Consider the following 72,089-nt stretch of genomic DNA (forward strand, 5'->3'; position numbering starts at 1 on the left):
GCAGTTGGCGTCTTGCCCGTTATAATTTACATAGGGTACACACATCGCCCCCTCTTAACCCTTAATAGATTAAGGGATTAAGAAATTTGAAGTGTGATTTTGGTTATGTAGTTACGAGCCATGTCGCCCCCATTTGCAGCCTTTGTAGCTGATTTGGAGTATGGAGCATTTGTTGTTGTGCGCGTACGTGTTACTGTGGAGATCTTATCTCCACACATTATAAACAGAATACTGCATGATATGACATGCTTTCTTCGCTGGACTTAAATATTTCCATCATCATAAAAACATGTACTACTATATATAGTCCAACAACATAAAGATCAATCAAGGGATTCAAATGCAAGATGGTTTCCGAGACGGGATATATGTAAGGAGTCGTTGGACGCAGATTTGTATGTACGTGTCATTCCCTGTATATTAGTGTACGCATCTGCGCATCTTTCAGTAAAAGATCTTTCGATGACTCATGCCGACGACTAAATACCGTAGATACGAGGAGTTCATGAAAATAAAAATGGACAAGGCAAGAAGATTTTGATAGATATGAGTAAGATAAATTCTTACTGTGAACACGGAAATAACGATGGTATCATCGTGTCCACAAACAAACTCGCAATCATCATAAAACTAATAAAATGATAGTAATCTGATTAAAGTAGCATAAAGCGGTAAGAGGGGAAATTCTGAGCCTTCAGGCTCGTCCTTGTTTCTCATCATAGAGATTCATATGATGATTTAAAAGATGCATAATATTAAAGTACGAAGATCATAAGTGCAGAATGTAAATGAGACGCAGATTTACGTGGTTCAGCACTAAGGCCTACGTCCACGGGGGTTGGTGTTTCACTATGTATTCAAAGGTTACAAAGATATTCAAGTGACTTTGAGTGGGAAACGAAGCTAGGAGGGGAATGGAACTCATACTTACTCTTACAATTTCTCTCTCCTGGGCTATCTCTTATACTCTTCCTAAGATTGGTCGACCCCTTCTCCGTTAGTGGGTTAGGGTATTTATAGGCTTCTCCAGTGGGTCCCTTTCCTCGAATACAGCTGTCCTTATCTTCTTGGTTACTGCGTCGGCCCGATGCTATCTTCGTTCTGACCCATCGTCCTCCAACGACATTATGTAGAGACGAAGATGGACCTCCTCCTTCTCCACAGGGTGTTTGATACGTACCCTATGTCTAGGGTGTTTAATGCGGGTGGTTGGGGCGGCATGCATGTCCTTGACTGCTGTAGACGCGTGTGTCAGCTGCTTTTGTTCTCGTCCATCTGATTTGGATCTTTCTTGGGATGATGTAAAGTTATCTTTTAGATCTTCTATGTTGTTATGCGGTGTTTCCTTCTTCTGGTGCTCCTTACTCCATCATCGTTGGATCTTGCCTGAGGACGAGCACGTGGCGGATGAAGATGATGATTGCCTCTTAGGTGTCGCAATGTAGCATCCTTGTTTCGATTCTCTTCTCCTTCATGTTGTACACGTGTCTCCTCCATGACACGTGGTCTATTATTGATTATGTGTATACAATTTGCCCCTTTTCTTCTTATTTTGAATTTGGTCAAAGTATGAAGAAAACTGTCTTCACAGTTTCCTCAGTCTTTTCGCAATAACTTCCCCTAGGTTTTGGGGCACATTTCCCACTTCTAGTAATAACTTCTTCTTGAATCATGGGACGGTTTTATCGTTTTTTCTATAAATATGAGAGAGACTTCTATTGAAATAAATTTTATTCCCTTCTTTATTCTCTTGTCAGTTCGAAAAAATATTCATTCTCTTCTCTAAGCCTCTTCATTCTTCTTTTTTGTTCTTTTGTTCTTAACTTATGCTCATACTACTTTTAATTGAGTCTGACAAGGTCTTCAGAGATCTGTTGCTGTCGCTGTTCATCAGGTGCTTGTTGATCATCTTCGTCCATTCCCAACGCTTCTGATCCAGGTAAGGTGTTCTTCCTATTAGTGGAGTTCTTTGTCTGATCTTCTTTTTTCTGCTGCTGTTTCTGGGTTTTGTGATGAAGAACATGATATACGAAAGTATATATACTTTCCCCTGTTCTTTATCACAAAACCTAGAACTTTTCTGTTGATTGCTAGAACGAGGTTGTTTTACGCTCTTATAATTATGGTTGAACTAGGGTTCCTTTTTTTTTGATCATTTCTGTGGGTTCTTCTCATGTTTCCTTTTTGAAAAAATTTCCTTATGAACTGTGAGAATCATAGATTTCTTTTTATGATCTTGGGTACCTCCATTAAACCTGTAATTTGACCTTCGTTTTCTTTATGCCCCTTGTAGGTATGGCTAATCGTCCTCGTGTTCCTTATAAGACTCCCCTATCAAGCCCTTACAGACATCCTCCACCTAGAAGTCCTGATATATCTCCACCGAGGGGTGGTCCAGCTAAATCTTCTCAACCGGATCCTCGTACCCTCAAGACTTCGTCTTCATCGAGTCCTAGGGTTTCTTCTCAGAAAAAAGAAGATCTGCCCAAAGGTTCTCGGTATGCGGTTAACCGTCCTTCGCCTAATCCATATCCACAGCGTTCGGAGCCGTTGATTATTCGACCTCTTCGTTCTATAGCTCCCCCTACTACGACGCTTTCTCAGAAACCCAAAACTTCGCAATCCACTGTCTTGGTGAAGGACCCTTCTTCAAAAGGGGTTCCATCGAAAGAGAACTTGTCAAGGAATGTTGCGACCAAGAGGAAGGCTTCGGATATGAGTCCTCCGAAGAATCCATCGTCGGGAAAGAACGTATCTTCCGAGGCTGCCCCAGTTATCCGAAGTATCTTAGTTTCGAAGAAGAAGAAGAAGGTTTCTTATAGTCACGTTGATCTAGAAGTTTTCAAGGCGAAGCATGGTCTGAAAGCTTTCGATTTTAATTTTACAACCAAGGGGACGATCTTACTTATGATATGATCGTAATCTACAAATATGATGCTTTCTATCTGTTGACGACCATGGGGGCTTTCGAAGCTGGTCTTATGTTGCCTTTGTATAAATCAGGTGATTCTTTCTCCTATGATGCTTTGGAAAACCGAGAGGGCTCCACTTATCATACCCACCGTCGCTCAGTAGTTCAGTTGAGTGGGAACCACCTTCGAACACTTAAAGAGTGTTACCTTCGGAGCAAAGGTGAGACGATGATGACCTGCTATACTCCTAATCCTGCGGAGAAGAACTTCAATGCTTCTTTTGGGGATTATGTCAATGTTAGGAATCGAAAACCATGGAGCGTTGGTCTTCGTACAATGGCAGCTTCTCAAGGTGAGGTTCGTCTTCTAAGTGAAGTGAGTGACTCGAATCTTAGGTTCGTCCCTGGTACTGAAGCAACTGGAAATCCGAAGCTTTTCCCAAAAGATGAGCGTCTCAAACGTGATCACGACTATGATTGGCATGCCACCCCCATTGAGGTCATCATCCCCTGAGCTCATGGTTGGGTGCCCGGTCTACATGGATGGCGCCCTATTGCTGGTATCCAGCCTCGTGATGGTGCTCCATCCCTCTATGGTGACTTCTGTCCTTGGCAGATGAATTTTGCTGGTATGAATTTTGATTATATTTTTGATGTTGCTGATGTTGATGAAGATGAGAGCTCTGATGCGGTTCTTCCTTCGAAGAGTGCTGCTCTGTCAAGGTATGATTCCTTATACTAATGTGTAGTTTTATGTATGTTTTCCCCTGGAATCATAAGTTGATCATGTGTTCGTTACAGGCTTCGAAGAAGAAAAAGATCGGTCTTGTTCAGTCTTCTACTGTTGGTGAAGAAGAGAAAGAAATTCCCGAGGTTAACATTCCGGTGAATGATGAAGAGAATTCCTATTAGGATGTTACCGATGATGAGGAACATACTGATACTTCTCCTCCTGGTCACGAAGGTGATGAAAATGTTGGTGATAAGGATGGTGGCGAGAACATTGTCTTTGAAGCTCAAGTGAACGATCCTCTTGCCGAAACCGTGCATGTTCAAGGGAACGAAGATACTGGTCTTCATGCGACGAACCCCGACCAAGAGTTTTCCTTTGGTAAGATTTATTCCGCTGGGGGTCCGGTAGACATTAACGCTGCCATGGGGATAGCTTCGGGTTTTTTTTTGGTCTATCCAAATGACAAATGGGATGTTGTCGCTGAGGGTGATGGTGAGAAAGTGGTCGAGGAAGAAGAAATTTCTGAAGGAGAAGATGTCGAAGCTCGCGCCACTAGGGAGGACGGAGGAAAGGATGCCCCCGGTGGTCAAGAGACCGCTGCTAGAGAAGGTGTCGCTGCTGGAGCATCTTCTGAGGGATTCCTAAAGGCAGTGATTCACGATGGGGATGACGCAACCTTCGAATGGTTGATGAAGAAGGGCTTGATGTGCGTTCCTCATGCCGCTCCCATGATTCCTGGTGAGAGGGACTCCGATGCTTTCACGAGTCAAAGGATGCAGCTATCGTCCCGTGATGATGTTGCGGAAGTTTGGGAAAGGGATCTGGGAGCTACTACGTCCAGCCTTCTAGTTGACCCGCCTTCTTCTATTGCTGATATGATGGCCATTGCTGATAGGTATCAATATGGTTTCCCCCAGCAGCGTATTCTTGAGGTAAGTTACCGTCATTTATTTTAAGCTGAGTGGTGTAGTGTTTCTTCATTAGTGATCTTAATTTGGTTACCGATACAGCTAGTGAGGAGCGAGCATTGCAACCATACCTTATACCAATTCTTTAGGGCGAAGGCCCTTAAGCTAGAGGCGAAGCTCCGTCAGAGGGAAGACGAGCTGAATTCTGCTGAGGAATCCCTTGTGGCTAAAGATAAGGAAATCTTAAAGCTGAAGGAGCGGTTGAAGGGGAGGAAGCAGCTTGGCGCTACAGAAACAGAGTTTCATCAGGAGGTGACTTCTCTTAAGGCTGACTTGGAGAAGGCTCGGACGGAAGCATCGTCTGTTGGCGCATCGTCCAAAGGTTCGTTTCCTCACCCTTCTCCTCCTTCGTCTTTTTAGTGTTCATTTTGAGTTGGGCAGCCCTGTCTTCAGCGGGTGATGCCAGAGAATTATTGTGGCTTCGGGCTGAAAGGACTCGTCAAGCTTCTCGAATTAGAGAATTGGTATCCAAAATTAAGGGTGAAGCTGAGAAATGGAATTCCCGGGCCGATGAGCATAATGAATTGACGGTTCGGTGTCGAGAAAGATGGGAGCAGATGGTTGATATGCAGAATAGTTGGAACGCTGATCGCCGTCAGTTTAATGGTGTTTTATTGTGGACCCGTGAGAATCTACGGGAGGCGCGTGAGGATATCTCCCGTTTAGAGGCCAAAGTAGCAATTATGGAAGAAGAGCTTCGTCAAGCTCGTTCATCCCATGATCCTGACGTTCGGGATTACATACAATGACTCGTTCGGGAGAGGGACGATGCTAGAGCCGAGGCCCATGCCCTTGGTAAAGATTTAAGTGCCTCTCGGGCCGACATTGATCGTTTAGTGGAATCCGAGAAGGACTTAGAGGTCAATATGTACATGCTCACCAAGGGGATCGAAGGGATGACCAATGAAGTTAACCTCCTCCAACACTTAGACTCTATGAAGCAGGTAGAGTTAGATGAATGTCAATTTTCACTCATAAACCTTCAAATGGATTATAAGAAAATTTCGGACGAGTACGGTTTCCTTGACGAAGCTCGGGACGCTGTAGTTAATGAACTTGAGATAGCTTCGGGTAATGTCGAAGGTATATGTTCGTTTGGTCATGGATGACTTCTTAATTTTTTTCTTCTGACCCTTTGTTTCTTCTTTTTTAGAGCTCGAGGGACAGCTTGGCCTTGCAAATGAAAAGCTTACAGAGGCTGAATCTTCCTTAGTGCATCAGCAGGGACAAACCAAGTACTTTGAGGCGCTGGCTGGGTCTCGGGATGAAGCAGCAAAAGAGGCAGCCAAGGAAGTGGGGCGGTTGAATTCTTTACTATCACAGTCTGAGTTCAAGGTTACTATTATTGCGCACAAAGTTCGTTGTCAACTTGCCGAAGAGGTTAACAAGACCTTAGCAAAGGTATAGCAAGGCCTTCTGAAAGAACATGGCATCGTGAAGAAGTACGTCCGGCGTCCCATACCGGAGCCTCTTACCTACAACTCTGATCCTTCTTCGGGTGGAAGTGTACCTTCGTCTCAGAAGAAGAGCGCAGCTGGTCCTATTGATAAGTGTATAAAACACCTTGATATTTATCTATTGTTTATGCTTTCTTTGCGAGTTTTCTTGTGAATTATGTATCTTATGTTTACTTTTGAGTTATTAGGTACTTTGGAGTCATTTGGAGCAAAAGAAAGTGAAATTGGAACGTAAAGGCAAAGAGGTCATTTCACCACCGAATGTTATGCAGAATTTATCCATGGAGAATGGATAGCCAGCTGAGCTAGTTTGCTAATGTGGCTGCATGCGTCAATTTTGCTGGGTGCCTACAACACTTCTTATCATTACCAAGACCCTAAAATTGAGAGAACCCATTTCTCAATAATTTACTTTACTTCTAAAATTCAGAAAAGAACAAAAAGAGCCACGGCGGCAGTGATATTCAGAGAAAGGAGGAAATCCAGAGAGCAATTGAATCAGAAGAAACTAGGGATCACATATGTTTCTACTTTGAGCTTTGGAGGAGAGCGGCGATTCTACTAGGGTTTGCTTTCATTTTTATGTTTCATCTTCTTCATTTTTATTATTGATTATGATGAATTCAAAAGCTATGAGTATCTAAACAACTATTATTGGTTATGGGATAAAGTTGATTTCCCAACATGATTTGATTCAATGCATTAGTTTTGTCTCAATAATTTATTGTTTATGATTCATGGTTTATATTGTCATATGATTTGATTGTTTGCTTGGTTGGTTGAGTCCGGAATTAATACGATTTGCATTCATTTTTGAAGCTATATTAGGGTTTTCAATACGAAAAAGTTGTTTATCCCTGATTCTAAGTAGCATAATTGTGGTAGTGGTTGTAGTGATATATCCTACTAGTCACAAATGAATCATAACCTTGGTTAAATTAAATTAGTGCTTTTACACGTTTGATTGCCTTGACTAGTCTTATTCCATAGAACTTAGTGCTTTTAGGGAGTTAAACTTAATTGTGCTTTTACACTTTAGGTTGCTTTCTAGGAAGAATTCACATATGCATCTTTTAATGTGGTTGTGATGAAATCAGGGAATTAACGGGATATACTTGCGATCAAGGTATCCTAGAACTTTTAATAAATGAGAGATTAAAATACCAATTCTAGTCATTGATGAAAATACATGTTTGTGAATGATACTATCCCGTAACCAATATCTTCCTCTTATGATTATTCCAATTCTTTACTTTGGTTTCAATTATTTTTATTGCATTGATAAACAAAAATATCCCCTTGGTTACTTAAGAATATGAAAATTGCATAACAACAATTGCCTCTCTGTGGAAACGAACTCTTTCTTATCACATATTTCATTTATTTTAGTTAAGTAAGAAAGTGAAATTATTTTTGACGCATACGACTGCGATCAAATTTTGGCGCCGCTTCCGGGGAGGCAGCTGTTGTCACTTGTTTTTGGTTTCTTATTTTTAGTTTTTTTTTTAGTTTTTATTATTTTTTTTGGTTTTGACGTAGTTTTGAGAGCTCTTGTTTCAGGTACTCATTGTCACATGGAAGGAGCATACTGGAGCAATGGATACGGTTTTGAACCTCCTCAACACTATGACGATTGCCCACCATCTATGGGATACGATCGGAACCAATTTATTGGCTATGATCAATATCCAAGAGCTTATGTTGATTTTCATACATACCAGCAACAACCTTATTGTAGGTATGTAAGTCAAGCACTTAGGTGGGACAATTCTACTTCCAATTTGCTTTATCCGAGATGTATGAATTCTATAAATGGACTGAACATCGCACAAACCAATTTCCGCAACACTTTTTTTTACCCAACTCTAGATCGTAGTTATGATCATTCACCCATTCAAAGGGAAGAGTCATGGGAAAGAGAACCTATTGTAGCCAATGGTGGTAAGCGTGTGAACGTTAGAAAACTTGCACATAAATTATACAAGTTGGTAGATGATGGAGCCTCGGAAGAGCTTGTCGATGAAATTAGTAGGACCATTCATATGGAACTCAAACGACGTCGTGATAAAGGTTGGGAAGACGATGACGATTCTTATTATGGTGAGTCTGAAAATGAAGATGATTGTGTCGAAAAGGACCAACCTTTGGAGATATTTGATGACATTAGTATAGTTGACTCAACTCTTGATCTTTATAATGATCAAACACTTATTCAAAAGGTACATAAGTATGATGAAACTAGTGTTTTACAGAACTTCCTTGCAACAAGGTTTGAGTCTAATGATGATGAGTATGTTGAGAATGGAACTGATTTAGTCAATGTTGTGGAAGACCCAATTGAGCTTTCACATGATTGTAATGATGATGTTTATGTCGAGACTTTGGTTGAGGCAAAAACGGACGAAGAATGCTTGCAAGTTTTGATAGAGGACCACGATGTGCAAGAGGTAAGTAATTCACTTTAATTCTTTAAGTATGAAGAGGATACCATAACACAAGAGTTGCAAGGTTTGTCTAACCCTTTGCCTATTAATCCTTCTCCTTTACTTCTTATTGGCTTAAATGTATGTGCTTCGAGAATATTGTTAAATGACTTTGTTTCTCGATATCCGCCATTAGAAACATTTGATTCTCATACTATGAATGTTTGCAAAGAAGAAACCGTAAAGGTTCCCTAATTCCATATTCTTTATCCACTTCCAAGTGTGGACAAGAATAAGTGTGGGGGAAACTTCTATCGGTTAATAGCTTCATTTCTGTTTTATCGTACTAATATTTGTGTGAATCTAGTGTTTGCAAAACAGATTACATTGAAGGATCCCCAGCTTTTCAGATTATTGGTGTATGGGGAATTCAACTTGCAAGTCGGGATGACGACTTTAAACCAAGCGCTAAATGGGAGGCAACCCATACGATGAGTATTTCTTGTCTTGTCTTATTTTTATTTTTGGTTCTTGTCTTGTATTTACTTTTTCTTGTCGCATATCATTATAAGATTTCCCACATTGACTTTCTTTGGTCGATTCAATTTACATTGAGGACAATGTAAAGTTTAAGTGTGGGGGGAGTGGTTATGCATTTGCATTGTAAAATTTTCAAAATTTTCAACTTTTGTGTAAATTAGTAAATAAAAAAAACTCCAACTTGTAGTTAGTTTAGAGTGACATGGTATACATGTCGCTAAGATTATATTGAGATTCTCATAAGAGTGACTGAACTTAGAGATGACATAGAACGTGATCGGGTTTCTTAATTGTATGAGAGTTAAAGTTGGATTTAACCATGTCAGTGGCAAATGAGGTGCAGACTGAATTCGATATTAGAGTTGTGGTCCCCTATAGTGGAGACTACCCTTGTTACATCATGAGAGGCACCGACCTTCACTTCTTTGTACCTGTCTAAATTTGTGCTTTTAGAGTGTGTGTCACCGTACGTAAACTCTGGGTAGAATGGTGAGCTACCCAACCTCCCACCAATAGAATCACTACTTTGATCTCTTGAGTGTTATTTTATCAATCATGATGGTGTCGTCGAATTGCTAACTTACACACCACTTGTAATCTTGTTTGCAGTTAGCATCATCCACTTTATATCTCTCTACACCAACAGGTCCATAGAAACACCATCATCATCAACAAGAGGAGCATCATAAATTCGAAGGAAAGTTGAAGACATTCAAGGTTTGCAAGCAACGGTACAGAAATGAGCAGATTTCAGATTCAAGTAAAGTAACACAAGACAAGGAGCATAATTTCTACAAGTTGAAGACTTATGTACAAGAGTGAGGATTATCAAGATGAGAGTTCAAGAAGTTTATGATATCAAGACATACAAGTTGTGAAGAATCAAGCGGTAAAGTACTTACACCATGGCCTTTGTACTTGCATTTTTATTTTATTTTTATTTTTATATTTTTTCTTGTTTCAGAAAAAAAAACTTGGGACATGGTCATCATATGCTAGGTCTCTTGTTAAAAAAAAATCAAAAGAAAAAGCGCAAAAGGAAAAAAAAAAAAGACAAGAGAAAATTTCTTTAGGTTCATTACTAGTTTTATTATTGTGTTTTGTTTTCATTTTGTATTTGTTTTATTTTTCTTGTCTCATAAAAAAAAAAAAAGAGACAAGAGACAAGAAAAATCCATTGTACCATATTTTTGTTTGTTTAGTGCATTTTAAGTTTTGCATTCTTTCAATAAAGCCAATGGAAGAAGAAATATTCATAATGAAGTTTCAAGCAACAAGGAATTAGAGGAAAGAATCACATTGTCAAGATTCTACGAAGTTCAAGAGTTATCATCACTAGTTGAAGACCGAAAACGAAGATGAAGACAAGGATTGAAGACCGAAGACATTTCTATGGATGCTGTGAGAGTGGTGCTAACTGCACATCGAACGGATAACGAGGTAAGTAAGCATATTCCCACCTTCGTTAAGTGGTTGATTTCCTTTCTTAGAGATCGTCAGAAAAAAGGGTTTTCAAAATGAATAAAAGATGTGGGTTTTCAAAACAATTCGGAGGGTTTGGCCTTCCTACTATTCAACGTGTCACAGGATTCTCTCTTCATTCCTACCTGGACACATGTGTGACCCATAAAAATCTATTTATTATTGAAAGCAACTTCATAAAACCCTTTCTTGTGAGGCAGAGTCGAGACTTTCGATCACTCCGAACACGAATTTCTTTCGTTAAGGGATGGTTATTTCTCTCTCAACTTTTAAGGATGAGATTTTGTTCATTTATGTGTCTAACTTCTTATGACTAGTGTGCAAAATTTCTATGTATTCTTAGCGTGTTGGATGCTATCATTTTGGAGAACTAGTAAGTTGGAAAAGTAGGTTTTGTGGGTATACCTCTTGTAAACCCTCACGAGACTATAACTTGTCCACTAGGAACACCTAGGGGTTTAAAGGCTTGTTATACGTGCTAAGTGTGACCATAGCCTCGACGACACGGAGTTGTATCTATGTTTTAGAATTGTTTTGTTTGATTTGCTCGAGGACTAGCAAAGTCTAAGTGTGGGGGAATTTAATAGGTGTATGAAACACCTTGATATTTATCTATTGTTTATGCTTTCTTTGCAAGTTTTCTTGTGAATTATGTATCTTATGTTTACTTTTGAGTTATTAGGTACTTTGGAGTTATTTGGAGCAAAAGAAAGCGAAATTGGAGTGTAACGGCAAAGAGGTCATTTCACCACCGAATGTTATGCAGAATTTATCCATGGAGAAGGGGTAGCCAGCTGAGCTAGTTTGCTAATGTGGCTGCCGGCGTTAATTTGCTGGGTGCCTACAGCACTTCTTATCATTACCAAGACCCTAAAATTGAGAGAACCCATTTCTCAATAATTTACTTTACTTCTCAAATTCAGAAAAGAACAAAAAGAGCCATGGCGGCAGTGATATTCAGAGAAAGGAGGAAATCCAGAGAACAATTGAATCAGAAGAAACTAGGGATCACATATGTTTCTACTTTGAGCTTTGGAGGAGAGAGGCGATTCTACTAAGGTTTGCTTTCATTTTTATGTTTCATCTTCTTCATTTTTATTTTTGATTATGATGAATTCAAAAGCTATGAGTAGCTAAACAACTATTATTGGTTATGAAATAAAGTTGATTTCTCAACATGATATTTGATTCAATGCATTAGTTTTGTCTCAATAATTTATTGTTTATGATTCATGGTTTATATTGTCATATGATTTGATTGTTTGCTTGGTTGGTTGAGTCCGGAATTAATACGATTTGCATTCATTTTTAAAGCTATATTAGGGTTTTCAATACGAAAAAGTTGTTTATCCCTGATTCTAAGTAGCATAATTGTGGGTAGTGCTTGTAGCGATATATCCTACTAGTCACAAATGAATCATAACCTTGGTTAAATCGAATTAGTTATTTTACACGTTTGATTGCCTTGACTAGTCTTATTCCATAGAACTTAATTCTTTTAGGGAGTTAATAATTATTCTTTTACACTTTAGGTTGCTTTCTAAGAAGAATTCACATATGCATCTTTTAATGTGGTTGTGATGAAATCAGGGAATTAACGGGATATACTTGCGATCAAGGTATCCTAGGACTTTTAATAAATGAGAGATTAAAATACCAATTCTAGTCATTGATGAAAATACATGTTTTTGAATGATACTATCCCGTGACCAATATCTTCCTCTTATTGATTATTCCAATTATTTACTTTGCTTTCAATTATTTTTATTGCATTAATAAACAAAAATCCCCCCTTGGTTACTTAAGAATCTGAAAATTGCATAACAACAATTGCCTCTCTGTGGAAACGAACTCTTTCTTATCACATACTTCATTTATTTTATTTAAGTAAGAAAGTAAAATTATTTTTGATGCATACGACTGCAATCAAATTTTAGCGCCGCTGCCGGGGAGGCAGCTGTTGTCACTTGTTTTTGGTTTCTTATTTTTAGTTTTGTTTTTAGTTTTTGTTATTTTTATGGTTTTGACGTAGTTTTGAGAACTCTTGTTTCAGGTACTCATTGTTACATGGAAGGAGCATACTAGAGCAATGGATACGGTTTTAAACCTCCTCAACACTATGACGATTTCCCACCATCTATGGGATACGATCGGAACCAATTTATTGGCTATGATCAATATCCAAAAGCTTATGGTGATTTTCATACATACCAACAACAACCTTATAGTGGGTATGTAAGTCAAGCACCTAGGTGAGACAATTCTACTTCCAATTTGCTTTATCCGAGATGTATGAATGCTATAAATGGACCGAACATCGCACAAACCAATTTCCGCAACACTTTTTCTTACCCGACTCTAGATCGTAGTCATGATCATTCACCCATTCAAAGGGAAGAGTCATGGGAAAGAGAACCTATTGTAGCCAATGGTGGTAAGCGTGTGAATGTTAGAAAACTTGCACTGATAAACAAAAATCCCCCCTTGGTTACTTAAGAATCTGAAAATTGCATAACAACAATTGCCTCTCTGTGGAAACGAACTCTTTCTTATCACATACTTCATTTATTTTAGTTAAGTAAGAAAGTGAAATTATTTTTGACGCATACGACTGCGATCAAATATAGAGTCTTCCCAGGGGAAGTAGGTCTCTAAGTTTATTATAGGAAGTTGATCTTTGTTGATTACCAGGCTTCGGGCCATTTTTTGTATATCTTTTGCGTTTCTTGTGTAATTCCCCAAGCTTGTAATCACCTTTAATGAAATGGATCATCGTTTGATTTTAATATGTACAACTTTTGATTCACCTGCATTGTCAGTTCATTTAGTTTTTAGAGAACGAACAATCCTAAGTAGTAAGGAAAGACTAAGTAATTAATGAGAAGTGTTTGGTGGCAATAACGAAGGTATGTACCTCCGCTATTGACTTCGTACATGTCACCCCGTTGGCTAACCCTGGGCCAGAGGGTTCCCGAATGGTGGGGGTCGAAGCAGCGTTCTCGATAATGTGATGCTTTATTGCATTATTTACATGCATCCATTCCGCCGAACCGCTGCTTGGAGTCTGATTGGGTATCTCTTTCTGCTGGAATCCTTCCCCATGGTCTTACACTCATAGACGCTGATAGGGGAGTCCGGAGAGATTGTATTTAGGTACTTTTACCCAATGGCATGGTCGTAAAAGAAAAAATTGTTTTGATTGATGTGGTGAGGTCTGCTACTCCTCGTCCAGAGATAGAAACATGTCGAGCGGGTACGCTGTCTTCTTCTTCTGGTACTCTTCACGCAGATGCAGATGTGCGTTGCTTCATGGATAGTATGGCTTGAGGTATTTTGCATTCCAAGGGTGCCTGAGGACTTCTCCCTTTAGGTTACACAGGTAGTAAGATTCTTTTCCTGCGATGTCAAGTATGATAAATGGTCCTCCCCATGTTGGTGCTAATTTTCCCCACTTTTTCTCTCGTTGATATTGCGGTATAGTTATTAGCACATATTGTCCTTCTATAAAATTTCTAAGTATAACCTTCTTGTTGTATTCTCTTGCTAATCTTCGTTGGTAGTTCTCCATCCTTTGCAGCGCTGTCTCCCTCTTTTTTTCCAGGTCATCGAGCCTTTCCAGCATCATATTTGTTGTTAGGTTCTTTTCCCATTCTTCAGTCTTTGTGGTTGGCATGATGGTTTCTGTAGGAATGACTGCTTCAGCCCCATAAGTGAGGAGGAATGGAGATTCACCGGTAGCGGACCTGCGTGTGGTTCGGTAAGCCCATAACACATTATTCAGCTGTTCACACCATCGACCCTTGTGTTCATCCAATGAATTCTTGAGGATAAGAGCAAGAGTCTTATTCGTAGCTTCGGCCTGGCCGTTACTTTAGGGGTAGATGGGAGTTGATTTGTTCTTCCTGATCTTGAATGTATCAAAGAGCATGTATATATTCTTTCCTTGCAGCTGCTTACCATTGTCGGGGAAAATCTCTACGGGAATGCCGAACCTGCAAATGATGTTCTGAAAAATGAATGTGAATACGTCAACGTCTCTGATCCTGGCTAGAGCTTTGGCTTCCACCCACTTGCTAAAGTAATCCGTGGATACGATCAAGAATCGCCTTTTCTCTGACCCTTCGATCAGGGGTTCGACGATGTCTACTCCCCACTTTTCAAATGGTCAGGGGCTATCTACTGAATTTAGCTTCGTTGCCGGGGCATGGATTCTTTTATCAAAACGCTGGCATTCTTCGCATCTTCTGGACATCCTGGTTGCATCTTGTATCATTTGTGGCCAGTAATACCCTTGCATCTTAGCTTTGTCGGCTAGTGATCTCATCCCGCTCTGGTTCCCTGCGTCCCCGTAGTGGATGTCCTTCAGGATACGGTGACCCTCTTCTCTAGATAAACAACGCAATAGAGGACCGAGGAAAGAATTCTTATAAAGAACTCTGTCACGGAGATCGTATCTTCCTTCCTTTGATTGCACCTTTCGAGCTTATTTCATCCTCGTTTGCTCTTGATAAGATATCATCTTCAACGAAGTCATCGACGATGTCCTCCCCTACATCATCGTCAGCAATGTCCTCCCCTACATTGTCTTCACGATTTGTAGCAAAGGCTTGTTGTGGAGTAATCGAAGGCTCATATACTCTTGTTATCTTGATGGCCTTAACACTTTCATCCTTTAACATAGACGATATGTATGCTAAGGCATCAGCATGCCTGAGGTCTTTTCTACATAGATGCCGTAACTTGGTGTTGGGTACTTGGGATGCTAAAGTTTGGACCAAAGCCATATACGCCGAGAGGATCTCGTCATAAACATTATTGAAAAGCGGGGGTCTAACAACACCACCCAATATTTCGCTACTCCGAAATACTTTGATAGAAAATCAACTAGACAGTCAGACTCAATCTAGATAAAAGTATCTCAAGGAGTTAATATCTCTCTCTTGATTTGATTTTTACTCAAGCTAAAACCAATAGCGAGTCTTTATCAAATACAAGGAATAATTTGGACGGTACCAAAGACGAATGTCTAAGGATCAATCAATATCAATCAACAACCAAAGGTTGGATTTCCAATTGATGATCATGAACGCACAACCTGTATTATTTCAATTATATAAAATATAATGCGGAAAAGAAATAACACAGACACCATAAGTTTTGTTAACGAGGAAACCGCAAATGCAGAAAAATCCCGGGACCTAGTCCAGATTGAATACACACTGTATTAAGCTGCTACAGACACTAGCCTACTCCAAGCTAACTTCGGACTAGATTATAGTTGAACCCCAATCAGTCTCCCACCGATCCAAGGTACATTTCTACTCATACGCCTCTGATCCCAGCAGGATACTACGCACTTGATTCCCTTAGCTGATCTCACCCACAACCAAGAGTTGCTGCAACCCAAAATCGCAGACTTGATAATAAACAAATCTGTCTCACACAGAAAAGTCTATCAAAGGATAAATCTGTCTCCCACAGATAAACCCTAGTTTTTGTTCCGTCTTTTGATATAAAATCAAGGTGAACAGGAACCAATTGATAATCCGGTTTATATTCCCGAAGAACAGACTAGATTAATCAATCACCTTTATACAATCCTTCCTGACTACACAAGCTTATTGTCGAGGAATCACAAACAGTGAGACGAAGATGTTTGTAACTTTTTTATCTTGCCTATCGGAGAACTCTCATGATCTCAAGACAATCAATCGATTGTACTCGTACGATAGAAGATGCAACATCAGATCACACAACTACGATAAAGTAGTATCGGTCTGGCTTCACAATCCCAATGAAGTCTTTAAGTCGTTAACCTGGTTTTAGAGAAGAAAATCAAAGGTTAATGGAGATCGACTCTAGCGAGTGCACTAGTATAACACAAACGTGTGGGGTTTAGTTTTGCACAATGCTAGATATCTCCTTTATATAGTCTTCAAATCAGGGTTTTGCCTTAGTTACAACGAAATCCATATTCACCGTTAGATGAAAACCTGATTTAGATTCAAGCTAATATTTCTCAACCGTTAGATCGAAAACTTAGCTTGTCACACACACTTGGGAAGACTTTTACTGGGTTTGTGAAAACCATGCCCAAACGTGTACGTGTATGTTGGTTCAACATAGTAACCCAAAAGGTTAACCATATGAGCATTTCATATTAACCTTGTTCTTCTTCACCATAACTAGTTCAATTGACTCAAATGAACTAGTTAGAGAGTTGTTCAATTGCTATGAGATCTTATGTAACTACACAAGACACAATTGAAACAAAGATGATTCGATTCGATTGAATCAGCCCATGAACTTTATAGCCACGGTTTGCATAAAGCATTCCTTAGTAATTTAAGTTTCATGTTCATGGCACATCTTTAGATCATAACCTTTTAAGCTCACAAACAAGTTCGCGGACTTAAGACAACCGGTGGAGTTTTCCAAACTCAACAGAAAATATCGGCAAAGAGACTTTCGCCAGTTCGCGGACTAGGTTCGCGAACTTACACGCAAACGAGTTTTTGAAAAATCCCAGCAGAAATTCTCGGTACAAGAACTTCCGTCAGTTCGCGGACTTGGCAAAGCCAATTCCTCCGGTTTCTCTCAATCAACAAAGTTCGAAAATTTCGGATTAAGGAATACATGGTTATGTAATCTAAACTCTCATTCCAGTCATTGAGACATTCTCAGAGGACGTTATATAGCCGTTATTCACAGACCGTTTCGCGTCAGAGCAATTCTCAAAGTAATTGAAACTTTTCATGACTTTTGTCACTAGATGAAGATAAACTTGATCAAACGAAACGCTTTACCAACACATGATTTCGAGATATAGATATGCGAGATATACTCGGCTCGAAATACCAAATGTGTATGATTCAGTCTATATAGCATACGAATTTTGTCTCATAAGAAGTAGGAGATAGAAGAGATAGACTTTTGAGTGATAGATAAGTTCAAGTCTCCACATACCTTTTTGTTGATAAAGTTCCACGTTTCCTTGAGTAGATATTCGTCGTTGTATGATGAATCTCCATGAAGTCCCTGAGATCAACTACACTTTTCTATCCTAGTCCGAGACTTAGCTATGTAGGATAGAAATCAAGACTCATAGTTTTGATCACTAACATTGACAAACATGCTTGAGATAGCAACGCATTCGAGGTCGACCGAGCTATGCTATAACAATCTCCCCCTTTGTCAATTTTAGTGACAAAACTATTAATACATATGGAATACAAAAAAGATAAACTTTAGTGGCCCATATTCCATAGTCTAATCTTCAACGTTCCCTGAAATCTTCGTCCTTCCAAGTACTCCAATGATCCCAAAGGTTGTAAGTTTAGCATCACCATTGTTGAAGATCCGTAGCTATAACAATGAGAGTAATCGAGATTATCGATCATTATTATACAGTGTCATAGTATCATTGTGTAACATCAAAGTCCAATTGTATCACGACCTTAACAATAACACTATGGTGATATGTATCACTCCCTTAGTCAATACTCCATCTCGATCATGGAAACCACTCCCCCTTACACAATGATCCAAAAACCATATGTATTTGTAGTGTGAACTACAATATTTCTCCCCCTTTTTGTCAATAAAATTGGCAAAGGTACAAGAACGGGATCATAATGAAATTTCCACAAGAGACATTTCATAGACTAAAAGAAAAATATATACCAACTTAATTTAGATGCAATCATAAAGTCGAAGCTAAATGCATTCATCAAGGAGTTTTAAAATACAAGATAACCCCTATAAAATTCCACAGCCGCACACCCCGCAAGATATTACCATTAAGCACAAGTTCAAAATAACTCTCCCCCATTTGATGTCATTCCCGAAAGAACAACAAGAGCGACCTTAATTTCGAAAGAAAAGAAGGATTTTGAAGCATAAAAGAGATAAAAAAAAAATGACAACAATCCTACAGAAACTGAACTTGGAACGTACCTACTGGAGTTTCAGACTCAATTTCCCAAAAGATAAGAATAATTATAGGGGCAAGAGTCATTGAAACGATTTAATGAACCAATAGACTGCTGCAAGTGTTGAAAAGTTGCAGTGTCTAAGGGTTTGGTGAGAATATCAGCCAATTGTTGTTCGGAAGGCACAAATTCCATACCAATGATATCATTTTCATAAAGATCATAAATAAAATGGTATCTTATGTCAATGTGCTTTGTTCTTGAGTGCTCAACAGGATTCTCAGTAATTCGAATCGCATTGGAGTTATCACAAAAGATCTTCATTATTCCAGTATCAACTCCATAATCAGCAAGCATTTGTTTCACCCATAGGAGTTGAGTACAACATGATCCGACAACAATGTATTCTGCTTCGCATGTAGACAGGGATTGAGAGTTTTGCTTCTTGCTATGCCACGCTACAATATTGAGACCCACATAGTAGAATCCCCCTGATGTACTTTTTCTGTCTTCTACACATCCTGCCCAATCAGCATAAGAATAAGCAGAAAGGTCAGTATTAGTATCAAAAGTGTACGAAAGACCATACCCAACAATGTGATTTATATATCGTATGATTCTTTTTGCAGCTTCAAGATAATATTCTCTTGGATCCGCCTGAAACCTGGCACAACAACCAACACTGAAGGAAATATCAGGTCTAGTAGTGTAAGATACAAAAGGCTACCTATAATGGATCGATATAGTTTTTGATCCACTTTTGCTCCTTTCTCATCCCTGTGTAATTTACCAGTAGTAGGCATGGGAGTCAGCTTAGGAGACGACTTATCCAGACCGAATCTTGACACAAGATTCGTGCGTACTTCTCTGGGATAAGTAAATCCCTCCTTATGTTGTTGAATCTGTAATCCTAAGAAGAGTATCTTAATTCACCAACATTGCTCATTTCAAATTCTTTAGCAAGAGAGACTTGAAAGTCTTTTGCGAATTTTCAGAAGTTGATCCATAGATGATATCATCTACATAGATTTGAGCAATACAACATCTTTCCCACTCCATTTGGTAAAAATGTTTTATCAGCTCCTCCTTGAAAATCCTTTTCTAATAAGAGAGTAGTAAGTTTCTCAAACCAGGCTCTTGGTGCTTGCTTCAATCCTATAATGCCTTTTGAGCTTCAGCACATGATCTGGGAAATCAGGATTTTCGAATCCCTTAGGTTGAGCGACAAGACTTCCTCTTTTAAATTCCATTCAGGAACGCTGATTTTATGTCCATCTGAAACAACTTAACCTTGAGAAAGCAGGCATGGGCCAATAAAAGTCGAATGGACTCAAGACGTGCCACAGGAGCAAAGGTTTCGTCAAAATCGATTCCTTCAATCTGTGAATATCCTTGAGCGACAAGTCTAGCTTTATTTCTGACAATTGTGCCAAATTCATCAGACTTGTTCTTGAATATCCATTTGGTACCGACAATATTGACATTTGGAGGACAAGGTACACGTTCCCAGACATCTTGTCTTTCAAATTGATTTAACTCTTCATGCATCGCATTGACCCAAAAGGATCTTTCAGAGCTTCATCAATATTCCTTGGTTCCACCTGCGAAAGATAACAACCAAAATTGCATATATTTTGAAGTTGCCCTTGTTTTGGCTGTAGAATCCCTTCCCCCAATGATACTGTTGGGGTCATGATTCCTTTGAACCCAAGATGTCGTGGAACACGTTCTTGTTCATCAGGAATGGCTTGATCAGTGTTCTCCTCGTCACTAGAAATGTCAGGATCAGTAACAGTTGGGATAACTTCAACTGATTCTGGAATTTCTTTGACTTTCTCAATTGTCTCTGTTGGAGGCAACTCACAGGAGAACTATCTTGACGAAAATTACTAATGTCGTCGATGATAACATTAGCAGATTCCATCATGACTTGTGTTCTGAGATTAAAAACTCGAAAACCACGACTATCAGACGCATAGCCAAGAAAGATACCTTCGTCACTTTTGGTGTCGAATTTCCCTCTTCTCGATCTTTCAGAATATAGCACTTACTTCCAAACACCTGAGATAGTGTAGGTTGGGTTTCCTTCCATACCATAACTCATAAGGAGTGTTAAGGGTTTTAGACCGCAAATACACACGGTTGATCAAGTAGCATGCTGTAAAGACACTTCTCCCCAAAATCTTAAAGGTAAGTTTTTGTTGTGGAGCATTACCCTGGCCATTTCCTGGATGTTCCTATTCTTTCTTTCAGCAACTCCATTAGCTTGAGGAGTAATGGTGGTGAGTATTGTTGAATGATCCCCAGTTCGTCACAGAATTCAAATACCTTGGTGTCTTTGAATTCAGTGCCACGATCGCTTCTAATTTTCTTTAGTTTGCGACCTTGTTCGTTCTGGATCTTTTAACAATAATCTTGAATTCACCAAGGGTTTCATTCTTATGGATAGGAATGCAACCCAAGTAAATCTGGTGTAATCATCTACCATAACTAAAGCATACTTCTTACCGGCAACGTGGGTTGTTGAATTGGTCCGAAGAGATCCATATGAATTAAATCAAGTGGAGCTTTAGTGAGATATCTCGAGATGATTTGTGGTGAACTTTGTTTGCTTACCCTTTTGACAGGCACCACATACACCTTCAATCTTTGCATTGATTTTGGGAATGCCTCTAACAAGTTCTTTGTTAATGATCTTAGTTAGAAGGCGATAATTGATGTGACCAAAACGCTCATGCCAAAGATGTGTAGATTCCACCTTAGTCAAATTGCGGTTGCTAAACTGAGTATCAAGAAGATAACAGTTGTTTTTACCACGAGTTCCTTGGAAAATCACTTTCCCAGATTTGTCAACAATGTCACATCCATTCGCATTGAAGATAACTCGATGGCCCTTGTCGCAAATTTGACTAATAGAAAGAAGATTAGCAGTCATACCTTTAACGTATACCACATCATGGATTTCTGGAACACCGGGTAGCTTGATCGTTCCCTTTTTGCTGATGTAGCAACAACTTCCATCTCCGAACGTTACAGGTCCTCCTTCATAGTCAACAGACGAAACAAACCAGTAAGGTCTCCTGTCATGTGTCGACTACATCCACTATCAAGAAACCATTGAAAGGGAGATGTAGATCTTAAAGCAAAGGCACCCATACTACTAGTACTTCTCGATTTAGAGTTTCCTGGTAGTGTTGTATGACTTTTAGAGAATCATACAGTTGTTTAGCTTTCTTACAAAGATTACTTGCAACGTTAAGACTCTTTTGAAAAGACATACTGCTTGTATATGATCGGATGGATCACAACATGAGCCTATGCTTTGAAGATTGTCTGGTTCCTTGTCATATCAGTTTTCTCAACATCCCGTCGTTGATTACAATCTTACTTATGACATTTTTTGAGAGAGGAACAACTGAGATTTTTCAAATTCTCAAAAGGAGTATTTCCAGATATCAAATCCTTAAGAACTGAAATTTCTGCAACAAGACCACGGTTGATCCGGATTTGTTCATCCAACCCTTTTTAAAGAGACATCAGTTTGTCAGACCTTTTCTTGTGGTTGTTTTTTACACCTGGTGAAGCTTCAATTGAGACTTTACGGTCCATATAGTCAGATCGCCACAAACACATACTTTTGAGGTCTTTAACGTGTTTTCCTTCTCTGATACCAATTGAAAAAGCGTGGGTCTAACAACACCACCCAATATTTCGCTTAGCAATCTGTATGGTCTAACTCCGAAATACTTTGCTAGAGAATCAACTAGACAGTCAGACTCAATCTAGATAAAAGTATCTCAAGGAGTTAATATCTCTCTCTTGATTTTTACTCAAGCTAAAACCAATAGCGAGTCTTTATCAAATACAAGGAATAACTTGGACGGTACCAAAGACCAATGTCCAAGGATCAATCAATATCAATCAACAACCAAAGGTTGGATTTCCAATTGATGATCATGAACGCACAACCTGTATTATTTCAATTATATAAAATATAATGCGTAAAAGAAATAACACAGACACCAGAAGTTTTGTTAACGAGGAAACCGCAAATGCAGAAAAACCTCGGGACCTAGTCCAGATTGAATACACACTGTATTAAGACGCTACAGACACTAGCCTACTTCAAGCTAACTTCAGACTGGACTATAGTTGAACCCCAATCAGTGTCCCACCGATACAAGGTACAGTTGTACTCCTACGCCTCTGATCCCAGCAGGATATTGCTCACTTGATTCCCTTAGCTGATCTCACCCACAACCAAGAGTTGCTGCAACCCAAAAATTGCAGACTTGATAATAAACAAATCTGTCTCACACAGAAAAGTCTATCAAAGGATAAATCTGTCTCTCACATATAAACCCTAGGTTTTGTTCTGTCTTAAGATATGAAATCAAGGTGAACAGGAACCAATTGATAATCCGGTCTTATATTCCCGAAGAATAGCCTAGATTAATCAATCACCTCTCTACAATCCTTCCTGACTACACAGGCGGTTTGTCGAGGAATCACAAACAGTGAGACGAAGATGTTTGTGACTTCTTTATCTTGCCTATCGGAGAACTCTCACGATCTCAAGCCAATCAAAGATTGTACTCGTACGATAGAAGATGCAAGATCAGATCACACAACTACGATAAAAGTAGTATCGGTCTGGCTTCACAATCCCAATGAAGTCTTTAAGTCGTTAACCTGGTTTTAGAGAAGAAAACCAAAGGTTAAAGGAGAATCGACTCTAGCGAGCGCACTAGTATCACACAGACGTGTGGGGATTAGTTTTGCACAGTGCTAGATGTATCCTTTATATAGTCTTCAAATCAGGGTTTTGCCTTAGTTACAAAGCAATCCATATTCACCGTTAGATGAAAACCTGATTTAGATTCAAGCTAATATTTCTCAACCGTTAGATAGAAAACTTATCTTGTCACACACACTTGGGTAGACGTTTACTGGGTTTGTGAAAACCATGCCCAAACGTGTACGTGTATGTTGGTTCAACATAGTAACCCAAAAGGTTAACCATATGAGCATTTCATATTAACCTTGTTCTTCTTCACCATAACTAGTTCAATTGACTCAAATGAACTAGTTAGAGAGTTGTTCAATTGCTATGAGATCTTATGTAACTACACAATACACAATTGAAACAAAGATGATTCGATTCGATTGAATCGTCTCATGAACTTTATAGCCACCGTTTGCATAAAGCATTCCTTAGTAATTTAAGTTTCATGTTCAGGGCACATCTTTAGATCATAACCTTTTTAAGCTCACAAACAAGTTCGCGGACTTAAGACAATCGGTGGAGTTTTCCAAACTCAGCAGAAAATCTCGGCAAAGAGACTTTCGCCAGTTCGCGGACTAGGTTCGCGAACTGAGTTCGCAGACTTACACGCAAACGAGTTTTTGGAAAATCCCAGCAGAAATTCTCGGTACAAGAACTTCCGTCAGTTCGCGGACTTGGCAGAGCCAATTCCTCCGGTTTCTCTCAATCAACAAAGTTCGAAAACTTCGGATTAAGGAATACTTGGTTATGTAATCTGAACTCTCATTCCAATGATTAAGACATTCTCAGAGGACGTTATATAGCCGTTATTCACAGACCGTTTCGCGTCAGAGCAATTCTCAAAGTAATTGAAACTTTTCATGACTTTTGTCACTAGGTGAAGATAAACTTGATCAAAGCGAAAACGCTTTACCAACACATGATTTCGAGATACAGATAGGCGAGATATACTCGGCTCGAAATATCAAATGTGTATGATTCAGTCTATATAGCATACGACTTTTGTCTCATAAGAAGTAGGAGATATAAGAGATAGACTTTTGAGTAATAGATAAGTTCAAGTCTCCATATACCTTTTTGTTGATGAAGTTCCACGGTTCCTTGAGTTGATCTTCGTCATTGTATGATGAATCGCCATGAAGTCCTGGAGCTCAACTACACTTTTATATCCTAGTCCGAGACTTAGCTATGTAGGCTAGAAATCAAGAATCATAGTTTTGATCACTAACATTGACAAACATGCTTGAGATAACAACGCATGCGAGGTAGACCGAGCTATGCTCTAACAATTATATTCCAATTCGATTTTCCGAATGACCAGTTGTGAATCACTTGTTAGGCGTACGTCGGTTATTCCCATTTCTATTATTAAACGAAGGGCATGTACTACGGCTTCGTATTCCACAATGTTGTTTGTATGCCCCTTGAATTCTAATCTTAATGCGTTCACGATCCTACCTCCGGTTGGGGTAGTAATCATGATGCCAATACCTGCACCTTCTCTATTCCTTGACCCATCCATGAAGACTTCCCATCTTCTTTGGCTTGAGGGTTCGAGTACCTCAACTGGATCTTTTCCGTCCTCTTCTGCTTATGGTATGTCCTTTACTTCTTCGTCGTTATCCTGGGGTAAGTCCGCCAAGAAATCCGCCAGACTCGTGAATTTTGGGAAGTTTGGATCTCGTGGATAATGTTTCCCTGATGTGACTTTCATTACTAGATGTCCGAGGAATTTCCCTGATGTGACGCTGAATGTACACTTTTCTGGATTCACTTTCATGTTGTATTTCCTCATGGAATCGAAAATGTTTCTCAGGTCTTGATGGTGATCTTTGCGCAGCTTACTTTTGACGAGCATATCATCAATGTAGACTTCTAGAGTTTTCCCGATCCATGGTTTGAAGATCGCATCGACCATCCTCTCGTATGTTTCCCCTGCATTCCTTAGTCCGAACGGCATGCGGGTGTAAGAATAAAGTCCGTGAGGAGTGAAGAATGATGTGTGTTGCTGATTTCTTCTGCCAAAGCTATTTGGTTGTAACCTGAATACCCATCCATGAAAGATAACTCATCGTGACCTTCTACCGCTTCTACCAGCTGATCGATGCTAGGGAGCGGGTAGCTATCCTTCGGGCAGGCTTTGTTGAGGTTGGTAAAGTTGATGCATATCCTCACCCCTCCGTTATTTTTTGGTACGATGACCATGTTCTAGATCCAAGTAGGGTATCTGGCTTCCTTTATGAATCTTTCCTCCATTAGTCTGGTTAGCTCCTTTTCGACCGCTTGGTGGTATTCTGGTGCTATCTTGCGTAGCTTCTGCCTGAAGGGGTTCGTGCCCGGTTTTATCCGAAGCTCATGTTGTATGATCTTTGGGTCGATCCCGGGCATGTCTCCCAGTTTCCATGCAAAGATGTATGCATAATCCTTAAGCAGCTTGATTAGGGCCTCCTCTCGATCCTTATCCATCAGGGTTCCTATCTTGATCATCTGAGGGCTCTCTTCGGTTCCTATGTTTATCTCTTTGGAGGGTTCGACCTATGTGAATGTGGGTTTTGGTTCTCCTAAGAGGGGAACGTTCTTTAATTGCTATTTGGTAGGCTCTTCATCCCTCTTAGCCGTTGAGGTACCTGCTTCGGTAGTTAGGACGTTGCTTCCCTTCGTTAGACTTTTGCCTGAGGTTTCCTCAAGGTACTTGTCAATCGCCTTGTCCTTGGCGGCTGCTTTGTTTCTGCTTCTTCAGGACTTCCGTTGTTCATCTTGTTCATTATTGAGTTGGTTCTGTATGGCCTGGTACTCGCGGGCGGTGACCTGATCTCCCTTAATTTGCATTACCCCTTTGGATGCTGGGAATCTAAGGTACTGGTGATATGTCTCTGCCACCCCTTTGAGTTTGTGCACCCATCGTCGGCCAATGATGGCGTTGTAGGGAGAAGGAGAATCTACCACACTGAATCAGGTATCGACTTTCATTGGGCCTGACATAACTTCTAATACGATGTCTCCTAGAGGCTTAGTTGGTGCGCCGTTGAATCCATAGATGGTATAGTATGAAGACATCAGTTGCTCATCATTCAATTCCATCCGTTTGAACGTATCATAAAATAAGACGTTGATTGAGCTCCCTCCGTCAATTAGAACCTTCTTGATGTTGCATCCTGCAACCGGTAAGGTAAGAACTGAAGGATCGTTGTGGTCCTCCATATCTTCCTCAATATCTTCAGCTTCAAATGTTATTGGTGCGTTCATCCATTGTTCGTTCTCATCAACTTCGACTCCATTGATTTTGTACAGCTCGCAATAGTCCTCAAACTGCTTTCTCAATCTTTTCCCTATCTGGGCTGTCAACGAGGGGACATTAGGTTCGGAGCATGAGATAGCATTGAGTGTTCGATTGCCTTCAGGTAGTTGGACTTGCTTGCTTCGTTTATCCCTATCATCGGTTTCTGCCTTCTGTATGTACTGCTTGAGGTCGCCAACGTCGATCAGCTTCTGGATCATTATCTTGAGGTTCTTGCATTTTTCGGTCTGATGGCCGTTGAAGCAGTGGAATTCAAAGTAATCTCTTGACTTCTCGGACCTTGGGGGATGCTTTCCTTTGGACCAAAGCCATTCTAGGTTTTCATGACTCTTAATCTCTCTTAGGATGCGAGTATAGTTTGTGTTCTTCTTCATATATACACGATCTTCGAATTTATGATCATCACGCCGATGATCATCCCTTCGTCCTCTCCTATCTTCGTTGGGACGTTCAGTTGAGTTTCCTCTATTGGATCCGCTGGATTGCTCCACTGAGTTAGTCCGATGAGATCTTTGCGTTTGGGACCTAGGATTTTCCCGCTGGATCTCCTCCAATCTGGCGTGCTTTTCGATGATTACTCGAAGGTCTCCTTCGATCGTGGGGACACTTCCATGAATATCAACAAACAACGGGCTCATCCTATCCATCCCCCACTTGTAGCAATTGATATTGACTATCAGATCCACATTTCCTATTGCTTGACAAATCTTGTGCCACCTATCGGTATATTCCCTGATAGTTTCCTTGTATGTGACCGCTAATGAGAAGAGCTTGTCCATTCCTGCGTTGACAGCCTTGTTGTATATGTAGGTTCTCAAGAACTTCTCAGTGAGCTGGCTGTAGGAGTCGATAGAATTTGGGGGTAGGTTATCGAACCAAGATAGGGCCGATCCTTTCAAGCTTGAAGGGAAGTACCTGCAGAGGACAGCGTTATCTTGATCCCATCTGGCTAAAATACGATTGTAATACCGAAGATAGGCCGCAGGGTCGCTGGATCCATCGTAACACTCGAACGCTGGGATGGGACACTTCTGGGGAATGAGTGCTCTGGCTAAGTGTGGAGTCAAAGGTGTGGTATTGGCTTCTCTCATCACTTCCTCTAGTCTTCCTCCTCATTATCGGTCTTTCAGTTCCTTGATATCAGCCATCATTTCAACACGAAGATTCTCCATTGCAAGCTGGTGGTCCTCTCTAACTGTGGATCGTCCTGATCTTCGGTCCTCACTATCGAAATAATCTGAGTCTTCGGGGATATAATCTGGATTGGATGATTGGTTTCCTCTGGCTGACCTTCGATTTAATGGTTCGGAATCATTGATATTGGCCACTACCATCCTTAGGTCCTGATTAGGCAGCGGTGCTTTGGAATTAGCTTCATCGTGCAAATTCCCTAGTTCGGCGCTCTGAGCGATCCTATCCTTGAGTTGTTGATTCTCTTGTGCAAGTAGGGCCACAAAATCACCGTGTATCTTCTGGTTTTTCTTCAACTCTTCGAGTTCTGCCATCATCTGGATTAAATGGTTCGGTCCCTGGTTCGGGGTTCCTACTTGAATCTGTCCACCGGCGGCTACAGTGTGATCTTCATCAACAGTTTGTATTAAGGGAACTGGTGGATCAGCAGGCGGGGCCGGGAATTCTGTCGGATGTTGTGCTGGTTGGGTTGCTATCAGAAGAGGTTGGTTGTCTATCAACGGTTGATTCAGCTCGTTGGTGAACGGCATCCCGTAGAGGGGTTGTTGTATCATCGATTAAGCCATCCCTTCCCGTTGTTCATTGGCTCGGGTTGTCGCTGCTGCTTTCAACGCTGCGGATGCTATTGCGCCTGCATCCAATGGCATAGTGCTTTCTGCTCCATCCTGTTTCCTGTTGGCTGCTTTAAGCTTTTATCCCTTTTGTTTGCTACGTGTCATAACTGGAGTTGTCCTTGGTGTTTCTTTTGACGATGCCTTGGCTTTTCCCACATCTTTTGCTTTTTCCATCTTCGATTCTTTCTGCAAAAATAAAACATTGTCGAAGAAACAATATCCGCGAGGGATTTTTTAGCAATGGTAATCCAAAAACTTTCAAGGAAAACTTAGTTTGGGGAGTAGATCCAAAAACTTTTTCAAGGGAAGAGGTAAATCCAACAATCATAAACATAGATCTACCCAGGGTTCTAAAAATAATTCGTGAAAATAAGCAGATCCAGGGATTTTTTATGCATGAAAGCGCAGATCCGATGTGCATGTGTTAAAAAATACATGATATGAACATTTTCTCATGAAATAACTTCAAGGGCGAGCTGCCCAAAATCCGTATTATGGGACGATGCTGAATGGTCCATTAAAAGGTCTTGGATCTGGGAAAATATTTAAAGAAAACATAGATCTAAAAGGTCCTTGTGAAAATGAACACAGATCCAAAGAGTTTTTGTAATAGAAAATGTTGATCTAAAGGAGTTCTAGGGAAGAACCAAGATAAGCCACTCAAAATACTATTATTTGAAAAATAGCGCTGAGAGACAAAAGAGTAAAATCACAGGGAAAGATAAATCTTTTACCGGGACAAAAGTCCTTGTTTCTGCGCCAGATTGTGAACACGGAAATAACGATGGTATCATCGTGTCCACAAACAAACTCGCAATCATTATAAAAGTAATAAAATGATAGTAATCTGATTAAAGTAGCATAAAGCGGTAAGAGGGGAAACTCTGAGCCTTCGGGATCGTCCTTGCTTCTCATCATAGAGATTCCTATGATGATTTAAAAGATGCATAATATTAAAGTACAAAGATCATAAGTGCAGAATGTAAATGAGTGTAGATGGGGAAAAACGATTTGCTGGTTTTTACGGAATTGAGGAGACGTCCGTGTAGAGACTCCTTGAACCGAGCGAAATGTTGAACCTCACACAGATGCACTGCAAGAAGGGAGTGCTTTAAGTTTTAGAGATCAATCTGTAGGACTCCGGCCTAAACCGAGAACAATGGTCGTTCCAGAGTCAATTCGGTCACAAGAGAGGATGGGTTGATATGTAGGAGGGAAGCTGGGAAATGTGTGGGATCAATGGTGATCTGAGATTGTATGTGTGCTGTGAATTCAGCGTAAGAACACTCTAAATGATTGAATTTTACTCAATTGAGAGTGATTGCTCAGACGATGAGTTCGTGTAGACGAAGGATTGTCTGTATGAACTTGCCGAGAAATTGTTTGTTTAGACGAATGTTCGAGTATTCGAATCTTGTCCTTTCAATCATGATTCAGAGGTCTTTTTATGTTACTAAATTAAAAACACCATGATCCAATGAAGTGTGACAGTTGCTGGAATCAGAGAGTGGGGAAGTGGGAAATCGTGTTAAAACCAGTTGTTCATCGCGCGGAGACTTGGTTAATTTTCCACCCATTACTTTGCTGACTCTTCCAACTGATTGCACGACTAGATCACATTCTCGTCGTGGGTGAACACATGTGTCGTAGACCGCCAGACCAAAACCCTAGTTAATATCCCCCCATGTAACACGATTGATATCTCGTGATTGTGGAGTCAATTGCTGACTTTATGGGACGATGAGTCCATGTATTGTTGAGTTTAACATGATTTACAAATGTTCTGAAACTCATGAATTAAATATGTCTGCTGACACGAGGTATTATTATGTTGATTACCTAAGACGAGCAAACTGTGTTGCTGAATTGTTGAATATTAATAGTTGAATCAATATTCTTGAATCTGAGCAAATATTGCTAATTCGAGCAAATATTGCTGGTTTGAGCGAATATTGCTCGTTTGATGAATTGTTTGTAGCAGGACTAAATAAAATATCAATTTAAGATACTGACTGTTGGGTCGAGTATAATAAATAAAAGTGTTGATCACGGGATCAACATAAAATTATTAGTATTTGAATCCGCTCAGAATCATGTTTTTGAAGAGTTCCGGATTCAAAACCCTAATTTTAATGAAATGATGATTTATTGAAAATCAACCGCAGAACGAAGCACGGACCGGCTACATGGGATGATGACTCCACCATGTAACGCCTAGATGCTCGAATGAGCAAAATACCAAAGTCTCTTGAGGACCAGTTGGTGAAAGAATGATTAAATGCTGGTTTAATTATTTGTTAAAATAATGCTCGTGTGAGCGACAGATAACAAAACCTAGCCATGAAAAGATGAGGGACCGATCAAGAGGTCATGGGACCGGATCTTGGTGATCGTGGGACCAATTGATGGTCGTTTGAGCAAAATACCAATTGTTTGGAAAGAGTTTGAACCTAATATGAGCAATTGAGCAAATTAGGTTAAAATCATTAAAACGTGTGGGACCGGCTGTTTGTAAGCCTTAGGATCACCCTTGGTCGGTCAAGGGGATATTCCCGTGTCACCATAGTGTCCGCGTCTCAGTCCTGAGAGTTTCAATATTTTTCGATGCGCGTTTGAGCAACATTTTGAGAAAATATGCAGAATCCAGGGTTTTGCTGAAACTAGGAAAAATACATAAGATGATGAAAAATAATAAATAAAACAGGGGATTGCAAGGTGCGGGACCGGCCATATCTAGGGCATGGCCGTCCGGCTGACAAGCACGGTCCCACACTTTCCCAGTTTTATGTAATTTTGCGTATTTTCTCTGAATTGAGGGAAATCCCATGAAACCAGAGAGTTTTATAAAATTAGGGAACTTCCATGAGATGAGAGAAATAAAATAATAATAAAATAGGGAATGATGGAGTGTGGGATCGGCAATAGCCAAGGCATGGCCGGCCGGCCAACGGGCACGGTCCCGGGGCACTCTTCCCAATTTTATGTAATTTTCATGATTTTAGAGAATTTTCATAAAATCGGAGAGATTTGTTGAAACCAAGGTATTTTGTTGAAATCAGGGAGTTTTCATGGAATGAGGAAAACAAAACAAATAACAATAATAAAATAAGGGGTGTGTGGGACCGGCTAGGGCCCGGTCCCACGAGTTTTCTTAATTTTATAATATTTTTCATGGGTTTAGGGAAAATTCATGAGATCAGGGAATTTTCATGGTTTTAGGAAAAATTCATGAAATCAGATAATTTTCATGGATTGAGAGAAATAATAAAATAATGGGGACGTGAGGTGTGGGACCGGCCACGGCTAGGGCATGGCCGGCCGGCTGGTGCTCGGTACCGTGACACCTTTCCCTAATTTTATTATTTTCTTGACATAAAGAAATATCATGAGATTAAAGAATTTCCTTGAATCGAAGGAGATTTTCTCGAACGAGAGAATTTTCATGATATCAGGGAAAAATAATAAAATATGATAAAATATAAAATTGAGCGTGGGACTGGTCATGGCATGACCGGCCGACTGGTGAGCCCAGTCCCTGGCGCCTTTGCTAATATTTTATTATTATTATTTTTCCTTCCTATTTTGCATTGGTTCATCGTTCATTCGTATTTTTGAAATGCTCGTTTGCGCATTCAAATGATGGTCTGTGCATTATTGCTAAGTACACTTGCACCATTTTAGTCAGGGCTTATTCTATGCTCAGATGCATGTTTCGTTGAATATTTATCACTAACCCGTGGAATTCTGCTGGGAAGAACCACGAATTGAAGTGACGAAATATAACGAAGAATCGTAGAATATTGCTGGATATTCAGACGATTAGAGATAATTAACTGATGGCTCTATACTAGCAGGGCTTCCTATCTAGGAGTATTAATTATCTGAGAGTTGAGCAATATGAACTTGCTGGAGTATCATATTTCTCCTATATAGTCAGGGAAAACTTGGTTGCATCCTGAAGACGTTGTCGCTCTATACTAGCAGGCATGTTGTCTAGGAGCCGTCCAATCTTTCGATTCTATATAGAAATAATTACTGAAATTGCTCAGTATTTATGAGATGTGTCGCGGCCTCAGCTGGGAGACTACACATCTACATATATTCTGAGAAACAGCCTTCTCAGTCAGAGGTTTTATGGCATGAGCTTTCATGCTTTATTAAGAGACATGAGTCTCAATACTCATCCGGTTGCCGGATCCGGAGTATAAACCATTACTGAAATTGCTCAGTATTCATGACATGTGGCGTGGCCTCAGCTGAGAGACTACACATCTACATATAATCTGAGAGACACCCTTCTCAGTCAGAGGTTTTATGGCATGAGCTTTCATGCGAGACATGAGTCTCAATACTCATTTGATTGCCGGATCCGAAGTATGCTTAATTATGATTTTATGATTTTGCCCTTGTCGAAAATCCACCATCTACATTAAGTCCCCTGCTTAGTGAGGGACAGTCATGTTCCTCAGTCAGCACTGAATGTTGATTTTCCAGTTACAGAAAAAATAAGTAATTGAACTTAGTCATGAGATAAGACGTTACCGGGTTTCGACTGAATGAGCAAACCATGGTTTGAGAGAAAACCTCAGCAGCATAATAGAGTGTCATCCAGCGAGCATAAATTGGTGTAGAACCACTGATTTGATGACGGAACCTTGGTCGGTTTAGGATTCAGGATCCAGGCCCAAGAAAGGAATCTGTTTTAGCGCGGACGTTCGTTCGTTTTTTCGTTAGTTTAAGAAACAAACAAAATAGACCCGAGTCTAATGATAAAATTTTTGTCTATGAGCTTTCAAGAAAAACAAAATTTATTTTTTAAATATGTGAGATTTCACAAAGTGGAATAAACTCTCGTTTCAAAGGTGGATGCTTGTACGAGAGAATTTTTTTTTGATTAAACGTGCGTCTGTTAGTAAAAAAAATTTATTTATGAACTTTCATGAAAATTTTTATCTTCGAGCTTTCAGAAATATTTGAAAATATACTCTCTCTTCAAAGAAAGATGCTCGCGCGAGGGAGCAAATATATATATATATATATATATGTTACAGCACTGCTCGGTTAAACCCACTAGTGTTGGTATGTCAAATTAGTTTTCAATTTTAGTTGCCAAAACGCATTCTTGATTTAGCATACTAAAGATAGTTTCGGACTAGTTTAGGTCTAAGAAGTTGAATCGAAGCTATCCTTAAAGGATGAAGATTGAAGATTGAAGGCTACAAGAAGACATCAACAAGTACTTCATCAACAAAGGTATGTGATTGATTTCATTTGGATTCTTGTTCAATTCTACCTTTCTAATCTATCGAGATAAATGCTCACTCTATGGAACAATTCCTATGACGGTAAATGTACATTTATGAATATATACTTGAGGTTATTTGATTCATGACTTTAGTGATAATAACCTTTATCCCTATAAAGGATCTCATGTTATAGTGAATGATCTTGCGAATCCAATGAGCCAAGAATCACTCAATTCCGAGTTATAATGACAAAGTTATGAGTGATTTAAGTTCATTAGTAGGAAACATTCCATGGGCTTTGGAGTGGTCCGCGAACTTGGGCCCAATACGTGACTAATTGGTCAAGTTGGTGATGTTTCCTTATCTAGGCAAGTTAGCTATTGGTCCAAACACTTTTGATTACCATATTAAAGTGTTTGTGATTCCTGCCTAAGTTAAAATGTGATTTATTCACATAAATATAATTTTTGCTAAATAAGTTATTTATTTAATTATTTTGGCAAGAGTTTTAACTTAGGAAAGACTCTCATATTTAGGAGAGTCTTGTAAAAGGAAAATAACTTTGCTTAGCTTCCAAGCTATTGTTCATTATAAATAAGGAGCTCGTGAGTTTACAAGTTTTTCATCCCTTTGGAAAATTGGCGTAAGCTCTGCAGGTTGTTTTCCACGTCTTTCGTTCTTCGTGAGCGAGAGTGAGATAAAAGTCTTTGTATTAGGGATCACAAAGCCAAGTTGGATTTAATCTTCATGATTGATCATACAACTTGTAATCTAGGTTTTTCACCTCTTGTCTATTCTAAGATTTTCTCTTTTGATATAAAACCATTCAAGAGTTGTTGATCATAAAACCTAGGTTTTGATAGATTTCAGTTTCCGATCGTATACCAACACTTGTTAGTCGAAATCGAAGACTAGAAAGAAAAACTTCTTTTGAGGCATCTCGAAAAATCCTTGAGAATTTTTAAACAAGATATCTCTAGATTTATTCTAATTGTTCTTGTGGTAGATTTATTAGGATTTTCTTAACTTGGAAATTGATATTTGGAATCACCCCAGTTTACTTACGGAAATAAGGTTCACGGACTACTTGTGTGTATGCATACTGATTGTAAGACAAAACCCTAATCTATGGGTTTGTTTTGATATTACTTTTACCTAGTAATTGTTGTTATCAAAATAAACACAAGATTTACAAAACCTTGATTCACATCTAAAGGGAAATCAAACCGGTGTTTTGTGCAAACAAAATATCGAGTCGTATCAATCGTGTGGTGTGTCTTCTAAAGAGAACATTGGGTTCTGCTAGAAGATTTGTGTAAAGAATTTCTAAAGAGAATCGGTATTCTGCTAGGAGTTCTACAAGTGTTGAAGAAGGTATTACATCTAGTCCGAATAGGTAGTAGGAAATTGGTGTAACAACTTATAATCAGTGTGTGTTTATTCTGGACTAGGTTCCGGGGTTTTTCTGCATTTGTGGTTTCCTCGTTAACAAAATCTGGTGTCTGTGTTATTTCTTTTCCGCATTATATTTTATTTATATAATTGAAATAATACAGGTTGTACGTTAATCAATCATAGTTGTTAAATCCGACCTTGTTTGTTGGATAAGACTTGATTGATCTTGAACAATTACTTTTTGTTATTTTCACATTGTTAGACCAGTCTGGACTAACCATATTTCAAGTGGACATGGTGTTGAAACATTCCTTTAGTGATTGTTGCTTAAAGAGGTTTATACACGGTGGATATTGAATAGGTTGTGATTAAAACAAAAGACTTTGTTTCAAGAGCTTCACACTAAAATAAGGTTTACGAACTTGTTTCTGTTTAACTTTGATTGTGTTGAAATAGAGATATCAAACTCTTTGATATACTTTACTCTAGATTGAGTATGACTGTCTAGTTGATTCTCTAGAAAGTATATTAGAGTTTGTCTATTCAGATTTCCAAACGAAATATTGGGTGGTGTTGTTAGACCCCCGCTTTTTCAATATATATATATATTTTTTCAAACTTACGTGAGTTTCACGTTAATATATATTTTTTAAAACCAATGTTTTGATTTGGACAACTGTTGAAAGTAGACAATTATACATGGTGAAATAATGTCTGTATATAAGTTTTCACAATTGTAGAATGAACGTCTATCCAATTTTTGAAAAACCAGTGGATGTTAAAATTCACGTGAGTTGTTCACGGTTTTATGAACATCAAATCATGATTTTGAATAACGAATTTTGCTCGTCTTTGCAGGTTTGAAGGAACGAGCAAGTTTTCGAAATTCTGACGTTATCATCACTACAGCTAGTGAAATCGTAAATAGGTAAGAGTTGGATTGTTTCCATTTTGTTACGCGTTTGTTATTGGTATATCCATGACTCCATGTCTTTCGCCTCAGATAGTGGTGACTTCTGGTTACAACCACTCTTCTGGCCCTTCCAGGGAACGCTCCAGAAATATCAAGTCAAAGATGAAGACTTCTGCAGATGTTCATGCCGAGGTGAATCAACCTTTCAGACACTGGAAAGATGATGCATTGTATGTCTTTCGATCATCTGGGAGTCGTCTGTGGTGGAATTAACGCTTTCTTAGCCTTAGCGGATGCAGAAGAGAAGCAGGGACGAGATGAGTTATTACTGAAAAGCAAAGCTGAAGATGAAAGGCTTGCAGCTTATCAGTAAAACGCCGTCGGCTTCAGCAAATGAGACTAGTGGCTGAAGATGAAGTCTGATCTCTTTCGGAAGGCGTAGCTTCTGATTCAGATGTATATGAATGAAGAATTTCGTCATAATTCGTCATCATAAAATTCAGAAGTCAGGTCTTCATTGAAAATGTTATAGAATCTTCGTTCGATGTCGGTTTTCGTGATCTACCCATGTTTCTTCATCTTCAGAAAATTTCCAAGCTTTAGCAAAGAAGATTTTTGAGTTTTGAGCATGTTTAGGGCCTGAAAAAGGCGAAACAGTAAACTTCCAGGAGATTTTCAGAACTTTTCAGATTGTATGTTGTCCAATGTTTTGGCCACATCTCCTTGCTCGTTTCTTCAATTGCTGTGAATTTTGGATATGTTGTAGAGGACATCCATACGAAGAGAATGGTATACGACCCATCCCTAGATTCTGCACCAATTTCTCCCAGCTCGTCGTTTTGTACAGGACAGTGTAAAATCATCTCAGACGAGCTTGCTGTAAAACACCCATGTTGTGTCTTTAGACCATTCGCTTGTGTCTTGAACGGTTGATGAAGGATTTTGATGTCATTGACTCAATTGAGATCAGGACTCCTTGATTGATACATGAGCATGGTGCTTGCAGTGCCATCTTGTTTCTGTCAGTCGTAGAAACATCACTTCTGAAACCCTGGTCACGGGACCACTACTGAGGTTGCTCTCAAGAGGGGGTGATGTAATGACCTTGATTGCATGTCTCGATGGCAACCTTCCTTTTATGATGAAGGACCAGCACATGAGAATCTGGTGTCACGAGTCTTGGACTGCGAAACTGATAGCCATGATCAGTGGACCGTCAGTCCCCGGTATCTTGTTAAATCTCTCTTTTTGTTTTCCCTTCTTCTGGCAAGACCTAGATAGAGGACCCAGGTAGAAAAATTAATGTAAAGACCTAGGTGGTCGAATTTGGAGGTACCTTGATGAAGGACTTAGCGGAATGACTTGGTGGACACCGATCGACTGTGGAAGTTATGAATCCCGTCTATGAATTGCTGCTTGCATGTTGTATGCTCTGGAAACTGTGGGAACCTCATACGACGTCGAAATTTGATGCTTGACCCCAACTTTTGAAGCTAAGAGACTAAGTTATCACATGAGAAAATAATCACTCAATTTGGAGTTGTAGAGGTCAGCCAACGAAGCGTGCACATTTGTAATTTCTAATCCCGTACAAATTTTTCAGATTTCGTAGACCTGACGATAAAGTCGTATATTTTAGCTTGTATGTCCGATTGATGCGCCCTTTTGGTATGTCGTAGCAGAGACATAGAAGAACATCTTTTGTTGAGGAATCATTGTCCCATTACTCACACATTGGTACGTTTTTGTAAACCCATGGCCTGAAATGTGTTGTATCTCTTTTGTGGAGGCGATGAGAACATCATGTAGAAGACTTTGGTTTGTGCCCGTCTGTCGTGTAAGATTCAGGTCTAAATATTTTGACATGAATCCTTAGGGCTTGAAGAAGTACGATCCATAGAGTAACGCTTCAGAGAATGGATAGTTGATGAAGCCGGATGTTGCGCCTGAGACTGACGAGATCACAATTGAATTTCCTCCAGAAATTCTTGTTGATGTTGATACCATGAATGGGGTTCTTCCACATGTCCTTGTTGATGCCGATACTATGGTTGGAGTTGCTCCAGAGATCGAAAACGATAATCTTTGCCCTTCCATCCAATGAGCCTTTACATGCACGAACTAGTTGGTGAGTTGAGCATTCCTAAGATAAAGATGTTCTAGGATTCCAACCCAAATTCTCCTGAATATGACTTTACTGTAAAGTGGCTTCGTCAGGGAATCGATGTTGTTGTGGCAGATAACATCGGCAGTCTCCATTCTGGATATGAGGAGAAAAGTTCCTTGGTCGTGCAAGGCTTGTGATGTAGAGAGGTTCCGCTGACGAAGTTTCATGAATCACATCAGATTGCAAATTCCAATAAGATCAAGTCCCCAGTGTATGTTGAAGGAGTTTGTGTCATCCATGAATCAATGATATTTCATCTGCTTCAGAAGTCTTATCATGGGATAATGAAGAATTAGTGATTGTAATTTAGTTACACTTTGATTGCGCTGGTGTTGAATCAGTGTGTTATCTTCGAGATATTTGTGTTGAAGCTTGATGCGCCGTTATAGGAGGTGTACTCTTTGATTGGGAGTACAATTTGAAAGTTTCTTAGATGCTTGAGCGTTGAAGCGTCATATCCCTTGAGCATGTCTTAGGTTTGATCTTTTGGGTCCCAACTGTTGATGCAACATTCGTTTAGTCGCGGTAGTGGTATTCAACACTTGTGCAGACATCAGAGCTTTCTGATTTCGTGGCACACATGAACACTCCTGCAAGGCTGTGGGGAAATGCCCAAATTGTTCTTTGTCGTGTTTGAATATCATCTCGGTAATGAATGTCTCAGTGAGATGCTCTATTCGGAGAAATGTCAGATTCTACCACTTGGTAAAATATCGTTGAAGTGAGATTACCCACTTATAGCGTCTTGCAATAGCAGAGATGCTAGCAGAGTTGAGTCCCCATACTAGAATAGCATGTGAGAAAATAAATGACATGGACATGGGAGGAATGAGACTTTCCTGAGTGCAGGACCTTTTGATGAATGTCTATGCATCTTTTGCAGGTTCTTGTTTCAACCTCGTCAAAGTTCGAAATTCCTCCAAGTGTTCTGATGATGGAACGTCCGCCAAATCTTCTGGATCAGAACTTTCTTTGTTGGAGATATGTGTAACCAAAGGCGCGTTGTAAGTACCCATCTTTTCAGCGTGGATCCACGCTCGTCTGAAGGACATGTCATATCCTGGATCTTTCTGACTATGTGAAACTTGGTTTCTGTCCAGGTTGAACTTATGTTCACTTTGAGAGTTATGTAGCCATAAGTATTTCTGAGCGTTCCTTCAAGGTCTCTGATTGAGATGGGAGCATGAGTAGCTTCTTGTCGAGTGATGCATGTGGATCCGATGGTTTTCAATGGAATGTTATTGATGGCGGTGCCAGCATCGATCAACGTTCTTCCAAATTCATTTCTTCTGAGATTGACTGTGGTAAGCAGTCCCCAGTCGTACATCTCTTGGTTCAGTTCTATGAACATGTCTCTCCTTTGTGTCTTCGACAGATATAGCAATTCATGTTCGACCAAGGATTGAACTGCCTTTTTGATAGGTTGTTCAGAGAGTATAAAGGTTATGATTGGGAGAGGATTCTTATCTGCTCCTTCAGTCCCCAGTTGAAGCTCTCCTGATTCAACCTTCTCCCTGAATATGCGCTTCAAAACTCTGCAGTTGCTTGTGGGATGATTGACGAACTTGTGGAAGCGGCAGTAACGAGGACTTTCCATGTCTTCTTTAGTTGGTTCTTTCTTGACATATGGCAACTTGATTGCACCATCTTGGATCCAGACATCCAGGAGTTCGATCACTTCTTCAATGGAAAAGGGAAAGTCAGGTGCTTCTTGATCAGGAACTCATGTGCGTTGGTCAGAGGCTTGTGCATCTTCCTTATCCTTTCTTTATGCTTTTGAAGGGGCTGAGGTATGCTTGCGCGGCGGTTCAGCTTTCCGTTTTCTCCCTTCTGCAACAGTGTTTGTGGAAGGCTGGAGGTTGTACTGCTTGTTAATCAGACGTCTTCTACCTCGAGTGTCTCGCGGTTCTTCAGCCCTTATAGCTTTTGTTCTTTCCAGTAAAGCGGGTGCAGTAGTTTCCGATCTCTTCGCCGCTTCATGAAGCTCTGAGAAGTTCTGGAAACGAAGATTTTTCAATAAAGCTTTGTAGACCGGGATCATTCCGTTGATGCACAAGTCTACCAGTTGTTGCTCCATGACGTTTGGATCATGACAGTCCAGGGCCTGGACTCTGAATCTTTTCACGTAGTCATTGGGATGTTCATTGATCCTCTGAAACATTCTTCCAAGATCAGAGAGAGTAATTTGCTCTGACACAAAGAAGTACTTTCTGTAGAAGGCGTTAATCATTTCTCCCCAATTGTTGATAGTTCCTGGTGTGATGTTGTTGTACCAGGTGTATGCCCTGCCTTTCAAGGATTTTGAAAATTCTTTGAGGCGAACAACATGGTTATGTTCATGTTCACCCAAGGCTTCCAGGAACCGAGAAACATGTTCCCAACCATTGCCTGTTCCGTCATACAAAGTGAAGGTTGGAGAGGTATAACCTTTTGGAAGAGAAATCCTTTGCGTAGAAGCAGGGTACGGAGGCTGGTGACGATGAACATGTGATGTCTTGTCTTTTCCAAGGTTTTCCAAGAGGAGTTCCAAATTTTCCCGAGTAATGAAATTTGATGATTCCTTTGCTGATGGATCGTCTGCAGCTTTGCAGACTTCGTTGTCATCCACTGTATGAATTGGAACTACTTCAGGATCAGCATTTGAGGATGTTTCTTTTCCCTTTCCTTGAGTCTTCTCTGACATATAGTCAGTAAGAGTTTTGAGACAATTGCACAGCTCCTTCTGTGTAGCATCCATGTCAGTCTGATTCTTAGCAAGAGTTTCCTGCACTTTTATGAGATCGCCTATGGTAGGAGGATTTTCTCTGACTTCCACGGGATGCTGGCCGAAGAGGGGATGTGCTCCAGAATTGTCCTGACGACCACCGCCATCGTTAGAAGCAGGAATGGTTTCTAGAATAGGATCATTAGTGTTGTTGCTAGTGCTAGCATCATTTGTGTTAGGGTCTGTGATCGTACATGACCTAAGATCAACCATCTTGTGAAAGCTTGAGATTGCAACCGAGAGATTAATCTCCCACTGTGGTCGCCAATCTGTCGATGGGGAAAACGATTTGCTGGTTTTTACGGAATTGAGGAGACGTCCGTGTAGATACTCCTTGAACCGAGCGAAATGTTGAACCTCACACAGATGCACTGTACGAAGGGAGTTCTTTAAGTTCGAGATATCAATCTGTAGGACTCCGGCCTAAACCAAGAACAATGGTCGTTCCAGATTCAATTCGGTCACAAGAGAGGATGGGTTGATCTGTAGGAGGGAAGCTGAGAAATATGTGGGATCAATGGTGATCTGAGATTCTAACTGTGCTGTGAATTCAGCGTAAGAACGCTCTGAATGATTGAATTTTACTCAATTGAGAGTGATTGCTCAGGCGATGAGTTCGTGTAGACGAAGGATTATCTGTATGAACTTGCCGAGAAATTGTTTGTTTAGACGAATGTTCGAGTATTCGAATCTTGTCCTTTCAATCATGATTCAGAGGTCTTTTTATATTACTAAATTAAAAACACCATGATCCCATGAAGTGTGACAGTTGCTGGAATCAAAGAGTGGGGTATTGGGAAATCGTGTTAAAACCAGTTGCTCATCATGCGGAGACTTGGTTAATTTTCCACCCACTACTTTGCTGACTCTTCCAACTGATTGCACGACTTGATCACCTTCTCGTCGTGGGTGAACACACATGTCGTAGACCGCCAGACCAAAACCCTAGTTAATATCCCCCCATGTAACACAATTGATATCTCGTGATTGTGGAGTCAATTGCTGACTTTATGAGACGATGAGTCCATGTATTGTTGAGTTGAACATGATTTACAAATGTTCTGAAACTCATGAATTAAATATGTCTGCTGACACGAGGTATTATTATGTTGATTACCTAAGACGAGCAAACTGTGTTGCTGAATTGTTGAATATTAATAGTTGAATCAATATTCTTGAATCTGAGCAAATATTGCTAATTCGAGCAAATATTGCTGGTTTGAGCGAATATTGCTCGTTTGATGAATTGTTTGTAGCAGGACTAAATAAAATATCAATTTAAGATACTGACTGTTGGGTCGAGTATAATAAATAAAAGTGTTGATCACGGGATCAACATAAAATTATTAGTATTTGAATCCGCTCAGAATCATGTTTTTGAAGAGTTCCGGATTCAAAACCCTAATTTTAATGAAATGATGATTTATTGAAAATCAACCGCAGAACGAAGCAGGGACCGGGTACATGGGATGATGACTCCACCATGTAACGCCTAGATGCTCGAATGAGCAAAATACCAAAGTCTCTTGAGGACCAGTTGGTGAAAGAATGATTAAATGCTGGTTTAATCATTTATTAAAATAATGCTCGTGTGAGCGACAGATAACAAAACCTAGCCATGAAAAGATGAGGGACCGACAAGAGGTCATGGGACCGGCTCTTGGTGCCGTGGGACCAATTGATGGTCGTTTGAGCAAACCAATTGTTTGGAAAGAGTTTGAACCTAATATGAGCAATTGAGCAAATTAGGTTAAAATCATTAAAACGTGTGGGACCGGCTGTTTGCAAGCCTTAGGGTCACCCTTGGTCGGTCAAGGGGATGTCCCGTGTCACCATAGTGTCCGTGTCTCAGTCCTGAGAGTTTCAATATTTTCCGATGCGCGTTTGAGCAACATTTTGAGAAAATATGCAGAATCCAGGGTTTTGCTGAAACTAGGAAAAATACATAAGATGATGAAAATAATAAATAAAACAGGGAATTGCAAGGTGCGGGACCGGCCACATAGGGCATGGCCGGCCGGCTGACAAGCACGGTCCCACACTTTCCCAGTTTTATGTAATTTGCGTATTTCTCTGATTGAGGGAAAATCCCATGAAACCGGAGAGTTTTATGAAATTAGGGAACTTCCATGAGATGAGAGAAATAAAATAATAATAAAAGGGAATGATGGAGTGTGGGACCGGCAATGGCCAAGGCATGGCCGGCCGGCCAACGGGCACGGTCCCAGGGCACTCTTCCCAATTTTATGTAATTTTCATGATTTTAGAGAATTTTCATAAAATCAGAGAGATTTGTTGAAACCAAGGTATTTTGTTGAAATCAGGGAGTTTTCATGGAATGAGGAAAAAAACAAATAACAATAAAAAAGGGTGTGGGACCGGCTAGGGCATGACCGGCCGGCTAGGGCCCGGTCCCACGAGTTTTCTTAATTTTATAATATTTTTCATGGGTTTAGGGAAAATTCATGAGATCAGGAAATTTTCATGGTTTAGGGAAAATTCATGAAATCAGATAATTTTCATGGATTGAGAGAATAATAAAATAATAGGGACGTGAGGTGTGGGACCGGCCACGGCTAAGGCATGGTCGGCCGGCTGGTGCTCGGTCCCGTGACACCTTTCCCTAATTTTATTATTTTCTTTACATAAAGAAATATCATGAGATTAAAGAATTTCCTTGAATCGAAGAGATTGCTCGACAGAGAATTTTCATGAGATCAGGGAAAAATAATAAAATATGATAAAATATAAAATTAGCGTGGGACTGGTCATGGCATGACCGGCCGACTGGTGAGCCCAGTCCCTGGCGCCTTTGCTAATATTTTATTATATATTTTTTTCCTATTTTGCATGGTTCATCTTTCATTCGTATTTTTGAAATGCTCGTTTGCGCATTCAAATGTTGGTCTGTGCATTATTGCTAAGTACACTTGCACCATTTTAGTCAGGGCTTATTCGATGCTCAGATGCATGTTTCGTTGAATATTTATCACTAACCCGTGGAATTCTGCGGGAAGAACCACGAATTGAAGTGACGAAATATAACGAAGAATCGTAGAATATTGTTGGATATTCAGACGATTAGAGATAATTAACTGATGGCTCTATACTAGCAGGGCTTCCTATCTAGGAGCATTAATTATCTGAGAGTTGAGCAATATGAACTTGCTGGAGTATCATATTTCTCCTATATAGTCAGGGAAAACTTGGTTCCATCCTGAAGACGTTGCCGCTCTACTAGCAGGCATACTGTCTAGGAGTCGTCCAATCTTTCGATTCTAAATAGAAATAATTACTAAAATTGCTAGTATTTATGAGATGTGTCGCGACCTCAGCTGGGAGACTACACATCTACATATACTCTGAGAGACAGCCTTCTCATTAGAGTTTTATGGCATGAGCTTTCATGCTTTATTGAGAGACATGAGTCTCAATACTCATCCGGTTGTCGGATCCGGAGTATAAACCATTACTGAAATTGCTCAGTATTCATGAGATGTGCCGTGGCCTCAGCTGAGAGACTACACTACATATACTCTGAGAGACAGCCTTCTCAGTCAGAGGTTTTATGGCATGAGCTTTCATGCGAGACACGAGTCTCAATACTCATCCGATTTTCGGTCCGGAGTATGCATAATTATGGTTTTACGATTTTTCCCTTGTCGAAAATCCACCATCTTCAATGAGACGCAGATTTACGTGGTTCAGCACTAAGGCCTACGTCCACGGGGGTTGGTGTTTCACTATGTATTCAAAGGTTACAAAGATATTCAAGTGACTTTGAGTGGGGAACGAAGCTAGGAGGGGAATGAAACTCATACTTACTCTTACAATTTCTCTCTCCTGGGCTATCTCTTATACTCTTCCTAAAATTGGTCGACCCCTTCTCCGTTAGTGGGTTAGGGTATTTATAGGCTTCTCCAGTGGGTCCCTTTCCTCGAATACAGCTGTCCTTATCGTCTTGGTTACTGCGTCGGCCCGATGCTATCTTCGTTCTGACCCATCGTCCTCTAACGACGTTATGTAGAGACGAAGATGGACCTCCTCCTTCTCCACGAGGTGTTGACACGTACCCTATGTCTAGGGTGTTTAATGCGGGCGGTTGGGGCGGTGTGCATGTCCTTGACTATTGTAGACGCATGTGTCAGCTGCTTTTTTCTCGTCCACCTAATTTGGATCTTTCTTGGGATGATGGAAAGTTATCTTTTAGATCTTCTATGGTGTTATACGGTGTTTCCTTCTTCTGGTGCTCCTTACTCCATATTTGATCTTGCCTGAGGACGAGCACGTGGCGGATGAAGATGATGATTGCCTCTTAGGTGTCGCAATGTAGCATCCTTGTTTCCATGCTCGTCTCCTCATGTTGTACACGTGTCTCCTCCATGACGCATGGTCTATTATTGATTATGTGTATACACTTACGCACAGGATGATGATAACCCACGAGATCGTCTGGAGTGATTCTTTCAAGGTGTCGACGTCCCTGGAACTACTGGTCTACCACCGTCCAATGTACACTAAATTTTCGCCCCATTAGCATTTACCTTATGAAGTAAATCTGTGTATTATAGGATGACTTCGCAAATGTCATCAAGCTGGAGCCAAGGATTATAACGGATAATTTGAACGAAACTTCGTTTGCGCTGGTAAAAGCAGGCTTTGAGATTCCAAAGCTTATGTGTTTGCTGAAAATTGAGATACCCTTTTCGATAGTATACTGTTGTGATTGCTTGATCAATCGCAGGTGCAAGGTTTTGGTGTTTACAGCAGGGAGAGGCTTCCGGACCAACTGAGAGAGCTTCTTGAAAAAAGGTTTGGCGCTCCAGGAATTCCATTTGCTCTCATGATCGTCCCATATAATGTGATTTTGTCTGGCTGAACCCTTCTGCCTAGAACTCGCATAGGACAAGGGTCCTACTTTCTTGAGCATGCGTAGGCTTGGGTTCACTTGACGATAAGAGGTGGATGTTGATGACCATTAAGTTTAGGTGTCTGTCACGATACAACAACCATTTCTCGTTCCTACTAAAATAGGCTTACTGAGAAAACTGTTGCGAACGAGCTTGAACTCAGGATGAGAACCTTGTGGCTTCCATGTGTGTGGTAGCGAAATATGGTCCAGGACGATCAGTTCCTTCTGCAATCTGCAATTACAAAATACATGCAATCCAGCAGTTCGCTTCCAACGGAGTGCACGCCAGATTTATCATGAATTTTAAGCAATAGTTTGGCTTAAAATTATCAAATCTAACTTGGGCATACTCGGATAGTGATTGAGTTTCCCACTCATACATATAATTTACGGAAGTAAAAAGAAACTGGTAATCAAAATTAATATGATCCATGAAGTGAGAATACTAGCATACTATCTGAAGTTTAGTATTTCTTTAGATTTGGTAGCAAGCCTATGGCCGGTAGATAGGTAAGATTAGGGAGGCCTGAATATTGAGTATTAATTGTCAGATCCAGATTGACTACCAAACAAATCTTCAATATTAAGGCTTACTATAAATCACTGAACTAGGGTGTAAAGCCGCTCCCATTTTAGACGTGATGGAAGAGAAGATTAACGTGCTCAGATTTAAATGGTTACAAGTCCATCTGTGTTTGATCTTTAACTGATCAAGCACTTTCTGAAGGTACGGGAACAGATCTCCCCTTAGTCGGTGCCAAAGACGTTTGGACAACTTCACCTCAAACAATCTCAATTGAAGTTGATGCTCGATCTTCTCCTCCTTATAAATGGAATGGGTACCTGCAAAAGAAAACTCTCTGACGCTCAAGTTAGAACAGAATTTTTCACATGAGTTTTTAGGGTTTGAAGGCTTACCTTTCTTAGGATTTCTTTTTTCCTTTTAAAGGTTAATCGGGTCGCTGGATAAGGCTCTACTGCGACTCGGCTCATGCTACTTATCCAACTTATGACCAGATTGATTATAGTATTTTGAATCTTTCACAGGGTTTACGGGATAAGTTGACCAACATTGGAGACCATAATTGGAGCTACAGTCAGAACTCTAGGCTGGCAGTTGGCATCTTGAACATGCGACCCTTGCCCGCTATAATTTACATAGGGTACACACAACTATCATCAACTGTATTAAAATTTTCACTATCCTTAAGTTGACAGTCCAGTTGGTGCATTAAGCCTTAATCATCTAAATATAATTCTACATCCATGTAAGGTTATAGATTTTATTTATTCTTATCGAATTTGTATACTATATCTTGTTAAATATTGGCGTTGGTAATTTAATATGATCTGAATTTGAGTCTGCACAAAATTATAATATATCCTAATAGTCTTTAGATTTGCTATTAGTGTGAAGCATCCTATTAATATACAAATTTATTTTCTTTTAATTCTAATGTTACACTAAGTATCTGAATGCTATTATGACTATTTCGTGTATATTTGTTTCATTTTAAAGATTTACTGGATCATTTGTTAAATTAAAAATAATTTCAGTATAAGGTTACTAACAAGTAGAGTCTTTTTATTTTATACATTTTATTCTCATCCTTTTACGTCTAACGCCTAATAAGTATTATATTAACCGTCTAGTTTACACACAAAACATGTATCTCTAATTTGTAATTAATTTAATTTACAAAATTTAATCGTAGATAAGTGTTAATAATTTTCCATAGCTATTTAATCATAATTATTATTTTTATCATTATTTATCTTTATTGAAATTTTGGTTAAGTAAAGCACAATATGATACTAATTGACAAATGCTAACATTACTTTATTAAAATTATTATTAGTAGTATTATCACCTATAATAATTATATAATATTTTTATTATTAACATGGATGATCGAAGTATTATCCTAACTACTCTTACAAATATTATTAAGTTGGGTATTATTAGCATTTATGTGATTATAAATTGTTAACCCTACATATAAGTCAAGGTACTTAATAAATTTCTATGTGACTTTCAAAATCTATCAATAATATTAATCTCACTATTTTTAGTAGTGAATTGTCTACTTGTTCATACTTTTTAGACTAATTATTCTCTAATCTTTATTAGATAAATTTATTGGTGTACCCTACAATTTTTACTTCATTACATATATAAACAACCAAACAAATAAATCAATCAATCAAATAAATCTTTTAATTATTGATAGCTTTTAGTGATTAAGATTTATCTCACAACCCAACCCAGTTATAAACTGATCTATCTCACTAACTGGCATTGGCTATTTCTATCTTTTTCCATGTAAGATCTAATAGTGAGCTTTGATACCAACGATTGTAGTGCCCCCAAAACTAGCAGCTGGCTAATCCAAGAGACTAACAAAATAAAGAGGCACTAAGAATCTAAACCATATACTTAAGCATCCAATTAAGAAATCTGCTACAAAACTTAATCCAAAAACTAGCCCCGCTCTGAAATATATATATATATATATACAATAACTCATCTCAAATGATACATATATTGGTTTACATATAGAATATACACTAATAAATATATCCGGAAGTCAACCAACTAACGGACTCAACTCTTTGAAGCTTTCGCTGCGTAATTTTGATCTGCCTCTGAAACTGAAAGTGGGAATGGGTGAGCACATCATCCCTAAAAGGGGTGCTTAGTAGAAATAACATTTAACTTTCAAGTAATCATTGGAATGATTTGGAAAACAATTCATGTTTTCCCAAAACACTAAAAGACAACCAATTCACAGAGATAAACAATCATGTATATGGAGCTAACTCGTTCTTCAAACAATGTATATATCGAGTGTCGACCAATTCCTTACACACCCTATTAGTTTATATTAGTGTCGACCAATTCCTTACACACCTAATGCGCATAAAAACTCGAAAATAAGGGCACTTCCTATGGCAATGGACAAAAAATTTCTTTTGTGGAGCCACGTGGATGAACAAACACGTTTCTCCACTATGGTAAATCAGAGCAAAATGAACAGATTTAGTTTTCTAGGGTCCCACTATCATTATTTTTGAATATAAAATATTTTTAGGATAAAGTTAAAATATAAAATAATGTATTTGGTGAGAGAAAATATGATAAAGTGAGATAAAATAGGATAAAGGGAGTAAAAAAGTAGTAAAATATTTTTTGGGAATCAGGAATTGCAGTAGTCGTTGGAGGAAAAGTCGCGGGCGTTTGAGGAAGATTCGTCAGCGTTTTTTCTTCAACCGCGCGTTGCTGCCACGCTCGCCCGTCCTTCCCTCAAGCGCGCGCTGGGTGGTCCGACTCAATGTTGAAAGCAACAGATTTGTTGATTTGAACATCCATTTTCATGTTTGTTCATTTTATAGTGGGAGAAAAATGAACAAACTTGGAGTTTGTTCATTCCATAGGAACTGCTCTAAGAAGATATAAATGAATGAGCAGTATCTTATATACCACAGATGGAAATTCTCATTTTTCAAACAATCAAATGGAAATTCTTATTTCCCGAACAATTCATAAAGACAAACAAAGCATTACAATTCTTTTCCAAGCAATGGAAAGATTAAAAGAATCAACTGTACTTTCGGAATTTAAAATAAAACAATGCATAGAATACACAATCAGACAATGCATGAATTTGTTAAACATAAACTTTTATAAAAGAAAACAACAATAATCACAAAAGAGTTAGATGTAAATTCCCACCTCTTTTGATGACAAGACACGTCTACCTCGATATCCACGATCCACTGGTTCATCCTTTGAATCGATCATTGTTAATAAAGACTAGTTGTTAATCATACAAGAACTCTAAGAATCTAGCCAAAACGGCTCACAAAAGAATCATACATGTCTATCTAATGGTTCTAAGCCCATTTATGGTTCTACACCTTTTTATTATCTATCTTTATCATATCTAAGGCTTACTAATTCAATTGGGTTGGTTCAATAGTCCATTAGCTAAGTCTTATGAATATCTATAACCTTGTAGAAAAAGTCAAAGGCTAATTCGGACCATAAGGGGTCCAAGATATCAAACTAGGAAAATTAGTCCTAAGCCCAAATCCACTAAACCAGGCCATTAACATAAGGCCTGGTCCATATGAGTCAACTAACGGTCACTAACAGTCAACGTCTGGTCAAATGAAGTCAACTAACAGTCCACATCAAGTCAAAGTCCAAGGTCAATGGTCAAGTCTGGTCAACAATTCAAAAGGTCAAGAATCAAGTCTAAGTCAGATCAGCTGAGTCAAGAAAACAGCTAACTAGACAACTGATAAGTCTGAGTCACCTAAGCTTGTTGGTCTTGTGGAACTAATAGTTCAATTTCTAACTACAACATTTCAACACTACAAGTTCCAGTTCTAACACACATACATTTTAGTTCAAACAATACAATCATTCTATTACTTCATAATTCTAACTACAAACAATTACAGCTTACCTGCGATTGCAACTTTAAGCAACACCTTTCTACATTCATACTTCTACACTCACAACAAACTCATTAGAACTCCCACTCCAGAATACGTCTGTCTTGAGATAACAATTCCAGTATAATTCACTACTATTGAATCAACTCAAACAACAATTCTCATCTGCAACCACCACCATCTTTAACACTTACTAAAATAAACATTTCCTTGCTTTTCTGACTCTTCCCAACACACACACACACACACACGAAACACCAAAAGTGTATCTGCTGAAGATTCATCCATGCCTGCAATATTTCTTACATTCACAACCACCACCACAAATTACAATTACAGCTCCACTGACATCAACAACAACCACTACAATTCGTAACTCTCACATAAACATTATCTGCAACTACAACACTATTATCAATATCTACAATATTACAACTTCTCAACTTATCCTCCACCTGCATTCACAATATTGCACTACTACCCATTCATTCAATCCCAATTTCCAGGTATTCACCATTTTCACACCCACCATACTGCAACTGACTAAACCTACAGTAACCAACCACGCCATAAAACTAACTCTAACTTCATCTGTAATTCAATATCAGTCTCAACAACAGAACCAATTACCCAATTCTTACATTAACAGACCAGAACATTAAACTTTCACTATATCTCAAACATCATCTTCACAAAAACCACACTTGTATCTCATATCCACCATGTCCATCTCAATTCTTATTTAATTACTCCCTCTGTTTCTGAAAGACTGTCCTCTATTCCATTTTGGTCTGTTTCAAAATTGTGTCCAGCTTCTGTTTATGGACGTATTTTTTCAATGATCTCTCTAATATATCCTTAAACCTTTTATATTTATAAAAAAAAATTAATGAGACCCAATCTAAAAATCTATATAATTAAGGAAACACATTAATTCTACATTCCTTTTAAAAGACAATATATATGGTTCCAAATTAAATTCCTTATAAAGTTTATCCTCCATAAGTATACAATCTTTTTATCTCTATATTCTTTTCATCTCTTTTCTTTTTTGCAAAAATGGCATATGTTTTAATTTTATTTTTTTATTTCCTATTTGCAATTCCATATCAATTTTTGGAAGTTTTTATTATTAACATTTTAATTGAACTAAATTAGGCAAGTACTTGAGGGTAGACATGTAAACTACAATGGTCTTCTTAATATCTTGACAAAGTCAAACCGGACTATCTTTGTGAAACGGAGGGAGTACAACTTATAAACTCAATAATAGAAATAAATCTCTTTACTAGGTTTATTGAGAAAAGCAGTTACCTCAATTCATTAACACGTTCAGCTTCTACCATTCTTCAAATCACGCCTCACAGTCTTCATCAACTTCAATTTCTTATTCTAACACATCTCTGAACATTTACACGAAACCCTAATTTGCAGAATCTTCAACAGAACCGCTTTACATCATCAATTCAAAAATAACCCATTTATCCTTCGTCTATGAACAACTCAATCAACTTATTAATTTCATTTAAACTTCGAATCAATCTGCAACCCTAATTCTTTAATTAATCACTGTGAATTGAAAACTTGTTGTGAACCCATCTTCCTTGCTCTTAACTCACAATACCCATCAGCGATTACTTAATTTCATCTTCGAATTCATCTCAGAAACCTCAAATCGGTTTGATAAACATCAACACCGCTCCCATCTCTTCAGTAACATCTTCTACTTCATCTACTCTACCTCAAAGAGTGTATCTTTCTCTCTCAAACAGAATCCTCTAATCTCTCTCAAACAGACTCTCAGTCACCCGCATATGAAGAAGAACAGGGGAAGAGAAGAAACAGAAGAAGAAAGAAGAAGAAGAATAATAAAGAGAAATAAGTTTATCCTCCCGATCTGGGTTTGATAAGGCCGACAGAAATTGCTTCTACACCCAATGTTTTGGATACGGGAAACCCAGGTCGGTCTGTCTGAGAAAAGACTAATTTGCCCTTGAAACAAAATTGATGATATCTTCTTCGTCCGATGTCTGAATGACACGTTTGAGTAGTCCATTCCGCAAAACTTTTTTAGACCTATTCAATGATACCAGATTTGTATCTAAATCTTTATCATATTAATTTATATTAATTAACTTTCGTGTTAAACTAATCGAGTTATTAGCGGCTAAGACGTCTCTTGACTAGTCTAATAGCATTGACGATCTTGAGGGTCTTTACACAAACATACAAGAATTGTCGAGTTTCTCTTTCATAAATTAGTTGATCAGTTCCGTAACATATTTCTATGAGCAAGAAACTAACTTCTGAACCTCGTCTTAAGAAATACCAAATTTCTCGAGTTTGGGAAAGACCAAACACATCTTCAGAAACAATGAAGGTAATCTTCAAACAGCTAACCACAAATCGACCAAGTTTTCGCCAATACATCCATTTAGGATTAGATTCAGCTACTCCATCAGTAATTATCTCTTTTGGGGTTCTTGGATTTCACCGTCGACATAGACAAAGGATATGTTGAAATCAAAGATATTCAATTGATTATTGAGGAAAAGATATTGAATTGACCTGAATGTGTAATTGATTAAATTTTTTTGGATCCAATCGATCACCAATCTAATACCATTACAAACGGTATAGAGTGGTGAAAATTTATTGACAATGAGAAAGATTCAGAAAATGTGACTTATAGATACTATTAAGACGGTATTTATACAGAGAGTAAACAACTAACAATATGACACATGTCTAAGACAGGCAGAGACTTATTGGATTAGGATTTACATGGATATTTAACAAGAACGCACAATTAGGGGATACTAAAACTAATTGGGGGTTATGAATTACGATCCCATCCAATAGTGTCTGTTAAGGTGTGATTTTTGGGGGTGGAAATAATAAAATACCCTTTGTTTGATTAAAAAACATTATAAAAATACTATTATACCCTTCCCACAAAATAAAAATCTAAGAACTAAAAATCAAAAACCAAATTTATATCCCCCATTCTACACCATCAGTTCCGGCACTCTTAGAAGTTTTTGAAAAAAAAAATTCTTCATCCGTTCTTCATCGACAATTCAAAAATTTCTTCATCGATTAACCTACCCGAATCCATAACCATGCCTCCACGAAAGAAATCAGATGCCCAATCGAAGTCAAAATCGATTGCTAAATAAAAATTAGACCAAAGGCTTGCTTTGATTGCTCAAGAGCAAGAAGAAGAAGAACAAGAGGCTTCAGACGATCAACTTCTCGTAAACATGGCTTCTGTTAGAAGGTAAGTGATTTTGAACTGTTTTATAAGTGTTTGAATCGATTTATAGCAGTGAGTTTAGGTTAGAATCGTGAACCATAACTCAAACAGTTGAGTTACAGTCAATGTCGGCATTGAAATTAGTATGAATACAATGTCGGTACTTATTTACGGCATTGAATTTAGAATGAAGGCAATGCCGGTATGGAGTTATGGCATTGATGTTAGTATGAGTATTATGTCAGCTACAAAGCTAAAATCACCTGAAACTGAATGTTTTGTCCCGGCATTGATTTTAGGTTGAATACCATGCCGGTATTTTGTTACGGCATTGTTTTAAATTTATTCGATTATGCCGGCAGTGCACTTTTAATATACAGGAGAACCCTAGGAATTTGTTATCAGTACCGGCATTGATTTTAGGTTGAATACCATGTCGGTACTCAATTACGATATTGTTTTGGATTCTTATGTCTGTGCCGGCAGTGCTCTTTTGGTATACATGAACTGCCTAGGAATTACCTAAGACTACCGGAATTGTCTACAATTATTCGACAATGCCGGCATCGTGTCCCGGCATAGTATTTTTGTGGAATCACTATGCCGTTTTTTGGTCTCGGCATGGTTGATATTTTGTGAATCAATACCGGTATTGATGATTCTATGTCGGTATTCAGTATATTTATGTCGGCATCAAATATGAAAGTGATTTGTCTTATATTTATTTGGTGTTTCTTTTGATATAAGGCTAAAGCCAAGGAAGCTAAGAAAACAAAAGCTAAAGATGTTGGCATTAAGAAAAGAAAGAAGAACGATTTTGGTACCCCTCAGTCATTGCCTCCTCGAGTGAAAGAACTTGGTCGCAACAAGCGTTTTGGGGCAGGATCTACAAGAGGGAAAAAATGGGAGAGTGGTGGCGACCGTAGAAAACTCGTAATCTGTGAACTTACTGGAACAGTTGAGCACGATGAGCAAGATGAAGAGGAAAGTGAGGAGGAAGATAATGAGGTTGATCCAAGTCAATTATCAACATCAAGCGAAGTTGTAGAGGAAGTTTTTGGGCCAAGTCAACAACCGACACAAGGCAAAGTAAAAGTTAAAAGTTCTCACCTTCCTCATATTGATGACATGATACCTGACCTTGATCGTGGTAGAATTTGGGGTGAAGCTTCGGAACCGAAAATACTATTTGGCTACAAGGACACGTGGGCTTGTACTATCTATCAAACCTATGTAAGAATTTTTATCTTGTGCATATGTATTGTTTTGTATTTATGTAAAATCTCTTAAGTCTCCTAATTGTAGGATCATAAGAAGGTTGTGCGTGTTTGCCGAAACCAAGCCGCGACTCATTGGTATTTGGCTTTGGAATGTGAAGAGGTAAAAACATTAGTAAGGGAGTCTGGGATATATGTTTTGGTTGAAAATTATGTGAAGTTTGATTTTGTGACAGTCAATTGCTTCGTCGAAAGGTATCATGGTGAAACTAATACCATGCACTTCTCGTTTGGGGAGATGACCTTGATCCCTGATGATGCTCAGAACATTCTAGGCTTGAATATTACCGGAAAGTCAGTTGTAGAAGGAGATAACTGTTTGGACTTAGAATGGTCAAAGTTACACGCTCTGACTAATAAGCTGTTTGGCTGGTACTACAAAACCTCTTTGGAAAGCTTCTATGTATCTAAGAATAGTAGGACAAAGACAATCAAGCTGAAGTTGCTTAAGGATACCTTTCAAGGGACCGAGAAGAAACGAAAGGAAGAAGGATAGGACCCCGTACAAATTCGTTATACAGCCGCTGCGTATCTCTTATTCATCTTAGGCACTAAGGTATTCCCTGACGCTAGTGGCAACAAGGTTAGTGAAAACCACCTTCAATATTTTGATCCGTTGGAAGAGGTCTATAACTATTCTTGGGGCACCGTGGTAATGGCACATTTGATGGTGGAGATGAGAAGGGCCTCTAAGGCTGTTACACACCAATTTGTCGGGAATTTCACTCTACTCCAGGTAATTTTATTTGTAAACTTATGTTCTTATGTATATTGTTCACATGTACCCTTATTATGAACTTAGAAACAAAATTTACTGCTTCTTATATGTATCATTACACAATGGTATAGGTGTGGGCTTATGAACACTTCCCAACATTGTTTGCGAACTACAAATTCTTGAAGATCAAAAACCTTTCCGAACCCGAGGAGCATACAGCTAAGAGATACGAATTCAACAATATTCTGAAGCCCGATAACAATCGTTGATTGACAGATATGAGATTGGCTTTGGATGCGATGACTACCAAAGAGGTTTTGTTCGACCCTTACAAGGAGACTAGAGAGAACCAACAAATTTTGAGGTATAATAACGTTGCATTTTACAATGGACCGTTGTTCCACCCAAAGGGATACATTATGGATGTTCCCCGACGTGTTATGCGGCAACTTGGATATAAGCAATTACCTTATCCCCAGACAGCCTCGCTTGAAAGGTACGAATTTCACCATTCTCTGAGCTATTGAACTTCCTTAAGGTTGAAGGTAGAGTATGATCCAATTCCAGAACCAACACATTGGAGGGATAGGGAACCACGTCGTTTGGTAGATATTAGTAACTGGGAGATTGCGGAAAACAGTGATGAAGCCCACCCCGACTACATGTTTTATTACCTGCAAGAGTCACATCATTTTTTCGTGGGTCCGGACGACGTCCAAGTTCCACCCCAGAAAAACCCTCTCGTTTCAACTCCTACAGAGGCACCACCTACAATGGCCAAACTTTAGAAGACCGTTGGATTGCTAGTAAGTATTGTTAATTGCTTAGTCAATTAATGTACACATAATTTTATATTAGCATATATATACTAATTATGTGTTGGATGTATGAAACTAGAGACGTCGACTTGGCAAGTTGAAGAAGATGTTTGGTTGCAAGTACGAGAAAGGAGAGGTGCTATGCCTTGAAGAAATGAAGGAAGTCGAGGAAAATCTTGATAAAATGGAAGACCCAAGTGCAAAAGCTTTGTTCGAGGAAATGAGGAAAGTGCTCTCCAGGAAGAAAAAGACCAAGTGATGAACTATTTAGTTGTGTTTCTTCATTTTCATGGTGAGTGTTACGTTTTGAATAACTTCGAACTTGTTTTTGTTTGTACCTCATGATGAACTCTTTAGTTGTTTGGTTTACTTTTGGTTTATGATACCTGGATTAGCAACATTTAAGCACAATTCAGTTGTTTGGTTTATGTTGAACATGTTTAGATTTCTAGTAAAATATTTTTTTTTTGTAAGTTTTCTTTACACCAAGGCGCCGGCATTGAAATGTTTAGGTTCAACAGCGCCGACATTGTTTCCAGCGTAGATGCGTAATTATAGGTCCATGCCGCAACAAATACCGGCATTGGATTGTTTTTCTAAAACCATGTCGGACAGTGGGTATGAAAGGGTCCAAGTTCCTATATAGAATTTGACCTGTGCCGGCATGGAAATATTTATTGATTCCATGCCGGAAATCTGATTTTTTAAACTTGGATAATTTTTCAGAAAATCGGCATGGTAAATAAGATATCTTTCCATGTCGGCGTTCTGTAAGCCCTTCAGAAATTTAATTTTCCCGAATTCCGGCATTGGTTTGGATAAAACTACAATGCCGGCATTGATTATAAATCCGTTACGAATGCTCCTTAAAATTTTAAATTAGATAATGAACGTTCTAGATAATCTATTACATTAGATTTAAAATTTTAAATTAAAACATACTAAAAAACATAAAACTTTAAATTAAAACATACTAAAAAAACATGTGAACGGAGTACTTTTGGTTTAAGATGATCTCATAATCTATTTCCATCCCTTTTCAACAATTACGTTTCCTTTGAGCCTTACGCGAATATCTTCGAAGACATCGTCTGGGAGCTCGGTGTCAAGGACCATCCTCATTGGTTCATATTCTCTTTCAACATATTCCTTTCCCTTCATATAACACCCATCACACCCATTAATAGGCTTGCATTTTCCTTTGTGTTTTTCTCTTGATTCCGATAGTTCAACAACTTTATCTAAATGTCTTAATGCCCAATTATCGGTTATGATGACCCTCTGAAGATGATTTTCTCGGAACAATAATTTCAATTGTCTTAATGCCCAATTATAATTATAATCCTTCTCGTTTTCCATTAAATACCAAGCCAATGTGAATGATACCTTGTCCGATGTTTGCCCCACGATGTTAAACAACGACATATTGTATTTGTTTGTCTTGTAGGTGCAATCCATCATAAGAACACCAAAACATGTATGAGCCAATTGTGCAAGCAAAGGATGTGAAATGAATATTTTAAGGGGCTTGTTGTCCGACCCTATTTTGATGATACTAGTGTAGTTGTGATCCCACACTATCTTCTCAAATTCTTGCATAACGCTTCTACCTTCCCGTTCCACCTTTCTAATAGTTTCTTGTGCGCTATAAATTATACTTAGAGAAGAAACGTTATCCCGATCCTTTTCCTTAAAGCCTCTGAGAATTTATCTTGGTTTGATACATGCTTTGGTCATTCTCTTTACATCCTCAAATTCATGAGGTTTTAGAATCGCAACTAGGGAGTGACCAACAAAATCTTTCGGATCCAAGTGGTTATGGCGGCCGAACCACACATCACAATCCCATTCCTAGTCTCTTAAATGGAATACAAGCTTAAATGGGAAGTTATCCTTCCTCGTACGAGTCATGTATACCCTATTAGTCTTCTTTGGATATACATAACCCTTTCTCTTGTGGCTATTATTCTCCTTGTACACCCCACTTCTCTCGCAAGCCATCTCAAAACGAATCTTTGAACCTTGGGTATTTTTCACCAACACACACATGTTCTTAAGAGTCGTCTCTTTAGCCCAAACAGTTGATTCCTATTTAGATTCTATTTTCTACATAAGGACAACAATGAGAGATTATAAGGTTCATTATAAGCAATCCATTTGTAAAGTTCAAGATACTAAGTCAAAAGTATTGTTTGGTAACATACCGGTGGCATTTTATTGTATTCCGACGTATCCCGACCAAGCGGTCTTGCATTTTTTGGATCAGTATATGTCACAATCTGAGGGACGAATGAAAAGAAATTTAAATCAGTATATGTCACAATCTGAGGCACGCTCGACCAATGTTTCGGCATGGTCTAACTGAAACGAAAGTGTGATTCCAAAATTGAAATGCTTCCGGCATATACATTGCATTGGAAATCAACGCCGGAAACATAAGTGTCATGCTCGTTATCTATGATTCCACGTCGGTACACAGTGCTGACGTGGTCGTTATTTAATAAACCATGCCGGTATTTAACTTTGGAAGATACTTGTTTATGTATGTTTTTTAAGTGGTACCGGCATGGTAACGTTAGAATTGAACCGTGCCGGCACCATATTCCGTAGAATATTCCTTGGTAGGTAAAAAACAACTTGTGTACCGACATGGTTGTTTTGGTTGAATATTATGCCGTCTTTCATTTCAAAATATGGGAGATTGTTGGCCGGCATGGACGTAGTACGAATACAATGACGGGAATGTTGTTGCCGTCATTGTATTCATACTAAGCTCATACCGGCACCGAGCTATTTCGGCTGCAAAAATGGTGGATTCAAAGAAAAAAATCAAATTTTCAACACGGTGGCACCTTTACCTGAGTATTGGGAGTGCTTGTATGTTGAACTAGTTTACACTCTTGGGTTGGTTCTTCACGAAACACTTCATGCTCGTAAAAATAATGATCCGAGGGTGTTGGTTCCACAAATACTTACAATTGTGAGTTGTTGTCATTAGCAGAAGATTGAAGATATGCTCCTTGTTGTAATTGAGCTAAAGATTCAGCAGCAATTCTCTTTTCACAATCATCCTCCATTTTCACCAAAAAAAATTCTCTCTCAAATTTTTTCCCTCCTTCTACTCCCACCTCACCCACCCAAATACAAATAATAATACACACTAATCATTTATCAAATAATCTTATGATTTTCCTAATTATAATTAACCACTAAACCTGATTAGTGAGGGGTAGATTAGGAATTAGATAAAATACTCATATAAGGGGTGACCCTGATTTGATATTTAAATCCAGTTTTTGTCCCTTTCCTCTATCCCCCAATTAGTTTTAGTATCCCCCAATTGCGCGTTCTTTAACAATCCTAAAAACTCCTAGAATTCAATATCCATGGTATTCAAGTTTTTTTTTTATAGATTTCACAAATATCCTAGGTATTCAATTCATTTAAGATTTCTTAGATAGTTGAGGGGGAAAATACACAAGGATTCTTGTGGACATTTGTAGTCAAACTGTGTATGTTATTATCTCATATTAATCTCAACTCAAATCACAGGAGTTTCATGGATTTTTATAGACAACTTTTTATTTATTTTTGGTTTCTTTTTTTATCACAACATGTATTTTTTTACACCACCAACCAGCACCAACGACCACCACACACACATACCAACCACCACCACCCAATATTACCGCCGCCTCCACACACCACCGCCTCAACTTATGGATGGGTTTTCTTGAAAGTTAAACATAATTTTCTTGTTTGTTTTTTTAAGGGTTATTTAACAATTGGTACCCAGCAAATGTCCAACACCTAGCTTTGGTACGCAATATTTAAAATATTAATGGTTGGTACCTAGACTAGCCGTTGACCGTCTAAGTCAACATTTGGCCATCCTTTATTTTATTTTATTTGTAATTTTTATTAATATATTATCCTATCTTACGATTTTACCCTTGAAGAAAACAATTGTCTTCTTCAACCATCCCTTTTGCTAAGCTGTTTGTTTTCTTTCTAGCCTCAATTCCAACCTACCACCTACTTATTGGAACTTCAATCAAGCCATTATTTTTTAGAACTTGAAATGACCCAACATTTCGTGTCCATCCCGGAATGGAGAACCACTGTTAATATTCCCAGAAAGGCTACTGAAATAGTTTTCTTTGTTATAAGAACAACGATTAGGAGATCTTTTGGAGTCCATGTGATTGAGGAACATCGATATAAATTTGGAGAAGATTAAGTTACGTTGAAACTCAAATAATTGCAAAAAAAAAAATGGGACTGAAATATAGTTATTGTCGTCGATTTGGAGGAGAAAAAAATGCTAGGAATGGATGAACATGTGTTGGATTAGGATTGTTGGGTTTGTCCTAAATTCGAATTCTGCAGGTTGAAAAGCTATAATAAGTTACACATGATCAACATCAAGTTCACAAATTTCCACCAGAAGCTCTTGCCCAGAACCTGCTTGTTAAAAGTTTCAACTGGCGTAACTTGTTATAGCTCACGAATATCCACCAACATCAAATACCCTTCAATCCACAAACCAATTAATTACCCACTAGCAAGTTTATTTCTTACGATTAAGTTGGAAGATTATACTGTAAATGAGATTTTAATCTCACACGAGAAACATTTTTAGTTTTTTTTTTTAATTAGGGATAAATTGGTAACTTTAAGCATTTTTATAATACAAATTTGATAAAATAAAAATAAAATTGGTCAAACGTTGACTATAACGGTCAACGGCAGATCTAGATACTAACCCTTAATTATTTAAATATTGGGTACCAAAACTAGGTACTGGACATTTACTGGGTACCAAACATTAAATAAGTCTTTTTTTTAACTATATTAAGATTTTATAATCCGCTTCAGTTTTTATAAATTTAAATTAATCCAATTCAATCATTTATAATCCATAATTATACATGTACAAGAATCTTAAGATTCTTTTAAGTAACATTATAAATTCTAGTTATTTTTATCCATATAAATCCTAATCCCATGGTCAATTAAAGCAGATCACTGTTTCCTAAAATCATCACAGAACGAAAGAGAAGAAGAATAAGGTCACTCGACTCCATTACTAAGGGATGAGCAAAACATCCATATCCACGGATTTCACCCTGCCCGCATTTTAGTGGATTGAACGTGAGTCAATTTCTAAACCCGACTATTTTTACGGATTGAACGCTGGTGGTATATCACGCATTTGTTCGACATCCGGCCCGAAGATATACCTAACTGTTAGGATATCTACAACGCACAACATGAATGCAGTTTTAGATTTTTTGTGGTAGTGTGAACCGAAAACAAGTTTACCTGCACGAGATGAGGTTTCTTTAGTTCACATCTAACGTACTAACACATAACCGATGGATATAATTGCTTATAATTGGACTGTAATTTCCTAACGCAGATTTACTCAGTAATGTGCCTACGATTTAAGTGTTAAACGAGTTTCAGTTCAAGTATCATTTTATTCCTTGAACTTTTCCTTTTTCCTGAAATTGAAATTTATGTTTTAACTTTATATATTCCAATAACTTGATACTTAAATTTCAATACTTTTCCATCTAAGTTTATAAAGTGTTAGAGCACTGCTCGGTCGAACTCGCAAGCGTTGCTATCTCAAGCTTGTTGTCAAGTTTATTTTCCAAAACTATAAGTCTTGATTTATAATATACTTATAGTTATGTCTCGGATTAGGATAGAATGTGTAGTTGAGCATTAGACTTCACGTTGTTAATCGATTGAAGACGAAGAACTACTAAGGGGAGCTTGTGGAACTTCATCAACAAAAGGTATGTGGAGACTTAAACTCATCTATCACTCAGAAGTCTATTTCTATTCTATCTCCTATTGACACAAAAGTCGTATAGCTATGTAGACTTTACATTATACACATTTGATATTTCGAGCTGAGGTTAACTCGCTTACATATTTCTCGAAATATTTTTTGATAAGCTTTCGCTTTAACCAAGTTCATCTTTGTTCTTGACGAAAGTCGAAAGATAATCATGTGAAAATCGCCTGGTAACATCTTGCACGATTTGGGTGAGACTGTCATTTGATGTAAACTCAGAATGTTTCGTATTAATTATTGGTCACTTGAAAATTGCTTTGAAGCTAATAGTTTGTGTGAGACAGCTATTCCCGTCTTCCAAGATTGTTTCAATGATTAATATGGAGTTTAGAACTATTAACCATTGGTTGGATATAACACAATATACGTACTTGTATGCTAATTGTTGCAAGTTATTCAAAGTCCGGGAACCATAGCATGCATACCCGTATGCGTACTGGTTTGATAGTTGAAGTCCGGGAACTTAGTATGCATACCCATATGAGTACCGGCTGAAAAGTTCAAGTCCGGGAATTCAACTGAGTTTGGTCACGTACGACAATATGCGTACCCGTTCGCATACTGTCGAACCCAGACCAAGTCCGAAACTCTAAGTATGCGTACCCGTTTGCATACGTGAGTAGGTTAAGTTCTAAAATCGGTTTGTTCATGAACAAATACTTTTATATATTAAGGAATGCAATCTTTTGCAAACCGTGGTTATAATGTTCATGAATTGATTCAAGTGAATCAAAATCGATTTTGCTTCCATTGTGTCTTGTATACTTCTATGAGAATAGTTTCATTTGAGTCATTTGAACTAGTTGTGTTTAAGATGAACAAGGTTGGCTAACTTCGGTTAACTATGGTGAGCCAACTATGTGCACACGTTTGGGTACGGTTACTCATACCTAAATGAAGTCACATTTCATTTGTGTATAACAAGCTAAGTTCGATCTAGCGGTTGAAAGATATTAGCTTGACTCTAATCAGGTTTTCATCTAAAGGTGAATATTGAATGCTTTGTTACCAAGGTAACATTGATTGCAAACCCTGATTTGAAGACTATATAAGGGAGAACTCTAGCAACTGGGAAACCTAATCCCCACACCTATTGTGTGATACTAGTTGCGACTAGATTTGGTTCTCCTTTAACCTAGGTTTTTCCTAAAACCATTATAGGTTAATGACTTAAAGACTTCATTAGGATTCTGAATCCAGACCCAACTATTCTCTCTGTAGTTGCGTGTTCTAATCTTACTTTGTTCTATCGTGTTGAGTACTATCTTCTATAAGATTTGCTCGAGATTTAATCTCCGATAGGTAAGATAAAAGTAGTCACAAACATCTTTGTCTCATCGTTTTTGATTCCGCGATATCTTGTTTCGCTTCCATATGATTAACATTATTGTGAGATGATTGATATTACTAGGTTGTTCTTCGGGAATATAAGACTGGTATATCAATTGGTTCATGTACACCCTGATTTATCAAAAGACGGAACAAAGACCGACAAAGCTAAACTTCTCGTTTCGCCCATAACTTCTTCGTATGACGCCGGGTTGACCTCATTCTTTCGCCGCTGGCTTAGTATTTTCGTGCTCTTCAAAATGATGAGAATAAATTATGTATTTGAATGAGTTCCACTTGGTATTTGGCCCTTCTCCACTCGTTTTTGGATAAAAAAAGACATAAACTAGAAAACAAGCATTGTACAAGATAATATGCTCGAAATATAGATAAAACAAGTATGAAATTGACACTCAAAACATGTAAATAAATCACTTATCACTAACTGAACTTGTGATTTTCAAACTGGTTCGCCAACCTTCCATGTATTTCTGAAACTTCGATATATATGGTTTGCAAAGTTGCTAACCTACCCAGAGCATAAATATCAGAAGTTCATGAACTTCTCTCTTATGATGTTTGAAACATTCCCAAATGCTAAAATCAATTGTATGGGCTATTTCTAATTGATCCATGAATTAATTCTCAAACAATAAATTGTTTCGAACTAATATTGTTAAGGACTTTTCAACACCTACGTTAGTATCATATTTTGAGATTTTTAACAAGACAAGCTTAACTCGAAATTCTTCTTTGTAAATCTACTAAAAGTCATACGACTTAGTCTCAACTGATATAATGGAAGGATATTGAGTAAATCGAATGGTTTAGTATTCACATACCCGATACATAAGTTCTTCAAATGTCTTCGTCAATCTTCAGCCTTCAAGGGTGATGTCTGATACTCAACTACCAAACTCTAACCTAGTCCAAGACTTGACTTAATAGATTAGAAATTAAGAAATAGTTTTGATCATCTAATATTGACAACAAGTTTGAGATAGCAAAACTTGTGGGTTCAACCGAGCTATGCTCTAACAATAAGTTAGAGCATAGCTCGGTTGAACTCACCAAGCGTTGGTATATCAAGTTTGGTTGTTATATTTTGATACTTCAAAACTCATCTAGCGTTGCTTGATTGTAAACTAGAGTCAACTTTGTTTGGGTTAGACTAGAAAGTCTACGAATCTTGAGACATACAAGTATTAATTTGAAGACCTAAAGAATGTGAAGAAGAAGCGAACTACAACGACAACATCATCCTTCCTCTTGAGGTTAGTAATATTGACGTGAACTGTTTCATTCCTAACGTATCTTTCAAGTCGTGTTATATTTAAAACATAATTGCGAAGTTGTATATACTGTACATATTGTATAATACTCTAATGATGTGACATGGTCATATTTGTATGATCATAGTATTAGGGGATTATACTACGAAGTATAACGCTTATCTTTTGAACCCCGTAGATATGACATCGACATAATCTTGTATATACTGTTATGATTATGTGAATGGGTTATGGTGAAGATTTCATCCTAGAAAACAATGTTTTACATTTTTTTAAAGGAAGTACATTCGTTAACTTGTTTTATGAATCGAAAGGGAAATCATTAGGCTTATTGGTACGTCTATTCATTGCAAATCTTTGGATTACCAATATGTGTGAGATGGTAGAACCGATCGTAACATTGTTATGTATCTTGGTACAACTAATCACAAGTGCCTGACTTATGATTTGGTATGTGATCGTTGTTGTAGGCGTCAAAAATAATTACACTTTCTTACTACTCAAAATATATTATGAAGCAAGGGCAAGAAAGGATCGTTCCCACGGAGAGGACTTGGGTTGTCAATATATTATGGCTTCATATAAGTAACGAGGGGAATTTTCTGATTTTTATATAAACTAAAATAAAATAAAAGCAAAACAATGAAAAGTAAACACGCAAATCAAGGATGTGAAAGTATTGGTCAAGGATTTCGTTTTCATTCACTAACACGTTCTTGTTTTAATAAGTAGAATTGATATTTAATCTCTCATTATCAAAAGACCTAAGATACCTAGTCGAAAGAATATCCCACAATTTTCTCTTATCATCACACATACATGTAAAACGATGCAAGTATGAATTCTACCAAAAGAATAACCTAACGCCTTGCGCTAATCAAGTTCAATTCCAATGGAGCATTAAGATTCATGAAAGTAGGCTAATCAATGCAATTGAAATACATTGCGCAAACAATTCGAACAAAGGTCACGATTCTCATATGATTACAAGGATATATCACTATAACCTACAATCATATTTATGCTACTTGTGTTCAAGGATTATCGCCCGATGATTAATCCTAAACTAGCTATAGATATGGATATGAGTTCTACCAATTTGCAACTAGACAAAACAAATACTCAAATCATGTTGCAATACATCAATCATGCAACTATATTTTCAGAGAATCATGAACGATAAATATGAGATAAAACTAATATATTGAATCAAAGAACCATGTTACGTGAAATCAACTTAATCATTAACCAATAAAAATATTAACTACTCATGTTAATGGAGTTCATAACAAGGAGAAAAAGAAGAGTTTCCATGTTTAAACCCTAGAATAATAATAGTAGGAGAAGAGATAAGATCCCTAGGTTTAGAGAAAGACTTTTCTATTTATATGCTTCTCCCAATCCAAAAGGATACTCTTTCCAACTTTAGGTCTTCTCAAAACCCATCTCCAAGTGGTCCACCAAGCCCATGTGTGAGAAATATGTCTCTAGAATTTTGGGTCCAAAACTGGTCGCCGGATTGCTGACGTCATCGCCGGAATCTGACCGGAATTTGCACCGCCGGTCACCTGAGAACCGCCGCCGGCTAGCTGAGTTCAGTCGATGTTGGTAGAATATTCTGTTAGATTCCTTTACAGTTAACCGCTGACCTAACGGTCTTCGGTTAGTCAACTGGGTCAAGGCAGATGGTGAGTTAGCCTCTAGTCAGCTTCTGAGTCAGGCTGATTCGGCTTACTCATTGAGTCATTTAGAAGGATCGGTCATCGGACTCGTCTAGAACAGTCATCGTCGGCACCGATTCGACTCGCCTGAGCAGAAAAAAGGACAGAGTTTCCTCTGTTTTTACGACGATTCTCAGGCCGATTTCAGGCCATTTTAACTCCATTCCCTGCGATAATCCTAACATACATCTAAGTGCAATCAACAACTTCATTCTCTTCTACCAGCTATTCATAGTAGCATCACTTCAGCATTCATCCTGGCTACATCTCTTCATATGCAACTCACCAACAAACCCATTCAATTACAACCAGAAGCTGCTCTTAATTCACTGCAACATTTCATTCATTCCCTGTATCATTCCTGCTAGATTCTTTGAACCCAACCGACCCTCTCTTCAATTCTTCTCTGAAGTCTCAAATCGAACCCAACCATCTACATCTCAGATTCGACAGCAGCATCTTCACAACTGAATTCAACCAAAACCCATCTTCCATTCACTGCTTCACTCAACGACTGTAGCTCTATCTTCTTCAATCTAAGATTCAAACACCTATTCTCAATCGATGGCAGCAACAATCCAAATCTCGATCTGAACCTCATCTTCTTCTATTGGCTGTTGAACCCATTACAACAAATAGTACCAGAATCATCATTTTCTTGCTCGAATCTTCATCTGAGCCCGAGTTGAACAACACCCATCTTCTGATTGACAAAATCCCAGCCTCAATTTCACAGATTCAAGATCATTCTCCTCAACAGCAAACCTCAACATTTGCATCTCAGATTCAACCAAAAACCCATTTAATCATGGTGGCAACTAGCTGTTCTTCCTTCTTGTTTTCACTTTCTAATCGATTCCAGCAAACCCATCTCTGTTCTTCATATAAATCGTTCAATTCTTCCCAAAACCGAGAGCAATCACCCATGAATATCTTCAGCGGCTTCAGGAGAGGAACAAAGGAAAAGAGAAAAGAAGAATATATCTTCTTGATTCGACCTAATCAGGGTTTTAAAAAAGGGACGTCTATTTGCACCCACTATGCCTGGATCCAACCACCCAATGGCAGTCCCTTAACCTTAGCTGGTATGTGTTTAACACTCCTCCAAAAGAGAGTTGCCCTTAACTATGACTCGGCTCCCAATAGTGTTTTCCTGTGAAATGACAATGTTGCACTTCTTTCCCAATTTTGTATGCTTTCTCCTTCTTTTCTTCCGCATGACTCCAAAGTAGCTATAAAACTCAAATACAATCATAAGATACAAAATTTACAAGAAAAATAGCAAAGAAAGCATAAATACTAAATATAAATTAGGTGTTTTAGACACCTATCAGTATGACTAGTTTTTATTAATTAGTGTAACCGATCCTAAGTAATCACCATGAGATGGTATGATCGATATTTGTAATTGGTGTGACTGATCCTAGTAATTGGTGTGACCGATCACAGATGAAAAAGCGTGGGTCTAACAACCACACCCAATATTTCGTTTAGGCAATCTGTATGGACTAACTCCAATATATTTACAAGAGAATCAACTAGACAGTCAGACTCAATCAAGGAAAATACATCCAAGAGTTATATCTCAATTTTTCAAATCAATCTGCAATCGAACATACAGATTAATATAAGAAATAACTTGGCTGGTACCAAAGACCAATATCCAAGCGTCAATCAATTTAAATCAACAACCAATGGTTGGATTCACCAATTGATTGAACTACACACAACTTGTGATATTTCAATTATATAAAAATATAATACGGAAAAGAAATAACACAGACACCAGAAATTTTGTTAACGAGGAAACCGCAAATGCGGAAAAACCCTAGGACCTAGTCCATATTTGAACACCACATTGTATTAAGACGCTACAGACTCTAGCCTACTACAAGTTAACTTCTGTTAGAGCACTGCTCTGTCGAACTCGCAAGCGTTGCTATCTCAAGCTTGTTTGTCAAGTTTAGTTGCCAGAACTATAAGTCTTGATTTCTAGTCTACTTATAGATATGTCTCGGATTAGGATAGAATGTGTAGTTCAGCTTTAGACTTCACGACGTTCATCGATTGAAGACGAAGAATTACTAAGGGGATCTTGTGGAACTTCATCAACAAAAGGTATGTGAAGACTTGAACTCATCTATCACTCAGAAGTCTATTTCTATTTTATCTCCTATTGAGACACAAGTCGTGTAACTATATAGGCTTTATAGTATACACATTTGATATTTCGACCTGAGTTTAACTCGCTTACATATTTCTCGAAATATGTGTTGGTAAGCTTTCGCTTTAACCAAGTTCATCTTTATTCTTGACGAAAGTCAAAAGATGATCATGTGAAAATCTCCTGGTAACATCTTACATTATTTGTGTGAGACATTCATTTGATGTAGACTCGGAATGTTTCGTATTGATCTATTAATCAATTGAAAATTGCTTTGAACCTAATAGTTTGTGTGAGACAACTATTCCCGTCTTCCAAGAATGTTTCAATGATTAACATGGAGTTTAGAAAGATTAACCATTGCTTGAATATACCACAGTATGCGTACTTGTATGCTAACTGTTACAAGTTATTCCAAGTCCAAGAACCATAGTATGCATACCCGTATGCGCACTGGTTTGATAGTTGAAGTCCGAGAACTTAGTATGCATATCCGTATGCGTACCGGCTGAAAAATTCAAGTCCGGGAATTCAACTGAGTTTGGTCACGTACGATAATATGCGTACCCGTTCGCATACTGGTGAACCCAGACCAAATCCGGAACTCTAAGTATGCATAACCGTTTGCATACTTGAGTGGGTTAAGTTTTAAAATCGGTTTGTTCATGTACAAATACCACTACAAAACTGAGTGTCAATTGTGAGGGTTTATTTTTCTTAGTCGTAGCTAATAGGAAGTATTTCCTGCGGTTGTTGACCAACCCTCGCAAATATCTAGTTTAGTCAAACTTGATGTATATTTTGACGGTTTCACAAAACCGACTCTATAGTATGTATTTGACTATTTTCCTTATCCTCTTTTTTCAGATCCAGTTTTTCCTCTCTTATCTTCTCTTCTCTCGCTGAATTTTATTTTTTCTACATCTTCTCTCTCTCGTTGAAGAAAAAAAATTCTACATTAATGTTTTCATACAAACTCCCTTATAGATTCTCACCTTACATAAAGAGAGCAAGACTTGTAACCCTAGCCCAAAATCCCTCCTCCTCTTCCACTGATATTGTCTCAATTCTAAAACCTAACCCGAGATAAAAAGGATCTCACTTGTCTTCTTCTTTGACTTCAATCTAATAAGGTAAAATAAGATTTGTTCCCCCTTTCATTTAGCTTATTTCTTTAGTTATTTTGATGTATAAAAATAGATTATGTTTTGATTTAATTTGTGTATTAAGATTTGATTTCTGTAATAATGAAGTATTTGACTGTGCTTTTGGGAAATCCAAAGTTTGTGATGAGTTTTGTGATGATAAGATAATACTATTGTTTAGGTTATATTTCTAGGGTTTTGTTGAATTTGGGAGATTTCAAGTCCAATTAGTTCTGATTTAGGTTTTTATTTATAGGGTTTTGTTTAATTTTCAGAAATATATGTGTTTTATGATTAAAGGTTGGATTTTTAATCACAGTATGGATAATCGCGATCTGAAGAGGATACACCTCCAGCTGAAATTAGGGAAACTGCTTCTGCTTTGGTTGAGTGTAGTCAACAAAGAGAATGAGTGAAGTAGGAAGAGAAAAATTGTTATGAGTTGTGCATGCTGTCCAAGTCTATTTAATCTTTTGAAGTCCCTAACTGAGTCATTTTGGTTATTAACACATCTCTTTATCGAAGCAAACTCAGTCAAGTGTTTTTGATTTGCTCAAACAAACCCAGAAAGGAGGAACCTAAAAGACCATCATGATGCAGTAAGGCCGTACGCAAATATTTGTTGCTTTTATTTGTTGGATTTCCTTAATCTTTCTTTGTTTTGTTTTTTTGCCTTGCCTCGAATTCGCAAGGTACAAATTATGAAATTAGGCTTGTAGCTGCACAATTATCACTTGTATTTCTACATTCTTTCTTGGTTTTTCTCTTCTAATCAGTATTTCAGTTCTCATGTCAGGAGAGTTCCACCGACGAGATGCAGATTGGAAACTTTGACACTGGTATACAGCCAAACAAAACAACCTGCAATGTATTAGCCTGTCTCCAGGATGTTTGGTAATTTTGAACGACGGGCGGACCAATTTTTATAACAGCTAAAAAATGTCACCAATAATCAAAATTATTCGTGACGGTTGACCAACCGTCACAAATGAACCAAAACCGCCACAAATAACATCTGTGACCCCAATAGTAACGACGGATTGTCTCCCGTCACAAATGTGTATTTGCGACGGTCTTTTAGCTATTAGACGGTTTTCTTCTATTTGTGACGGTTTCTAAACCGTCACTAAAAGTACACTTTTTTGTAGTGACATTTATATATTAAGGAATACAATCTTTTGTAAACCGTGGCTATAATGTTCATGAATTGATTCAATTTAATCAAAATCGATTTTGTTCCAATTGTGTCTTGTATACTTCTATGAGAATATAAAAAATTGAACATCTCCATAACTAGTTTCATTTGAGTCATTTGAACTAGTTGTGATTAAGATGAACAAGGTTGATATGAAAGTGTTCATATGGCTAGCTTCAGTTAACTATTGTTGAGCCAACCATGTGCACATGTTTGGGTACGGTTACTCATACCTAAATGAAGTCACATCTCATTTGTGTATAACAAGCTAAGTTCGATCTAACGGTTGAAAGATATTAGCTTGACTCTAATCAGGTTTTCATCTAATGGTGAATATTGAATGCTTTGTTACCAAGGTAGCATTGATTGCAAACCCTGATTTGAAGACTATATAAGGAGGAACTCTAGCAACCGGAAAACCTAATCCCCACACCTCCTGTGTGATTCTAGTTGCGACTAGAGTCGATTCTCCTTTAACCTAGGTTTTTCCTAAAACCATTATAGGTTAACGACTTAAAGACTTCATTGGGATTCTGAAGCCACACCCTACTATTTTCTCTGTAGTTGCGTGTTCTGGTCTTACTTTGTTCTATCGTGTTGAGCACTATCTTCGCTAAAATTTTCTTGAGATTTATTCTCCGATAGGTAAGATAAAAAGTAGTCACAAACATCTTCGTCTCATCGTTTGTGATTCCACAATATCTTGTTTCGCTTCCATACGATTAAGATTATTGTGAGGTGATTGATATAACTAGGTTGTTCTCCAGAAATATAAGACTGGTGTATCAATTGGTTCCTGTTCACCTTGATTTACCAAAAGACGGAATAAAAACTCGTAGGTATTTCTGTGGGAGACAAATTTATCTATTCAATAGACTTCTGCGTGAAAGAGATTTTTTTATCAAGTCTTCGACTTTTGGTCGCAACAACTCTTAGTGTGGGTGAGATCAGCTAAGGGAATCACGTGCGCAGAATCCGGCCCGGTTCAACAGGCGTAAGGAACCTGACTGTACCTTAATCAGTGTGAGATTGGTTGGGGCTCAACTACATTCCAGTCCGAAATTAATTGGTAGTAGGCTAGAGTATGTAGGCTTAATACAGTGTGGTGTTCAA

General features: G+C 38.4%; 2 protein-coding genes across 2 annotated transcripts; one reads left to right on the plus strand and one right to left on the minus strand.

Annotated features, from left to right (window-relative positions):
* The first annotated feature begins 2,295 nt into the window (after positions 1–2,295).
* LOC113294575 (extensin-like) lies at positions 2,296–2,916 on the plus strand. Its single transcript, XM_026542966.1, has one exon. It carries the CDS (start codon positions 2,296–2,298, stop codon positions 2,914–2,916), a length of 621 nt encoding a protein of 206 aa, XP_026398751.1.
* A 23,267-nt stretch (positions 2,917–26,183) lies between these two features.
* LOC113294576 lies at positions 26,184–27,620 on the minus strand. Its single transcript, XM_026542967.1, has one exon. It carries the CDS (start codon positions 27,618–27,620, stop codon positions 26,184–26,186), a length of 1,437 nt encoding a protein of 478 aa, XP_026398752.1.
* Between the last annotated feature and the right edge of the window lie 44,469 nt (positions 27,621–72,089).

This window comes from Papaver somniferum, chromosome 7 (assembly GCF_003573695.1).
Source record: "Papaver somniferum cultivar HN1 chromosome 7, ASM357369v1, whole genome shotgun sequence".
Taxonomy (NCBI): domain Eukaryota; kingdom Viridiplantae; phylum Streptophyta; class Magnoliopsida; order Ranunculales; family Papaveraceae; genus Papaver; species Papaver somniferum.

What these genes read in the sequence shown, in the direction of transcription:
- LOC113294576 (XM_026542967.1), bottom strand. Translation starts at nt 27,620, where the DNA reads ATGAGAGAAGCCAATACCACACCTTTGACTCCACACTTAGCCAGAGCA.
- LOC113294575 (XM_026542966.1), top strand. Translation starts at nt 2,296, where the DNA reads ATGGCTAATCGTCCTCGTGTTCCTTATAAGACTCCCCTATCAAGCCCT.